Source organism: Centruroides sculpturatus, unplaced genomic scaffold (genome assembly GCF_000671375.1).
Source record: "Centruroides sculpturatus isolate CEXI.00-Female unplaced genomic scaffold, Cexi_2.0 scaffold1540, whole genome shotgun sequence".
NCBI classification, from domain to species: Eukaryota; Metazoa; Arthropoda; class Arachnida; order Scorpiones; family Buthidae; genus Centruroides; species Centruroides sculpturatus.
Genome location: NW_019385858.1, coordinates 1,506 through 73,594, shown reverse-complemented (window position 1 = coordinate 73,594; position 72,089 = coordinate 1,506). Strand labels below are relative to the sequence as shown.

Here is a 72,089-nt window from a genome sequence, read left to right as displayed (position 1 = left end):
TAGATAGATAGATAGATAATTTTATACAATATTCATTCTAATATTCCAACCATAAACGACGATTTATTAAAACAATTTTAATATAGGTTGCAGTGTAAATGAAATACATTCAACAATCTATTATGTTTATGTTTATTAATTTATGTTTAAAACAATTCATCAATACAAAAAAATTAACTATTACTAAACAATACTTGGTGGTCATCGATTCAAGCCTGAATAATAATAGAGTTTTTCGAGTATTCTTGTTTATAACACTTAAGTAGGAGCCTATTTCATATTTTTAAATGTTCGAAGTTTTAAACTAAATCGTGCTAAAGCTAACATTTTATAACACGTGCATTCATTTGTGCCTGGTGTTTTAAACACCTGCAGTACAAACCTAGTTACTAGCAACACAGAACGGCCACGCCGTAAATTGAAAAACAAACAAACAAAAACAATTATTATTACGTATGTTATTAAGAACACTAAAAAGACGCAATAGTTTAATCAATAAACACACTACTACATTTATTTAATGAACGTTTTAAATAATAATTACGCTAGAATATACACGAAATGCACCCGATATGGAGCAGCGGTCAGACACACACGCGCGCTCTACAACAACATAAATATCGTTTATATAAATACAATTAAAACTTTCTTTTTAGATATTTTAGAAGTAGACTTCAAATATAAGAAATATTTTAGAAAAAATATAATTTTATAATAATATAACTGCATGCGCCCTGCTCTGTTCCGGTTATTGAGAAGGTAAAAGTGGTTATAAAAACAACGGTGTTATAAATAAAGTATACGTTAATTAAACAATTAATCACTTAATAAATGTATGTTAAAAGACGTCGAGCTTTAGGAATCGTCAGAGGGTGAAGGCAACAGTACATTTTTTAGGATGTAGATAAACTTAATTTAGTTTATAGGACTGAAGGCAAAAATGGGTAGAAGTAACATTTCTAGAACATACAACACCTGCCGATGACGTCAGTATACGCCACTTGAAAATAGAGTTTTCAGTTGCATGACACATTACGCGTAACTTTTAGCTTTAAAATGAAGCGATTTCAGGTCGTTTGACTAACTATTCACTGTTGAAAGGTTACTCTCAATGTTATTTAAATACATTTTATCTATGTGACGTTTAAAACAGTTCCTGTCAGAACTCTTCCTCTCTACTTCGAATAGGAGCGTTCCAATTGCTTGGAAAGACGTCGTACTGCCCGAACTATAAAGTTCGGTGCTCTATATACAGATTAAAAAACATTCTTCTGTCTTCGGGCACACCAGACGAGAATTTTTTTATTATTTCCTTCTCATTCTTCTACTCTTAGTTGTCCTTATTTTTAAGGATTTCTGCGGGTCTAATGACTATTCAGTCAAGTAACTTTTATTTTGGGCCACTATTAACGCGACTCCTAATTTATTAACGAGCAATTATTTATTGCGTCATAGTCACAATGCTATGCTTTAATCACATTTTTAGAATTTATTTAATTTAAACTATATGTTCACCACTTCAATTTAGTTGTGTTTTTTCTCCGTATATAATACTTTCCTCTTATGTGTGTTTCTATTGTAGAATATTGTAGATACTAATTTTAATTAATTCTATTTATTTGTTGAAAATAAGTCACATTAATTAATCATAATCTATTGATATTATAGTAAAAAACGAAGTCACTATGATGAAAGGAATGTTCTCCACTTTTATTTTATCCTTCGTGTTGATGATGGTATGGAGTGTCCGCGCCGATACGACTAATAGACCATCTTATATTAACCAGTACTGCAGTAAGATATTTCTATTTTTTTACTGTTGTTAATCTATATATATATATATAAATGGACATGTATGTCCCTATATTTCACTTTCCCTTAAAAACTACACATCGCACATGAATGGTGTTTGTATGTGGTGATAGTCCCAAGTCTCCATTCGTGCACTATGGTGGTTGCGTCTGGATAGCTATAAGGGTGCGGGAGATATGAGGCTGAAAGTGGTTGAAAGTGGCTTTGTATTTCGAATGTTTTGTTCGAATTTCTTCGAATTAAATTCGAACATAAAATTCGAATATTGGTTCGATTATAGAACGATTGTAAACGTTCCATAAACATTAAAAATAGTTTGTTTGACTAAACGTAAAAATTATCTAATTAGTCTGAAAACGGGGGACCTTATTCTTGCATTCTGTGAAAACGGGTAAGATTGGCTATAATGTAATTATCTTAATCTTCACTATCAGTACTTTTTGCCCAGCGAAGCGGGTCCTTGCAGCTAGATTCTAGATTACTTAGAAAAACAGTCTTTTATATATATATAAAAAATTATATTACATACAAATAAAAACCCAGCTATATTTTTTTAATGAGTGAAATATTCAAGTGCAAGTCTCACTAATTATGACGTTTTTTACAGGTGTAAATTATCTTGACTGTTTTGGCAAATGTTTTAATAATACCGTTAGTGCAGAGGTGAAATATTTTGCTTTTATAAAATAAAAATTTGAAAGATATTTTTAATGAAACGTCTTTATTACCCTTAGAATCTGAATATCTTTTACAATTGCCTTCGGGATCAAACCTCTACAACAGGATCAGAAGGAATAAAACAGTTTCTATGTGAAACTGTCACAAATGAGGTAAGAACAATTTATCTGTTTTCTCCATTATCTTTATCCAAGACGTCCTTTCTGCTCCAACCCCTCTGTCCCGAATATTTTCGAAAATATTTGTTATTTAGCTATAAACTTTACTTATGAAACACGTTGTGGAATTTTTCTTTAATTTTTTAGATATAAAATTTAGTTATTCGTACAAATAAATTGAAATTATTTTTTGTAATCACATTTTTATAGCAGTTAAAAGAATTTCATAAATGTATACACTACGACAATCTTCAATCAGTTTTCTCTCGACAATTTGAGGTAAGTTTCTATTGCAAGTGTCAACAATGAAAAGTAAAAATTATTAACAAAAACAAAATTACAAATTTTATATTTGTTTTTTTCAGTGTTGCATTCAAAGTTGTTTTCCACTTCTCGTTGTTTACCCATTTGTCGTTTATATTTGTCGTTTTATAAGTTAACATTTTGGATTTTTGTTAACTGCTTTTCAGCGAAATTTTACGTATTTTAACGAAAAATGTATTAAATTCTTCTTTAAATTTAAACGTAATTGAAATATTTGAAAGTAAATAAATTTGGATTTAAGCATTAACTTTTTCTTTCTTCTATGCAAAATCACGTACACTGAATCGTTCTACTCGCGTATTTATAATACTTATATTTTACGAGAGATCGATTAAAATGTACTTAAAATAATATAAGTTTTCTTTTATCTTTCCAGAAGTACTTATTTTATATTTAAGAAAAGAGATCTGCTCACACTAAATGCATCTGCATGTGTTTGTTTTCTTTACTACCTCTTCAGTAGTTGAAGTAGAAACACAGAGTAAGTGTTATATTACACAGGACCAAGTTGTTTCTTTAATGCAGGAAAAGGAGTGTTCGTATTATATCACTTATTCTATGTGTTTTCACTTTCACTTCAAGGGAAAGTATAGAAAAAACAGATTTAAATGCAATTAGTATAAACAATTTACTTTTGTTCTAAATTAAAAAAATCCTGTTGAAAAGATCGAAGTTATTTTGTATTTGTTAAAATATTTTCTTTTTTCCTTATTTGGTGCGTGAAAAATAATTCTTTTATAACTTACTTGAGTTTATCGGAGTAAATGAAAATGCGAAGGGAAAGAACATAGGAAATGTGTCAATGACCTTAGCATATGCCATTGAAAAACGAAGTTTGTACTCACGTGACTTATTACCTCTAATTTTTGTAATAAAACAAAGCGTTCTCAGGTTTCTTTAACTAATTATTCATTATTGAAAGATAAGTTTACTCTTAATGTAATTTAAATACATTTTGCATTGGCCCCCTACTGAAGTTTAAAACATTCTGGTTTTAAGTTTGAGCCCGACGTCCATTTCTATACTTTGAATACGGGTGTTAATTGGTTGGAAAGACACCTTATAGTACGAACTGTAATTCTCAGTCCTCTATTTACAAGTATATACTGATAGCAATAACATTCTTCTGTCTTTCGTTGTATAAGACAAGACTTCATTTATTCCTTTTGTGGACCTTTCTAAAGGGATTTCCCGAATGTAACGACTGTTCAGTCCATTCCTGTTGGCAATATTATGTATTAGCTTTACAAATTATATTTTAAATAATCACATATTACCAAAGGAATGCGGCAAATACTGCCTTTCAATAAGGTTCAAAGCACTAATGTTTCTTCGTATTGTTATTGTACAGGATGTACTGTACAAAGAAGTCTTACAAGTAATAGAATTAAATATGTTTTTAGTTTCGAGCAGGATAACAAACTAATTTTTTACGTACTACAGTACATATAAATGTTTAGTTTTATTATAAATAATAGTTTTCTATAGCAATAGTTTTATACGTTTAAGGTTTGTAACAAAATTACAGACAAGCTTAATTCGCCGAAACACTAATTTTTAAGTTATTCTAGCAAAAGAAACACGCAAAATATAAGAATTTATGCTAGTTATAAAGACAAAAAGTTCTTTAAATTATTCTTTTTAAAACAAGCTTTAAAAAGCAACATTGCGATTGCCTAACGAAAAATGGGTGCAAAACACCAACAACACGCACGAACTAATCGAGTGTCTACAAGTAAAAGTATTGTTTCTCTCCTCGATGATAGCCTCATCTGTACCGATTCAGGTGAAAGGAATCAGGCTTAAAATTAGTTATTAGATTAGTTCTAAATTTCTCGACAAAATATTAATCACAGTTTCAATACCCGAGTGCGAGTAGTTGGTTTTGAGTTGTTCCTAGCCAAAAAACTTACCAAATTCAAATTTTTGACTTTTCTTTACGTTTTTAATGCCTAAATAGGGGTCAGAATGTTTTCCCTGGAGACATCCTACCTATGTAGTCTACCCACGTGTCACGTTGCCGTATACAACAAAGCAAACGAGCTTATTGCCTATGTGAGAATCCAATATAACGTCGACCTCGTCATACTTATTTAATAATTGTTCTCGAATCTACTACCTGAGAAATTCTCCATTTACACTTTCTCAATGACTGAATAAACCGACAGGTAATGTCACGGGAACCGGATATCTTCGATAGGGCGAGCTGCAATTAGTGAGGAAACTGTAGACCAACTAACGGGGAAATTCCGAGCGATAGTAAGAACTATAAATAACCTAGCCATAATAAAGAAGAACCTAAGGCTACAGACTACAATTAAAGAAATTTTTAGCGAAAATTCAGGAGCAGTTATAGCAACTGGGAGCCCAAGAACGTAGTCGAAGCGACCCTATACGTAGACCCCAGCCTTTTGGCGTTCTCGGAAACATAGAGATCAAGAAGACAACATTAACCCCGAGGTAAACTGGGCGACGACTCCCGAGGCTTCCGAGACACACCTTTTGGTAGAGCGAGGATCGAGAACCGAGCCCCTCAAAAATCAGAATTTCAGAGACGGAGAATTTCAGAGACGTGATACAAAGTGGAACCCTATTATCCAGAAGTTGAGAAATCTTACGACCTATTAGCCAGGGAGAATTTCTATTAGTCGTACCGTCTGTCTTGATCCCATTTATATTAGGTATTGTGACTCTCCTATTGGAGGTCATTTAGGAGCGCAAAAGATTCAACAAAACTTACCCATTACAATGAATGGAAATAAATATATATTAGTGTTGGTGGATCATTTTAGTCGATTTCCGAAGTTATACCTTTACCGAATATTTATAGTAAAACCACCGCTAAAGCCTTTGTTATCAACATTGTTTTAAGAGCTACATCTATTCAACTTCTTACGGATAGTGCTCAAAACCTATTATCTACAATGCTCAAGGACGTATGCGAACTACTCCACATTTAGACACATTAGAATTTCAAATAAATTTTAAAAATATCCCTGATAACGAGCAGAGAACAGACACACACACGCTCTACGACAAAATAAACATCGGTTATATAAATGCAATTCAAACTTGCTTTAAATATGGAAAATTATAAAATACATTTACAGGTATAGGATATTTTACCTAACAGACATACATTATTTAATAGAGGGTAAGATTTAGAGATCGTTAGAGGGTGGAAGCAACAGTTCTGTTTTTAGGATGTCGTATATTATCCTTTATGTATTTAGTACGAATGTATTGAACGTAATTAAGGTAGTTTAGGTTAGGTTAGGTAAAATCTATTGATTTATCAAATAAAATTTGAGAGGTATTTTTAATTAAAACGTCATTTATTACGCTTAGAATCTGAATGTCTTTTACAATTGCTTTTTGCAACCAAACCTCTGTAAAAGGATCAGAAGAAATACAACAGTTTCTCTGTGAAACTGCCTCAAATAAGGTAAGAAAAATTAATCTGTTTTCAAATATAAACAAAACACCATACTCTTGCTGAGCTTATTATTACTTTAATTTNGTTCTTTTCAACAGTACTTATTTTATTTATAACAGAAGAGATTTGCTTACACAAAATGCATTTGAACCTGAGCGTTTTCTTTACTACCTCATCAGTATTTGAAGTAGAAACACATAGTAAGTGTTATACTACACCAGACCTAATTGTTTGTTTGGTCTGGTAATGAGGGTGTTCGTATTTTATCACCGCATTAATATACTAGTATATTAATTATGCCGGAATCTAAATTGAGCAGTCTGGAAAAACCGATTCTTTTAAGTGGAAAACAAAGTCGCTTTCTAATCCTTTCTGGCTTTTTATGGGTAGTTTCGTTAAGGACGTTGACATGTTTCTGTCCCCCCCTCTCTCTCTCATAGAAACATACAAACACACGTATATATCTATGTTATACGTGTGTTCTCATTTATTATATGTGTGTCTTAATGACTCAACATTAGGGGTTGCAAACAGGCGGCCCACAGACGGGAGACGTTGCGTTCAGGCGTCATATCTGGCCCGCGGCATTAATGATTACTTTTCTACAAAAACAATATTCTAACGTCTTGAGAAAACAAAAATAAAAACCTTAAATCTCTAACTGTTTCTTTAAGTTGTAAAGCCGAAAAAGGCCCTTTTACAGCTTTTTTAAATTATAGAATTATATATGGTTTATTGAATAATGAGAGAAACGGGATTTAATTAATTAGCGTAGGAAATATATGTATTTTTTCAAATTTATTTACAAAAAGGAAAAATACGATATCACGTTCCCACTACACCTTATCTACAAATTTGACATCGATCTAGTAGTTCTCCCCCTCTCCACGACCCCAAAAGTCCCGTTAGAACAGCGGATTCTTTTACGTGATTGGACCGAAACGACGATAAAAAGTGTGATTTTTCCCATTGGAAGCAGTCAACAGAAATATGATAAAATAGGGAATAACAATCTCTCCATAGCTGTACTTTATTCGTTATTTTTTATTAAACAAGTAAGAAAACATTTTTTTATTAAAAATGTTTTCTTACTTTATTATGGCCTCGTTCTTCAACTCGCGTTAATGCCGAAATTCTATCACTCGCCTATTGACCCCCTTCGGAAGAATTATCTAAATTACACAGAAAAGTGCTTAACGCTAAATTTTCGGCTAGTGTCGGAAGCTCGACAAGACCAAGATTCTACGATTTTGTAGTCTATCAAAATTTTAATATAAACTCCATCCTTCGACCCTGAGGGCGGATCTTCTAGATCCGTAGCCAAATAAGCGGTAGAAAAATTACTCGTATTTACCCCGGTTCCTAACAATAATATTGAATACAGCCCGCATCTGATATACATCTATTTGACAAACCTTTAGTTGCGTGTGAGTTTGAGACTCGAGTCTATACCCTGAGATAGATACGTGAGAGACCGGATGAGATGGAAATTTTAATTGATCACTACTGACCACTTACTCGGCGACAGTCTTCGAAGACCGTTTCGGATGGCTTTTTACCGAGTGGCGAGGGAGATGAGCGAGTCGGCAGGTGTCCTTTCGTAGACAGGAGACAGGTTAAACAAATAACAAAGCATTTATTATAATTTAAGGTTAATAAAGTCGGTTAAATGCGATTAAATATAAAACAAATACCCAAAAGGAAGCTCTTAGCAGCTAATCCTATTCTCGGAGCGAGAGAGAGTTTACAATGCTCTAATAACAATACCTGTACGAGGGACGTATGGTTCGTAGGAATCGTACTCCGGCGCAAGAACTGTATTATGGCGATAAATATGGAAGTTCAAAGCCGTAATCTGTCTTCTCCTTTCGTCCTTTCGAGTCCGTAGTATGGAGGACCGGGAGAAGGGATGCACATATTGACAAGTATAACTTCTTTACGATTGCACTGAGTTTCGGGGGCTCGATCTTTTATTCGATTGTCGTGAGAAAGGAGTCACACGATCGTCAAATGTTGACAATAACGGTGCATTCTTGACACCTATGTGACGACTTTTCCATCTAATTGTTATCACAAACGCTGACCTCCGATCTATTTTTCACAAGAAGCGTTTTTTCTATCAGAGTGGTTTATATTTTTGTTTTTTCCTACAACTGCGAATATCACACTTGTATTGTTTCGAAACACACTTTATCCACAACTCGGCACTCAAACTAATTTTTGAATTTTTCATGTATAGATAGAAAGGCCCAATCGGAAAGAGATGAGACGAAATAAAAATCTCTTGAAATCTTCGTATTTCTAGGTTAGGGAAGGATTTCTTAATTTTAATTTAAGTGTAGAAAACTTGTATTGCGATCTTGTAACGAAAAATAGGCACAAAACAAAGACAACAAGCAAGTACTAATCGAATGTTTTCTACTTGAATCGCCTCTTCCTGTCGATAAGTACAAGTTTTGCCTCTTCATTTGTCTGAAAGTGCGAGGACACCTTTTTTTTCTCCTTTTAATCCTACTTGTTCAGAGAAGAAATCTCAGTTAACGTGCTGAGCAGGTACAAAGATCGCCTGATCCTACTCGTTAATGTAAGAAGTTATATTAATGTGGTGAACACGTGCACGGATAGCTTCATGCTATAAAGCCAGTATAACGCGCTCGTTTTTCGCGCTAAGAAGGTGCAGAGACTGCTACGTTTTTCGATTCCGCCTAAATTCTATCACCATGCGACAAACTCAAGCGAGGTTCTATTCAATTTAATATAAAAAGTAATCTAATTTCTTTACTTTTATAAAGAAACGGAGTGACGTTTTCTCCGTAATCTCAGTCTTTTTGAGTTGCTTTTCTGGGCTAAGCGCGACTCGTAATTGTTCTGATGTAGCATACCTCCACACTTAAGATAGTCAATATATGTAGATTTTTTAGAAAATAAACTATAAACTATACAGGTTGGAGAAAACAGTAAACACAGGATACACAAAACGTGGCTTCTCATTTACTAGTTTGGCTTTCGGGAACGATTAAGTTCTGCAGAGGCCTCTGTTAGACTGGGGATTGGCTCTAGTGCACGGTTCGCCAAGGCTTCAGCACTTATCCGTTCCTGAGATATTTTGCGGAAGAATATCTTCGCTTCTCCTTCTTTTTCTACCCTTCTTTCCAAGCATCTGAGACTTTCGTGTTACCTGTCTCCAGCTCGTTCTCTCTCTCTCTCTCTTTCTCTTCCGTTCGCCTTTCAATTTAAATACTTTTTGGACGGTAATTTCTGACCTTTCTTGCAAACAGATTTTACTCAGCACCGGTTAGATCGAATGAGGGTGAGCTCACTTTCGCGTCTATCCATTTCCAACGTGGATAGTCCCCCACCTGTTTGTGGCCAGATTTTTATCATCTGATAATTTGTTTTCGACCAGACCTCCCTTGAATTCAATTAGCGAGGTTGGCGCTTTGTTTGTTCCCTCGCCGTTTACAAGCCAATACTTTACTAACTGGTTTAATTGTAAACGTAACAGTAGTATGCGTTTGATACATTCTGAAGTACAAAAATTAATTAGTATATATAACACATTTTTTCAAAAAAAAATTTTATAAAAAAAAATTTTTTTTTGAAATTAATAAAAATTTTTTTTGAATAATATCGAAATAAAGACTTATACGGTGTAGATTATATTTAATTTGTATAAGAATTACCGATNTTCTTCATATAATACATATAACACATATAAGTTTGGTAATAGCCCCCAACATTTTATACATTTACTAACATAAATAATTTGTCCTTCTTAACAGGTTGCACTCAACATCGCTCAACATTAGTGTGCGCTTTTGTTTGTTTTTTACATTTAAACACGTAATAGAAATTGTAAATATTATCTTTATTATGATTTAATGTTATCATTATCTACTTTTAAATATTAAATTGACCATTAAAGCTATTTTAAGCTGATTTTATATTGACTTGTCCTATTTATGAAGTAAGTGTAAAGTCACAGCTTTCTTTTGTAGTATTAATTTGTATTGTTTGATGTATCAACACATATAAATACTCATAAATTGTATAATTTGCAATCAGGAAATAAACAAAAATATTAAAAATGTGTTCATTTATTTCTTAATACTAAATTAAAAAAAAACAAGTAATATGTATTAATAATGGAGTCGAAATAATGAAAAAATCAAATTTCTCTACGAACAGGTGCAGTTTGAAACTTGTGTTGGCGTAGGTTTAGCCAAAACACGTGGCAATAGCGAGGATAAAATTATGTTGAATGCTAATAAAATAAAATAATCTAGAAAATATTTATTACGAGGCTTTATCTTTTGACAATTATATTCGACATTTGTTATAATACTTTGACCAGAAACGAAAATGGCCACAGTAAACGATACATTCTTTTTATTAAAGCAAGCGACTTATTATAAATAAATAATGTTTTTAAGTATACGCAACTCTTTATATACACAAGAATCCTCTGTTCGCTCCAGACCAATAGACTTAATTTAACGTTTAAAATAATAAAATATTTAAATAATTGAAAATTAAACGAAGCTACAACTAACATTTTACAACACGTGCATTCATTTATGGGTGTTTTAAACACCTGCGACGCATACTTGTTTACAGGAGACTTTAATTAAAGTGCAAAAATTCCAAGTAAATTAGAGTTTCGAATATTTACTGATATTATATGACTTGATTATATATTTATTATATGAATATTACGATAGTTGATCACGTGTGAAGAAGTTAACCACGTGGTCACATCTAGCAGACAATTTGGAAAGAAAGAAAGATTAAAAGATAGGTGATTAACACCCTTTTATCGGTGTTAATTGCGTAAATATACAGTTAAACACGGTTTAAATAACTTAAAAACAAGTTGTTTATTTAATAAACATTTTAAATAATAATTATGCCTCTTTACGTTTAGTTAGCATATACACGGAGTGTACCCGATAACGAGCAGCGAGCAGACACACACACGCTCAACGACAATATAAATATTGTTTATATAAATACAATTAAAGAAGCATTTTAAACAAAAATCGTGAATAATTATTCTTTATTAATTTAATTCAGTTTATAGGTGTAGAGGAAAAATGCGTTGGAGAGAAATTGTTGCAACACACGAAACGTCAGAATACGTCACTTGAAAATGAAGTTTCCGTCACATGACTTATTACGTGTGACTTTTTCCTATAAAATGAAGCGATTTCGACTCGTTCGACTAATTATTCACTGTCGAAAGGTAAGTTTACTCGCAATGTAATTTAAATACAAATGGAAATTCCGAGTCCGAGGGCCTTCTCTTTACTTTAAACGAGGGTGTTATAATTTGTTGGAAAGACACCTTTCCATTAGAACTGTAATGTTCACTCCTCTATATACAAATATATTCAGGTTGCAGTAAGATTGATTCTTCTGTGTTTGATCAAATTAGACGAGACTTGCTTTATGTCTTTTCTTCATTTCTATTCTTATCTGGTTCTTTTTCTAAGAAATTCTGCCAATCTAATGACAGAAAAATTCAACAGTTTTCATTATTATCCTCCCCTGTAGGGTTTTCTGATTAATTTATTAATAACTCCTACGTCCTGTGTCGAAATTTTCTGAATTTTTCATAAAGTTTTGTGTATTTGGGTATCAACTCTTGAAAGTAAAAACTGTAAAGAAAGAAAATCCTTCCGTGTGTCAAGTGTCGAGATGAATCGAACTTAATAAACACTTTAATTATTTTTAAACTTAACACAACTTCTACAATTTAAAATGTTAGCTCTGTTTTTGTATGGATGCTTCTAAGTAAAATATGTTTAACTCATTTACTAATTAGTTATTTACAGATCTATTAATTAAGTTTGCTAATTTTAAAATTTTACAAGCATATTTATTGTAAATAATTGATATTAATCGTAACCTTTTAATATTACAGCGAATAAAAGAAAAAAACGAAGTGACCACGATGAAAGGAATATTCTTAATTTTCATTTCATCTCTCCTGTTTACAACGGTGTTGGGTGACGATGACTATGACCATGACTATCAAGATAACCTTGATAAGTATTGCGGTAAGATAATGTTTTATTGTTTTAAGTGCATACAGACACTATTTACATACACAGTAATACAGTAATTTCATAAGGTTTTGCTCACTCTCTTCTCAAGCTTAATTTTTGTGGTTTTTCTGAATATTTTCTGAGATTCTTTCGAGAGATTTATGTTTAAAGGCCATTGATTCTATTCAATTTCGGCGGTTAACGGTCGAAGGGATGAAAAATACAATGGATTAACCGACACGTTGCTTAAATTTTCGTTTTTTTTTTTCTATTTTTACATCGGAATCTCAATTTATATCATTTTAAATCGGTCTTATTTACTTAAAAAACTGTTCAACAGCTCTTCAGTAAGCAATAATAGGAAAATATTCCTAAATATTAATTTTATTATTTTTCATAGGTGTTATCAATATAGATTGTTTTGACTACTGTTTACAAGTATACATGGGTGAAGAGGTAAAGTATATTTATTTTTTTAAATAGAAATTTCAAAGATATGATTTATAAAAACATTCTTTATGGTGTTTAGTATTACGAAAGGTATAGGAAATGTAATCCGGAAGCAGTTGCAGACAAATCACCGGGTGAAAGACAATACTATATATGTAATGTAGCCACAGAGGAGGTATGAAAAACTCGAATAATTATTTTATTTAATAAACACTTTAATAAATAATGAAGTAATAGATGTGTATATTACATTTATTTTACGTTACGTATGTTTACTTTACGTTAATTATGCTGAAACTTACAAATAACACACCTGTAATTTCTTAAAAGTGTTTGTGTGTCTCCTTTCTTGTCTTTCCTGGGCTATAAGTTACATTTCCCGCATGACTCTGCTATTAGCAGGAAAAGGATGAGGCGAAGGAGCATTTACAACTTCTTATAAAAAAACAAAATTAAGTTTTTCGCAGCTTTATGGTAATTAATAATATAGAAAAATTGATAGGCTATAGAAAATGCCATTACAACTGGGAAAGTTACGCAACTCATTGATTGAGTTTTTGTTAATTTTCTGAATAAACAATTAAGTTATATTTTTTTAAAAAGTAAAAATTAATTTGTGTAATTTATATTTTTATAGGAGATAGCAACGGCTCAGGCATGTACACACAAAGACGAAGAAGAAATAGAAGTATTTCATAATGGACTCGAGGTAAGTTTTTATTGCAAGTAACAAGAATGAAAAGTAAATATAAATCTATAAATTTTATTCTTATTTTGCAGTTTTGCGACATTTATCAGACTTTGGGTTTAATTCTTCCGCAATTGTTCTGTAGCTGCACTCCCAGCTAAATTTTCAATGTTTAAACGAACACTTGTGAAATTCTTCTTGAAATTTAAATGTAATTGAAATATTTCAAGAAAAAATAAATTTGAATTATAGAATTTTGTTATTTCCTTTATAACAAATCGCTTTCTACGCGCGTTATTTAACTTATATTTATAAATGGCAACAAGTTATGTGGAGGGAAGAGAAGAAATTCAGTAGAGATTGAACAGATGACTGAGAAGCTATTGCTACGATATTAAACAAGAAATAGCACCCACTTATAGTATAAAAAGATTTACTCGTTTTAATGCAAGCGGAGAATAGTTGCATTTCGCTCACTTATCAACAAATAGGCACGAAAGAAAGGCAAGTGCAAGATTCCTTATCGTGAGGTGCGAGTACCTCTTCTTCCGTGCTTAGTAGGTGCAAGTATTGCCTGATTCTACGTCGTCAGTGTAAGGTTACCGATTAACGTCTTGACAGGTGCAAGGAGCGCTTGACCCAGTCATTCTAAAGCGCTAATTTTGTGTTTAACAGTTGTAGAAAGATATTTTAACTCGCTTATCAAGAGCAAAACCTGTTTTTTTTCTTTCTAAGCGGTTCAGAATTGTTACAGTATCACAATAAATAATTACTTTTAACAGTTTATTATTCCTACTTTAGCAGTTTACGATTATTTAAATTCGGAACACGAAATAATTTGTCCTTTTTGACAGGTTACACTTAAATTCGCTTAACATTAGTGTGCGTGTTTGCTTCTTTTACAGTTAAAACACGTAACAGAAATGGTAATTGTTATCTTTATTATGATTTAATGTTATTACTAGCTACTTTTAACTATTAAATTAATAATTAAATCGAATTAAAGGTAATTTTACAGTTCTACTCATAAAGTAAGTGTAACGTCACAGCTTCTTTCTGAATAGAATACATTGAATAGATGTATTAACGCAGTGATTCTATAATTTACAATCAGTAAAAAACAGAAATTTATATTAAATTTATTCGCATTAATAACGAAGGAATTACTGTTTAATACGAATCTTACAGTAAAGAAACAATTACTATTACGTATGATGTTAAAAACATTTTCGGGACACAATAATTAAATTAATAAAATCACAAGTACATTTATATAATGAACACGTTATATGATAATTATGCCACTTAAAGTTCAGTTAGAATAGGCATGAAGTGCACCTGATAACGCGCAGCGAACAGACACACACACGCTCTACAAAGAAATAAATATCGTTTATAAAAATACAATTTTAACTTGCTTTTTAAATAATTTAGAAGTAGACAATAAATATAAAAATTATTTTATAAAAGTGTTAATGTTATAATAACACTAACACGTGTGACCTGCTTTGTTCCGATAATTGAGGGAATAAAGTGGTGATAAAAACAACGGTATTATACATACATTACTAAACTATACATTAATTAACGTGAGAATTTGTTATTTTTTCGAATGTCAAAAATATGGAATAGGTTTATTGATACAGAACGTTTCACCTAACAAACACACATAAGTTAAGAGAGGGTGAGATTTAAGAATTGTTAGAGGGTGGAGGCAATGGTACTTTTTCTACGATGTCGTATAAGATGTCCTTCACATATTATTAATTTAATTCAGTTTATAGGAGTTTGTTTACTCCTATAATGTGTAGGAGAAAGCTTGCCAGAACATATGAAACCTACCTATGATGTCATTATACAACACTTGGAAAGGGAGTATTAGTCACATGACTTATTACGTTCACTTGTAGCTATGAAATATAGCGTTTTTAGCTAGTTTGACTAATTAGTCACTGTTAAAAGGTAAGTTTACTCTCAATATAATTTGAATACATATTACATAAAACAGTGTAGTGAGGTGTCCTTCTCTATGCTTCAAATATGGGTGTTATAATTGGTGTTTGTGACGTTGTCACAATAAATTTCTGTCTGTTATTTGCTTTATTCGTTTCATATCATTTATTTCTCTTACATACTTTTATGGAATATGGTTATTTAATTTTAAGCTTATAAATTATATATATTAACTCGTTATTTATTAAAACTGAATAATATTAATCGTAATCTTTTGGTATTATAGCGGATAAAAAACGAAGTCACCACGATGAAAGGAATGTTCTTAACTTAAATTTTATTTCTGCTGTTTATAATGGTATGGGGTGTGATATGTACAGAATTAACTACTTGTATATTGTCCGTAAGATATTTTTATCTTTTTACAGTTGTTAATTAACCCAAGATCTATCGCTTTTAGACTTTAGGGGTCCAAGAACCGCCAGCGTAACTTACTATAATAAATTGGTTTTTCTATTCCAATGGATGTTAGTTCGTGCAATCTTTGTTACTGTGTGTACACACATACACATTAATACAGTGGTACAGCATGATATTGTTTAACAACTCCTGTGTCTTTGTTCGAAAGTCTCTGAAATTCTGCAATGAGGTTTTTGTTTAGAGAGATTGATGCTGTTAAATTTTGGTAGTTAAAGGTCAGGGGAGTTAAAAGATACTGCGTGTTGTGTCATAACTGGACTGGGATCCACTTCAGTTTGACTATCCACTTTGAACTCCGTGTGGAATTTCTGCACTCATTTTTCCATTACTTATTACACGTAATTCAATTCTTTTCTCTATCCCCCCTGGTTCTTCTCTACTTTATTGTGGAATGATTGCACACTTTAACATTATCCACAAACAACGTAATCCACGGCGATTCGCTCTTTACATTTTCTACCAATACATCTATTAAAATATAGAATAGAATCAGGCAACGTACTGAGACCAGGTGCAGTCAAACTGTCAAAATAAATTCCTTTTTCATATCATTATTTTTTTATTTAGGTTATTGTTCTCTTATGCATTTCCTTTGTAAGTCTCATACATCTTTCTGGTATTCTCTTTACCTTTATTTATCCCTATAGCTCGTGTCTAGTCAGCTTGCCGTACGCTTTCTTTAGGTGTACGAATGCTGTGTGCAGTTTTACATGCATCTGTCTGTACTATTTTATCAGCTGCTTTAAAGCAAAAATCTCAACTGTTGTTTCTCTTCTCGGCAGGAAACCAAACTGTTGCGTTAATGTTTTTTCACAATTTTCTCCCAGAGCTTCATTCAGTGTGACATGAACTTGATTCCTCTGTATTTTCCACTGTCTGTACATCTACTTTTCCTTTATAAATTGCTACCATAATACTTTTCTTTTACAAATCTCGTATTTTCTTATGCTGCTACATCCTTTTCGTAAGATACCATACACTATCAACAACCTCTATGCTCAAATATCTTCGTACCTCAGCTTAGATCTGACCAGCTCTTTTTGCTTTCCATTCTTTATTTTTCCAATTGCTCTTTCCACCCCCTTATTACTTATATCTACTGCCACTCTTCCACTTAGCTTCCTCACTATGTATCTTCTGTTTTCTTTACTCAGTAGCTTCCTAAAATAATTTTCCGTTTTTTTAGTCTAGTAACAGTTTATCACTTTAGTCTTTTATCTCTTTTATTCGTGTAAAATTTGTTGATGTCTTGTCCCTTGTTTTTGCAATTGTTACCGGCTGCCTATCCTCATCTTTTCTTTCTCGTTTCTCACAGATCTTAGTCATTTATTCGTTATTTTTTCTGCGATACATAAAGCACTTAATTCAGATTTTTTTACCTGGGTTAATTGATAGACAATATAACAGTAGTTTATTTTTAAAATTCTGTAGGAAATTAATAACTCGAAGGATCGGAACAACTCTCAAAAATTCAGTTCAATAATTCGTATTCTAGCAGTAAAAGGGAGAATGTGGTGATAAAATCTACGTAATTATAATTAAAATATACATGAAACGGTGTCTTACTGTATGAACATGATTATGGCTTTGATTTTAAAGAATATTATATGGAAGAGTACTGCAGTAAGTTAATTTTTATTGTTTTAAATACACACATACTACCATCTTTACATTACTTTATCAATCTCTGTTTATGTATACAAACACACAGTTATGGTATACGATTTTCTTTGCCCTTTTGCATGGTAACTTGTATGTTAGAGGCACTGACGCTATTAATTTTTTGTGGTTAAACGTCAAATGAATGAGGACAGAGAGGGGGTCACGTGCTTATTTCGTGAATCATCACAATGCCAAACTGCAAACTTTAATTATATTTTTTAAATTTATTTAACTTACAATGTATGTTTTCCGCCTGAAAATTGTATTGACTTGCCCCTGTACATCATACTTTTCCTTTCGGCGACTGAGTCGTGCTAGTCATCTATCTAACACCTTTTAGGAGAAAAATGTTCTATTTAAAATAACGTGATTATCGGCCAAAATCAGACTTTCTTATAAACTTAATTAAAGTAATTTTGTACCATTCTATATAAGAGAAAAATACTTAGGAATTAAATTCATGTCACACTAAATGAAGCTCGTCGAAAAGAAGGTAAAAGAATATTAACGTATGAGACTGAAGAACAGATATCGATCTGCTGTAAAGCAGCTAATAAAAAGGTATAGAGAAATGCAGGCGAAACAACTCATAGTATACATATATCTGGAGAAAGTATACGACAGGCTGACTAGACAAAAAATATGGAGATAAATAAAGATAAGGGAATACCAGAAAAGTATATATAACTTACAAAGAAAATTTATAAGAGGACAATGACCTATGTATAAAGTAATGAATATATTTCAAAGGGATTGACTGTAAGAGTTGGACTGCATTTGTGCTCAGCTCTTAGCCTGTTTTTGTTCGATATTTTAATAAATGTATTGGTAGAATATATGAAGAGCAAGGCACCGTAGGGTACGTTGTTTGTAAACAACATTGTACTGCGGGAAACATCCCACAATAAAGTAGAGAATGTAGCCGAAGGTTGGAGGAAAGCGATGGATAAGAGGATCATAAAGATCAGCAAAGCGAAGACAGTATAGGCTATATAGCAATTGGATGATGAGATGTGATTTCTATACAAATCCTGAGTGAAAAGTAAATAGAAGCTCCGAAATTTCCATATTTTGGATCATATATACTGAGTGAGCGCAGAGATTAAACGGAGTTCAGAGTGGATGGCCGAACTGGAAATAATAAATTAAGTGGTGTGATAAGAAAATAAGCTGCAAAATAAATGGAAAAAGTATACAGAACCTGGTAATAACTACAATGATTTACAGTGCTGAGACGTGAACAATTACAAAAACTAGGCAAAGAAGATGGGCATAGCGAAGAAGAGAATGTCAAGATGGATATGTTGTGACAAGAAAGCACAGAATTCAAAAGGGTTAGGTAAGAAAAACAGTTATGGTGGGGTCTAAAGCTTAAAATGCAGAAAAGTAGATTAAGATGCTATGGATATATGGTGAAAGGATGTGTGTACCATGTAGGGAAGAGAAATAAAAAGTTGAAGGATGAAACAGGAAAGATCAAAGTTGAGATAAATAGACGAGGTGGCAGAACATTCGAGACAAAAAAATGGAGGAGGAAGACGTCCTGGATATAGAAAATGGAAAAACGTATTAAGATGTAAATGCTGATCCCATATATAAATGGGAAAAAAACAGAAAGAAACTAAAAAGAAGATTATTTTTTGAAGTGTAAATTTAATAAATCTTTTATTTCAATTTTTCATATATTGTCTGTGGAAGATCACAGAGTAACTTTTATAATTTATCTTGTGTTTCTGCAGAGGTTACTTCGAAAACAATTTAAAACACTTCGTAATCCTAAACATAATAAATGACGTTTTCATTAAAAATACCTCACTTATATTAATATATAAAACCTGCTATTTTATATATAAATATATTTTACTTTTTTAATAACGAAACCTACAAAACATGTAATATAAGCACTTTTATGTACAAACACTAAGAAAGGTTACATGACAACATTTACATATAGAAGAGTGGAGAGTGGAGAATAAGAAATAATAAGAAACTTGAAGATTTATATAAACATTTTCGTAGTGTGACAGAAATCAAAAGAGGGAGATTTCGATGGATTAGGCATTTGGAAAGAATGGACCGGGAGAAAAAGATGTGTCAAGTGTATAGAGAAAGACCAGAGGGAGACCATGAAAAAGATGGGATGAGAATGTGGAGGGCTGATTTGAAAAGGATGGGAGTGAGCTGCTGGAGAAGGAAGGCGCAAGATAGGAATGGGTGTAAATCCTGGATGAGACCAAGGTCCTTCAAGGACTATGAAGGCCAGAGAAAAGAAGAAGAAGAATAACAAGTAAAATCGTCATTATTCAGTAAAATCGCAGTTTATTTTCTCACCTCTTCGACCGTTAATAACCAAAATTTAACAGCATCAATTTCCCGTAAACAGCACCAATTTCCCATAAAATCTCACTGCAAAGTTTCAGAGACTTTCGAAGTAACAAACGAGTTGTTAAGCTTCGAAATGTCAAAATCACACGAATTCAGTGCTGTACCACTAAATGCATGTGTGTGAATACAAACACTAACAGAGGTTATATGACAACATTTACATAGAAAAACTCCCAAACATCTTGAATATTTTTCGTAGATGTCCGGTCCCATTGGTGTTTTTCAGATGTATGATAGAACCATCTCTAGGGGAAATTCTATCCTTCAAATTTTAACCTAAAATTTCTAAGGTTAGATTAATTAAACCAGATTAATTAAACCAGATTAATTAAACCAGATTAATTAAAGACTTTATCATATAATTGATTTTAATAGCAGAAAATATATTTGAAATTAATAGAAAATGTTATATATCATTCTAGAAATTCCTAAAATTCGACTTCATTAGCATGAATCTCGGAATAGAAATTCTTTGTGAAATAGGAATGTGTTTCGTTCATTCGATGTTATTTCATGTACGAATGTAATGACTCCAATTCAAATTATGTTATTTGTGATTCATTTTAAATCTTTAAATAATCGTTTGAGAATTTTCAGATTTTCAAAACTGTCAAATATATATTTATTAATGGCTGAACTAATTATTTAATTTATATATTCTTTTAATGGTAAGGAAGCACTTAAATTTTATAGGTCTCGACCAGAACCCGAAACCTTGACCAAAATCCATTTTAAGAGAAAAATTGGTTCAATTAATATGCTTTTGATAAATAAAATAGCGTAAGAGAGCAGATCGGGATTACGGGAAAATTCAATAAACAATTACGGCAGGTGTCCGATCTCTGAATTCCATCTCGACTGGTTCTGGCGATAACTAGGGTGTAATCGGGGGGGTTGAGGATGAAGTTCACGACCAACCAGAGCGCCCGATCAGGAATGCAAAACCTTTAAAGAGGGTCGAATTCAACTACAAAAAGTGTCTTTCCTTGGTGTTCTTCGCTCATAAGGATTACCGAATCGTCTTCCTTTCACTAGGCCAGAGAGTGTCTCACAAAGAGAAGAAGGAGATTTTCTAAGTTAGGAGCTCTCCGGCTGGGATAAAAGAACATTTATCCTGGATACGAAAACGAACAAACTGTTCATCAGGGACAGTCCGTTTACAACACCGATCCGCCGGAAAAGAGCGACTGACTTGGAAACCTTATCATTGCGAACATCGGGATAGTTTTAAGGACCAAAGAAGATCTACTGACTTTTGTAAGATGCCTTTCGTGTATTGATAAACGGGTATCAATTGTAAACGGAGTTCGTGCTTCTGTGGATAACGCCAAAACTGACATACGCTGTTTGCATTTTCTCCCATCCTGAATGACACGTTTTCCTTAAGGAAGCGTCGATCTCGACGCTAGGAATTATCGGCTCAGAGATAAAACATCACGGTGGTCCTCCACACTTACATTAAGTTCTAGCAACTTTTTGTGTTTTGCAGTCTCATTATTGTAAATACTCAGATCACTTAATGTACATTTTAGTTACTTATTAGATTTCTTGTCCGGAAAAATGTAATAAAATCGATTCGAAAAATCACTTCATGTAGTCTAGAAATAATAATTGTGAGAGTATAATGCTTCTTGTACTGAAGTAATTAGTGGAGAGAGAAATTGCACATAACCGACTAATGAACAAAATGTATTTATCTGTTATTATTATCATTATTTACAACACACGCAACAAAATTATACTCGTCAGAAGTATTTACAGATCCTCTAAATTTCAAAGTCGAAATATTTTAGGATTTTTCTGAGATATTTCCAAACTGTATTATATTTCCAATCAAAACATAAATATGCCATAAACCTTATTTAATCTATCGCTAATATAAGCAGTAACACAACAAAGACATTCCTTGTTGCTAAATGCAGTAAAGTAAACGATGCTGAAAAAAAAGTCACACGATTACGAACAGACTGAATCCGCATATTCTAAATACATAGTGCATATATACGTACATTTTAATATATATAATCTCGTATATCTATAATTTTACAGATTCCACTATGAATTTTATTACCTATATCGAATATTTATATACTATAAATAACTGCGTTATATACGCATTTATTAAATACCATCTAAATTATTTTTAAAATCAGACACAATGTTTACTATAGAAAATTCCTCTATCAACTGCAATAAATACCAGTACAATTTCGATTGAATTTTCTTCTACTCCGAGTACAAATATAATTTATTCAAGAAACAATTTGATGTATTATTTAACGTCACGCAATCGATTTACTTCACAATTGCGTCTATTAACCAATCTATAAACATCTTTCGTTTACTTCGAAGAATATTCTAGTTGAGACAAACGACTTAAAGCGTTATTCTAACTTTTGTACTTTTCTGAAGTATTCAATCTACAAACAGTGCATATTGCCGAATCTCTATTGGGTTATATTATAATTTAAGTCAACGATTAAGTTACTTGCACTTTGCGACGTCATAATCTTCGCACTTGTTTTATACGAAATGCATTCATCATACAGCAATTGCATTACCACAAAACTTCGACCTTTAATTTCTGTTTACGAAGTATTTGGTTTGAATATGTACGAAACATGCGATTGTCAAAAAGAAAAGTCAAAAAGAAATCAAAAATTTTTTAGACTTTATACGAATTTCCTCGAAATATTTTTATGGACGATGGCATTAATGTTTACATTAACGATAGCGTCTGAAGGTGTTTGCATTGAAATATTTTGGATATTTGAAAATAATAAATTTTACATTATATTCGTCGCATGGATTGCTTCCTTGTACACAGCTTTACAGTTCAGTATTTTGCGAAGAAGAAAGATTGATATTCATCATTTGATGAAAGATTTTAAGGAAGAAGAAGAATTTATCGAGAAACACGAAGGTTACATTATTTATTATTTCTCTTTTTACGTTTTGATTCTCTTATCTTGCTCCACGATAGGTTTGTACTTAGGTCATTTTGCATTAAAATCGGCACAGCTCAATTATAAAATTTCATTGCTCTGTGTTTTCGGCATGGACATTTGGTTAATTTTTGTAGCGTCTCACATAATTTGCATATTTTTATCTTCACTTATTTTTTTGTCACTTTTAGGAAAAAAGTTGATAAACATTTCTATTCAGTTGCAGTTTGCAACGAATACAACAAAATTTTTTATTGATCAACTAATGGAAAAACTCTGGGAAATTTGGCAGATATTCGAGGAAATAAATGATAAATGGAAGGCGTTTCTTCCTCTTATTTACGGTTTCTTTGTCTATCAAACTTGCCTTTTCATATATATCGCTATCTTCGTACGTCTTGACATAATTTTTCGTGTGGCAATCGCAATAATTGCAATGACATTATTTACTGGAGCAATAATAGTGTCGTGGGCATTATCAAGTTTTACCTCAATCGTAAGTATTGTTCTCATCAATATGCAAGTTATAAGATATTACTGTTCAAAAAATAAACTAAAAAATTGTTTTTATAAATATACTTCAGATATACGACAGTTTTATCAACATAGGGAAGTATAACTCTTCTATTTTCTCGCCGATATACAGATTTAAAGTACGTTATTTATTAATCTTATTGCATATGTAATGAACTTTATTAATAATTGCATAATTTCAGATCATTGGTTTCATGAAGAGATTCGGAGGAAGACCTTTCGGGATATCTGTGTGGGGATTTTTCTACGTCAAAAGAAATTTTTTCATAAGGGTAAATACATGTTATTATAATGTTCTCTTCAGTTTCATTAGCAGAATACGATATTCATATATTACATTATATACATAGGGGAGAACGGGTAAACTTCGGCATGCGGGGCAAGATTGTCAAGCGCTTTTTTTAAAAAACAAATTAAAAGGAGACTTTGGTTATAGGTTAGGCAGTTGAGTTTTATTTGTGGCTTGTTGAGTGTAGTGTTTTTATTGTTCTCCAACAAGCGTAGTTGAATTATCAAGCAAATTTTCATTTTCGTTGAATTCCATATAATATTTTTTTTCCATTTATATTGAATTGGCAGGTTTTGTTATAATTCCATGATAACGAAAGTTACTTTTCCTGTTAGAAGGATGTAACTTCAACTTATTCACGTGGCCAGATCGTGGCTTGGCATTCTGTTCTCAGGGTTGTACTTAATGTTTCGAAATCATGACTAGCGGGGTAAGATCGGCAACATAAAGCCACATTAGAAGCAAAGGATAAAAATCAAACAGATGATAAATGAAAACATGTTTGCATTTGTTATTCATGTATATATGTCTTTGAACTTGCATTTCGTTGTAATAATATTAAATGGGTGTTGGATTTGTATTTCTTTGTTTTAATAGTGAATTCCAACTTATACATTGTTAATAACATAATTTTATATACGTGCCTATCTTGCCCCATTACTGTTGCCCCTATACCAGGGGCAACTTTAATAAAAATAATTAAAATAATTACAACTTTACAAAAAGAGAGAAGTTGCCGAAGTTGCCCCTATACCCGGGGCAACTTCGGCAATTTCTCTCTTCTTATAAAGTTGTAATTATTTTAATTATTTTTATTTCCAAACTAATTTTAACCAGTTCTATAGTAAGGTAACATTCCAATAGACAATATGCAAAGCTTTTTTTTCAGTTTATTACAGTATTTATTACACAAAATTTAAGTAAAACTTAACATGCCGATCTTGCCCCGGTCTCCCCTATACATATTCATATATACATATACATTTTCAATGATAAAATGCGTATATTTACTATGTTCATTGTTATAAATAGCAAAAAGTCACTTTCATTTAAAATATCGATAAATGTGTGTAAAAGTTTTTATTATGTAATCAATTTGTACAATGTGCATGTTAACATTATGTAATATTTTTTATAATGTAAAATTATTGTTTAAACTTCAATTCAATATTCATTGTTTTAAGTATTGTTTTTAAAGAAAGAGACATGCTTGAGAATTTTCATAAATAAAATATTAGTATTTTTTGGTGCTGTCATATTTATTATACTTTAACTATTTTCAGGTGGTTAGTGGATTGTATTCCTTTTTCTCTTCTCTAATTCAATTGACCGGAGTTCTACGAAATAAGCGATGCTCCGCTAAAACTTATGTAAGTTATACGTTGAAGAATGAAACAAATAATTGAAAGTTCTCACACCGGTTAATTTCTTGGCGATCTTGTGATTAACTTTTATCTGCAGAAACACAGAAATTTTAATTTGCTAGTGACTGACAAACAACGAGTTCCATCAAATGAATAGCCAATGCTTTCACTTTGAAATTTGACGATATAAAATAAAAAGTTTACTGTCAGTAGTGTTATGTTTTCTGAAAAACTGGCGAGAACTTCTTTGTCGTAAACGAATTGACGACGAATTTTAGACGAAGTGGCGACTTTTACTTTTGGAGGAACTGGCCACGACTGCTTGAACTGCCTACTCTTTGTCATGTTAAAACGGCAGAATATGACCAGGAGGTCAGAAGGTGGCGAGAAAGCGCTAGAAAATTTGACAATTATCGCTGCCGACAATATAATGTACTGTACATAGCACAGAAATATAGACATACATTGAAGAGTTTTTCACTTTATACTATTTTATTTTAAAATTCTAATACTAGGGTTACACTATTTCACTTTATCTACATGCAAACAACAAATAATAATTTAGATATTTTCGCAGGTATTGATGTACGCCATAAACCTTATTTAATCTATCGCTAATATAAGCAGTAACACAACAAAGACATTCCTTGTTGCTAAATGCAGTAAAGTAAACGATGCTGAAAAAAAAGTCACACGATTACGAACAGACTGAATCCGCATATTCTAAATACATAGTGCATATATACGTACATTTTAATATATATAATCTCGTATATCTATAATTTTACAGATTCCACTATGAATTTTATTACCTATATCGAATATTTATATACTATAAATAACTGCGTTATATACGCATTTATTAAATACCATCTAAATTATTTTTAAAATCAGACACAATGTTTACTATAGAAAATTCCTCTATCAACTGCAATAAATACCAGTACAATTTCGATTGAATTTTCTTCTACTCCGAGTACAAATATAATTTATTCAAGAAACAATTTGATGTATTATTTAACGTCACGCAATCGATTTACTTCACAATTGCGTCTATTAACCAATCTATAAACATCTTTCGTTTACTTCGAAGAATATTCTAGTTGAGACAAACGACTTAAAGCGTTATTCTAACTTTTGTACTTTTCTGAAGTATTCAATCTACAAACAGTGCATATTGCCGAATCTCTATTGGGTTATATTATAATTTAAGTCAACGATTAAGTTACTTGCACTTTGCGACGTCATAATCTTCGCACTTGTTTTATACGAAATGCATTCATCATACAGCAATTGCATTACCACAAAACTTCGACCTTTAATTTCTGTTTACGAAGTATTTGGTTTGAATATGTACGAAACATGCGATTGTCAAAAAGAAAAGTCAAAAAGAAATCAAAAATTTTTTAGACTTTATACGAATTTCCTCGAAATATTTTTATGGACGATGGCATTAATGTTTACATTAACGATAGCGTCTGAAGGTGTTTGCATTGAAATATTTTGGATATTTGAAAATAATAAATTTTACATTATATTCGTCGCATGGATTGCTTCCTTGTACACAGCTTTACAGTTCAGTATTTTGCGAAGAAGAAAGATTGATATTCATCATTTGATGAAAGATTTTAAGGAAGAAGAAGAATTTATCGAAAAACACGAAGGTTACATTATTTATTATTTCTCTTTTTACGTTTTGATTCTCTTATCTTGCTCCACGATAGGTTTGTACTTAGGTCATTTTGCATTAAAATCGGCACAGCTCAATTATAAAATTTCATTGCTCTGTGTTTTCGGCATGGACATTTGGTTAATTTTTGTAGCGTCTCACATNTGAAAAGGGACAGCTAGACTGACAATAAATTAATGTTCACCTATTTCATTATGAAAATATGGTAAATTGTTTTTTTGTGCATTTTTTAAATCTATTAGTTAAATTCTCATTTGTGTCGTCGTACGACACAAATGAGGTCTTGATCAGAATTAGAATAGCTCGCGTTATTTAGTACTTTTTTGTTTGATTAATGGCGACGTGCAGTTCCTCGATCTTTCTTGACGAGGCGTTCAAGCCCTTCGATGAGCTTAAGTGTTACCTTGCTAGGAATAGCAATATGAATTTGAGCTCAAGAGCGATCACGATTTATAACTGTCCAGTTCCAGCGATTGATTGATCTAGTGAGTTTCACGATGTCTATTCAATTGTTCTGTTCTCGATTCCATTGGCATTCGGTTGGATTCGCTTATCACCAAGGGTGATCTCGCTGGCACATTTGCTGCACATGCAGAGAGAACTGAGGTGGTTTTCTCTGAGTCCCTTCGTGAATTGCAGCAGGTTGTTCTGACGTCGGGATCTGCAGTATCCGGGACACCCGGGCTTTATAGTGACGCTGCTAAGCGTCCTGCTCTATCCTTGGATTCGGTTTCTCTGCCCTCCAACTCTTGTCACACTACTGATATACAGTAATCCCGAGTTTAACGACTCTGAGCTTACCAGAAAAATCCTAATTTCTGGAATTAATCCGCATAGCTTAAAAATATGTGTTCAGAGAATACGCCATATTCAATAAGGAGAGGTTGCTGTTGATTTGGGGTGTAATGCAGATGTCCGAATTTTATATAATGCTTTTTCTGAGGTTTCCGGTTTACGTTCGGTTATTCCGAAAAAGAGGCGCCTAAATCCATTGAGAGAGATCGCTCTTAGATGCTATTTATGAGCGGAACAGCCGGATTGCTGTGCGTTCCCAATTAAACAGTATAGTCAGGTGATTTCTTTTTAAATTAAAGAGAAGATGAACTTGCAGTGGACTAGGTGAAGTATTGTATATACTAGGTGAAGTATATATATAAAAACAGAAACTCTAAAATGTGTGAACTGCATTAGAGAGAACAATAATAAAATACTGTAGATCAGTGGTCCCCAACCCCCGGGCCGCGGACCGGTACCGGTCCATGAAACAAACGATACCGGGCCGCCCAAGGAACATTAAATTATTTCCATTTTATTTACTATGGTGTATTTGTCTCGGGTTTGTGCGACTTTTAATAGACGACAGAACAACGGAATAAACTGGACATAAGAAACCCACTTCGGGTTTCATTGTCTCCTATTACCCCCAGATAGAACTGTCTCATTGCAAAGAAACGAGATCAGGGTTCTCATTGATTTAGCGTTCTAGTGAGTTAAAATGTTAAATCACATTATATTCATTTTTGGTGTAACTGTATTTTATTTTGAAGACAAGTTTAAATACAATTAAATTAAAATTATTAAATTAAAACAATCTAAAATATGAACAATCAACGTTTCCCCTCAGTGCGCCGCGGTAAAGTAATCAAACGTTGACAGGTCCGTGGCGATAAAAAGGTTGGCGACCGCTGCTGTAGATCATAATGAGCTCAATAAAGTCTGCCCTGCCTTTATTCCATTAAGAACACAGCTCCTTGCCAGAATAGACTACAGCATCTAACAGAAATAATGACATTTGCCATAAGAACTCTTAGATACGCATTGTACAAATAAACCTAGAACTGGCAAGCTCTGTCAGCTCTGACAGGAGATTAACAACTGTCATATTGCTCTAGTGCTGAGCAGGAGCCCAATTGTCGCAAGGATAGGGTAGCTTAATTAATCTGCATCAATGTCCTAATTTAATCAAATTGTTCTTTCAAACACCATAACCGTGTATTTCTATTAATCATAAATAGGTAGTCGTAGTTCAGGTAATCATAAATAAACCAATTTTAATCTGTGTGACTGTGTTGCTATAATTCTATACACCAGTATAATAAGTCCTATTAATAGAAATACACGGTTATGGTGTTTGAAAGAACAATTTGATAAGGTAGCTTGCTTTAGCAACAAAGACACTATCATTCAGAGCCAGAATGAACGACCGTGGGCTGCAGTCATTGTTACTGACCCTACCTTCGCCATTATTTCCCACCCAAAGTTCTGTTCATCGACATGCATCTGTATCGAGGTCCTTCTCACTTGACGCCCCAACTGATAAGTGTTAGAGAAAGGACAAATTTTACGATAGCGACACTATCAATACTAGCTAGGCAAGACTATAATCTTAGCGGAGAAGCAATTCGAGCAATCTACAAAATTAGTAGGTGCTGCGTACTGCGTCTTTTCTAATAGAGTACAAGTGTACAGTCAATCGGTCAAACTGAACGAGGAGGCGTCCACATTTCAGGAGAAACTGGTCACTCTGGAGGGGTGACCCAGTGGATCCTACAACATCTAGGTCCAGTGCCAGTCGCGGTTTACTCAGATAGCCAGTCATCGCTTCAAGCCCTGAGCGACAGTTACCACAGTGACAAGTTCGTACAAGAAATCAGAGGTATAGTGCTGAGAGCGAGGCACTCACGACACGTTGCCCTCAGGTGGGGCCGAAGCCACATGAGGATCCCAGGCAACAAGCGCGTCGACCAACTGGCCAGGGGCTCATTTGTAGCGAGGATGGTCGAACCTTCAACTACCTACATTAAAGGTACAGTACTCTACTGCAACGATCAATGACATACTTGCAAGAGCATTGAACTCAAAGTACAGTAGGCAGATCAATCTATGCCTTCGTGCCTGAAGTTGGCTGTATTTTAGTATGTTGTGATTTGCTTACGACGCAAATACTGATCGGGCACAAGACCCACTTCAAGATCTTGTCTATGTACTTGACTGTCCTCTTACTGAAAACTTCTGCCGAGGGCTGACCAAGTCGACTGGTCTAAGCCTTATGAACAAGTACTTCAAACGCTAGCAGCTAGCGTTTTGAAGTAATTGTTCAGAGAAATTTTAAAGAAAGTAAAGAATTGATGAGAAACGTAGTAGGTCTCTTCGATCTATAAGCTCAGTGGATGCACTGGGCAGGGCCCGCTTTTCTAGGGGTAGGTACACCGCTGATTATTATTGTGAGCTAGTCTCTCATTGGTAGAGAACTCTATGTGCAGTATAGGCTGCACCACAACATATGTCTATGTAAGAGGGTTGGACTTGAGAGCGAGGAAGGCAAGAAACGAGATGAAGGTTAGTTGTCCCTATTGGGTTACACCAGAACCAGAGCTACAGCCAGGGTCAGAGCCCAAGCATGTTTCTCACGTTCGACTTAAAAGAGTCGAGAACACCCAGTAGCTGCTATGATTAAGACGTAGTCTCTTTGTACTCTGCAGTGCCATTTAGCAGAGCAGAGGCAATTTACTTAGAGTTTGTTATATGAGGCTTTCTAATTTTGTCGTTATCATCTTCAACATCTATTGCTCGAGTAGGTCTGCTATCCATGAAACTGTGTAACACTTTGTGTCTGCTGTGACTTATTTAAGTAACCGTAGCTTTTTAATTTCGGGTGGTTTTAGTGCGCATTTGCCTACTTAGGAGCAAGTACAGAGATCGCAGGAATGGGGCCATAAAGGACTTTATTGCTGCACATGGCCTTTTGTAGTTAATTAATGACATCTAATGGTCATTCCTGGATTAATCTGATAATCTGTTCCAAAGGACTCTGCTCTGTTATTCAGGATTGACAGGTAGGCATTTTTGATTGCCCTTGCGACCATGTGTGAATCACCTATAGCCTAGACGGCAATAATCTGCAGGATGCAGAAGCTTCAAACAATAAGAATTCCTAGAATATCAAGTCAAATGACTGGTGCAAATTTCAAGATACTATCAGGCTGATCAACGTACCTTCATATAGGATTGTATCACATACTTAGGCTAAAGCCTATATTGCGTCAGCTATTTTCCAAATTACCTCTGCCTCCGTGAAATCCATTCCCAGATGGAAGAACAAAAAACGGGTAACTCCATGGTGAGCACCAGAACAACAATAGACTGCGCAGGGTATTTCGGAGAAGTCATGATCAAAGGAGGGAGGAACTGTGCATGCACTATTCCTTTTTAAAAGAAAGTGTAACAAGGCCATTAAAAATACTGTTTTATTTATTGTCGAAATAGTGTCTCCTTCTTTTTGTTTTGCGTGTTTCAATGTCACGATTTGGTGAATTTATTGACATTTAGCAAATAATTTCATCATCAACTTTTAATCCATGTAGATACGCGTTTCGAGCTTTAAGTATTAAACAAGATATTAACTTAGAAAGATCTAAAAAAATTAGATAATTACGAGGATAAGTAAATTACACGACTAAGCAAAACATTTGAATACCCGGGCTCTAGAGAAATTAAAAAGTGGTAAGATAACTTAGTGCTAAACAAAACTGACGTAGAGATACCAAGAAATATACTAAAAATCCTGCAAAATGGATTGGACTTTAACGCCCCAAACCGTTGGGACAAACTAGACATATCACACCTAGATTATATATGCACTAAAGTAACTCCCCAAATGATTACAACGATATAAAAATGGAAATTAGCTACAAACTAAAAAATTATGTAAAAAACTAAAATAGAGGGAAGAAAATTACTGAGAAATCGTACGTCAAATATAGAGATAGAATAGAAAAATTAAAAACCTACTTTGAAACAAATGACTTGGATGTCATAAAAGCAGATAAATCAAAGCAGATTATCATAGTGAAACAAGAGTAAATCCGAACCAAAAAGCAGAAATAGTTAATAATGAATCTTTTAGAGAACTATCAATAGATCCAAAAGAAGTCATTTACGCTGAACATAATAAACGAATAAATAAGAAAGTTAAATTAAACAACATAAAAAAGAAGATAAACAGTATATTTTAGCAAACGAAAATAGCAGAACCCCTAAGCTAAACATACAACTAAAAATATACACCAGGCTAACAAATAAGACCCGTCGTCGACTTTATAAATTCAGTGCTATATAATTTAGAAAAATGAATAAAACAAAAATTATAAAAGTATAAAAATTCGGAATACTCCATCAAACAGACGAACTTATCCATGACATAAAATATAACGATAAACGAAAATTACAAACTTTTAAGCCTCGATATAGCAAATATGAACCCTTGATAACCTGGAATATAATAGAAAGTATACTAGAAAAGATTGAAACAAAAGAAGAAGAAATCGATTTAATAGAATATGTATACAGGAGTAATTATTTCGGAGTCAACAATAAGTTCTACACACAACAAACAAGCACAAGCAGAAGATCAGTCATAGGCCCGAAGCTAGCAGAACTTCTCATGGTAGATATAGCTCAAGCAATCAAAAATTAAAGGCATAAAGTTTTATAAACGATATGTGGATGACGTAATTATACTATATGACCAAGAAATAATAAAATTACAACAAATAGAATAAAAAATAAACAAATCAAACGATAATATTAAATTTAAGGTAGAAAATGAAGTAAACACAGAAATAAATTACCTCTACATTAAAATAACCGGAAAACAAAAAAGATCTAAACTTACATTTTGAAAGTATGTATTATTAGACAAACAAGCAACACTTTATACCAAAATAAACACAAAATAAGTCATGTCATTGATAAATTCCAATACAAATGGCACTTACGTCATTTTTACGTTTCGTATGTTTGTTCGCCTTTCTTTTACCAATGCTTANAACATGCCGAAGTTGCCCCGGTCTCCCCTATACATATTCATATATACATATACATTTTCAATGATAAAATGCGTATATTTACTATGTTCATTGTTATAAATAGCAAAAAGTCACTTTCATTTAAAATATCGATAAATGTGTGTAAAAGTTTTTATTATGTAATCAATTTGTACAATGTGCATGTTAACATTATGTAATATTTTTTATAATGTAAAATTATTGTTTAAACTTCAATTCAAATATATATTTTTAAATTTATTCAAATTTATAATATATTCTCTCCGCTTCAAATTAATGGCTTGCCCCTGTACATCATACTTTTCCTGTTAACGACAGAGTCGTGCTAGTCATCTCTCTAACCTTTTTCAAGGAAAAATGTTTGAATTTAAATAAAGCGATTTCCGTTCAAACAGAATAATTGTGAGTAGCAGGAGGCCACTGAGATGAACCCTAATGATTACTTAATCTGCACTGGTCGGGATGACCCGACCTATATAGTTAATTGAGTCGTATGATAATTAATTCATGCTGAATGCACAAGTAAAGTTAAAAAGTTATCTTTCGCGGGTAAGAATTGTAGAACGTTTTTCCACCTTATGTTACCTAGTTACTAGCTACTTATTTGAAACGTGTTGGTTACAGTTTCCATAGGAGCAGAAAATGTAGCTTTCAATATTTATATAAAGATGATATTTTAAACACTAATTAATAATGAAGCACTACTAGATTTATTTTATGAATTTTTAATAATAACTTAGTTGCTATACGTTCAGTTAGATAGATTGCACCCGATTACAGACACGTAAACACACTCTGGTATTATTACACAAGCGTCAATTTTATTATAATACTAGCTGAGTGTGTGCTACTTTGTTATAGCTAAAAACAGCGAGATTAATTACAGAAATACGCATTTACTAACATGAGAATTTGGAATTTTTACTGTAAAACACACGAATTGGCTAGGGACTGTGGGATTGAACAAAGTTGCGGCTGAGAACACCAGGATGTGTTTGAATATTTCGGAGAGTGATAACATCCAATTTCGGTAAATAAAGGTTAAAAATATGAGAAAAAAATACATTCGTTTGTCATATTTTGAGATGGATCGAACTGATTGACGATCTACAAGTTGTCAGCATTTATTATACAATTTTTTATTATACTCACCACTACCTTCAAAATTAATTTTTTCCGAGCTATATAATAGTTAATTTAACATAAACTTCCGGTTATTTATGTTGCTTTTCAGATAATTTTTATACATTTTTATCATCAATTTTTACGCTTCTTGTAGGAAAAAACGTAGTGAACATTTCTGTTCAGTTGCAACTTGCAATTTACTCAACAAAATCTATAATTTATGAACTGATAGATATAATGTTCTAAATTAGTTTATAGCACGTAGGTGTACGCAGAAAAATTTTTCGAAGGGGAGCGACGCTAGAAGACAAATAAATTACATCAATAAATTTTTATTTAATTATTTAATTTTGTGAAATTTTTGAGACAGATAAATATTTTTATAATGTAAGATATAAAATTACTTTTCCTTGTTGTTATAACTTACAGGTTTATTTTACATAAGAGCTTTTTTGATAGACAAATTTTATTGTTTATTACGCCGAAAATAGGTATTACAACCACGAAAAATAAGACAAATTTAAAAAAAGTATCATTCTTTAAAGCAAAAACCACCCCAAAAAATAAGATATAATTTCAAAAGATCTACTTTATTCTTTACAATTATTGCCCTATTAAAATAAAACCCAACTATAAAAATCATACCAAAGTCAAATTAAAAGATCATAATTAAACTAAAACATTTAGACTATAGCAAGATTAAACTAAGATTTAATTAATAAATTACAATTATACAATTAAATTATTAACAGAAAACCTAGATTAAACGAAAAAATTAAGATGAAACCAACATTTAACCAAGCGATTTAAACAATATAATAATCAAACTAAAACAGTTAAATTAAACCAAGTGTTTATCAAAAATTTTAGATTAAACGATAGTTAAACCAAAAAGTAAAGATTAAGATAAGATTAAAGCAAACAATTCAGATCAAACCAAGTTTAAACCATACTATTCAGATTTAACCGAGGTTCAATTAAAATATTAAAACTAAACCAAGGTTAAACCAAAAGATGAAAATTAATCCAATATTGAACTTGAATAGTAAGACTAAATTAAGATTAAAGCTAAAAATCAAGATTAAACATAAACTAAACCAAAAAATTAAGATTGAACCGAAATTAAATAAAAAGGTCAAAACTAAATTAAGGTTGAACCAAAATATTAAGACTAAACCAAGATTAAACCAAAGTTAAACAGAAATATCAAGATAAAACAAAAATGAAACAAAAAAATCAAGATTAAAATAAAATTAAACCAAATAGTTAAGAATTAACCAAGTTTAAACCAAAAGATTTAAATTTACCCAAAATGAAACCAAAAAATTAAGATAAAACCAACATTAAACTAACTATACTGATTAAACAGATTAATAATTTTAATGAAATTCGAATTTATTAGATGAGTCTAAGTATTTAATCTCAGCTTAATTTTTAAAAGGTTATATTAATTTATAAATTGAAACTGTACATAGAAAATAGGTAGAAGTGTTACAAGTTGTTGCAAAATAGATATACAGTAGAGCCTCGATTATCCGACTCAGTTGGGGACTGGATTTAATTGGATAATTGAAAAGTCAGATTAACCAAAAATTATGAAAAAATCTATTATTAGTGTAGTATATTATTATATCCCATGTAATTAGCATATTAGTATATCGCTATTAACCTACTTGGCGTTGAATTTTCCTCCATGTTAAGCCTATCAATTTTTTTAAAAAAATAATAATTGTCGCTATTGTATCGTTAAAAATTAAAAAAAATTAAGCCTCATTTTAATACTGGCTCCCTTTCATGGTCGATCCAGTGTTGCCAGCTGAAACACGTATAAATAATATTAAAGTAGCCAAGACATAGCCAAATATTGTCGCGCCACATCACTAGTGTACATTTGAAATTTGCCGACTAAGGCGGTCGGTTAATCGGGGGTCAGATAATCGAGGCTCTATTGTATAAAAAGCATATAATTTGTATAAAAACAATGGAATTATTGTAATAAGTAACAGAATTGGACTGTTTCAAAAATAAAACTCTTCAGAAATATTTTTTATTAGGTTAATGTTTAATTCTCATGTTTTTAAATAAAAATTTGTGTTTTTGGTTGTGTGATAAAACCATCTCAACGAGAATTTCTATACTTTCGATTTTAACCTAAAATATCAATTTAAATATCGATAATAAACTAATTTTCTTACGTTATTAAACACAAACATATACGACAGACAATTTATTTCAATTACTTGCATTAAGAAGTAACTATTAAAATATCTATGGGCTAACTTTTTTATTAGAACACGAATCGTTTAAAGATTTCTCTCGGTTTTGATTTGTATTATTTAAGATTATAGCCGGTACAAAGTTAATTACTTAGTCTGCATTTGTAACATACGTGTATATTCAGGTTGTTGCAAATAATTTTATTGTACCCAACACAGATTTTTTGTAATCTTCTACCGCAAATGAGTTATTGTTAAGCGCTATTATTATCTCAACACTGAAGATATGAACGTGTTCATGCTTGTTTTCACGTTATTCTTTGCACGACGTTATGAATCAAAAATCTTATTAGATGAATTAAGTTCAGAATTTAGTTAGTCATTAGGGGCCGTCCATAAATTACGTAAGGTGTTTTGGGGTGGGTGGGGGTAAAGGATTTCTTACTATTTCTTACTCAGGGGTAGGGGGTAATAGATCTCGTCTTACGTAATATTCTTATTTTTATTTTTTGATCTCGTTGAGTGGTGGCGTTTTGAATTTGGCTTCAATTTGGCGGTTTCTATTAAGAACGCTGGTTGTCTCGTGTGACGTGATAGAGTAATAACGCTAGCAGATTTACGCTCTACACATTTTCTGTCATGGGAGAAAGGCCGTGTGGTGGTTTCTCTCTCTTGTTTTTTATTAGAATAAGTGCACCATTCCTTTGGGTTGTATAACACTAAGAATACATAAACCAAAATGCATAATACAAAGTAAGCATAAAATTAGTATTCGGCTTTCAGTGAAAACTAAAATGTAAAACCAGAAATTATAAATAGTCTTTTCTTTCATATTTTTTAACATCATTGTAAAAAGCATGAAATAGTGGTTTCTGAACAAGCTTATCGAGTGGACGTGGCCACCCGAAACCAAGCGTAAAAATTTCTAATCTCAGAATAAGTGTATGTTGATCGTAAATTGGACAATGATAGATCATATAGTCGACGGTGTCTAGGTTTTCTGTACACAAAAGCAAGGAGCAGTTTCTGCCCGGTTATACATCGCTTGGTAGCTTCTAAAATTACCATGCTCAGTAAGTAGTTGAGCAGTAGCAAACGTTAAATCTCTAAGTAGTGATGAGAACCTGCATTCAACACTAGGAAAATAAAGTCTTGTTATTCTACCAGTTTTACTGCTTAACTACTTTTACTGGTTCCACTTTTGCATAACGTTGTTACGAATATAATTTTTAAGGCTGCTACGTGAGAGAGGGATGCGAATGTAGTCCAAATCAGTGTCCTTAGCCTCAAAGTCGTCTTTTTCATTTCCTAGTATGCCAGTATAGCCAGGAACAAATATAGAAGTTATCTTATTTACATGGTTTTTAATATGGTGCTGGATATATGCGATTTTATTGCTATTGCAATTGGGATTTAATAGAGCTTTTAGGACAGACAGAGAATCACTGTAAATGTTGATAGACAGAGTTTCGTTTGGTAGTGAAGTGGCCCACTGAACAGCTTGGTAGTCGGCATCTTCTTCAGCTTAATAGATGGAGGTATGTTGGAGGTATCTGTACCTTCTAACATATTTTTGGCAAAATATGTCAGTTTGGATGAAGATACAGATAATTGAGCCGAAAAGAAGTGAACTTTTGGACCCATCTGTGAAGATATTAATGTCTGCGTGATTATCCATGGAGGAAGCAGATGACACCAAATAACCTTGTTCACAGGATGATGATCAGAGATAGTAGGGTAATTGCAATGTGGTAGCGTATGAACAGCCGTAGATAGGAGTAGAGATTGTTGTTGAGCCTTGACGTTTGTAGTTCTGATGTAGTAGTTTAGAACCTTTTCTACGATACATAGTGGCAAAGGAATAAGCTCCGCTAGTATCAGAGAGGCATTAGTAAAAACTGTTCTGCCGCACTTTGAAATTCTGATGTCAAACTGGCTTTGAAGAGAGAGTAATTTACTTGCTACTGAACTTTTATTAGTTACATGATCACAGCCAGAGGCCGCGTAAAGTAGCATTGGTTGTATTGCCCCATTATATAGAGTTTTATAAGCTTTATTATTTAGTCCCCAAGTGCACCTAACACATTTTAGCAGCATGTAGTTTATTTTCTTGGCCTTAGCCAAGATGTAATCAATATGGCAACGGAATATAGTTTCTTTCTATTCTCTCTTGTTTTATCTTGTATGATGTTTCTTTTACACATGCTCAAGCTAGTCGATCTGACAAAGTTTTTTGCGTCTTTTGCGAACATTAAAATTAATATAAAAACAATTATAATGACGTTGATTAATGATGATGATAATAACAATAATATTGTTAATAATTAAAAAATAAAGTTCTTAAAATAAATTGTTCATTCGAATTCATTAAATTTTTATATTTTAAAATGTGTTCACATAAAGTCTTTTATAAATATTAGTACATATTAATTAACTAGTTAATAATTATATATTTTGGACCTAATGTGTTTAGGGTTTCATTAAAAACATTTTTTTGGTTAATTTAAAATCTTTCTATAAAATCATGCCAAAATATTACGTAAGATAGGAAGGGGAGGGGGGATAAAAAGAAAATATTACTTTTTCTTACACAGGGGTGGGTGGGGGTCTAGAATGGCCGAAATCGCCCTTACGTAATTTATGGACGGCCCCTTACAGGTAATAATTCGAAAAATTTCGATAATTAAGTTATATTTTCAATAGGTTTATCACATTCGTTTCTTCATCAAAGTAATGTTACCTTTCCTTACATTACAATTAACAAAATTGTTCTATTCACATTTACTTTTACTCAATTTAAAAAATTGATCAATAGTAAACAAAAATATGTATTTTCTTTGGAATTAGATCATTTATTCGTCTTGTTTTTAATGTATAATCAGTTTCAGTGAAAAGTAATTAAAGTGGGTCCACAAGGAGCTAAGGGCATTATGTACTTTTTGATTTGCAAAATTCCAGAATTCCATCTAAGCTCGTCCTGACAATTCTGACGTGTATCGAAGTTATGGACAATGGGCCCTGTAAAATCTTAGTTACGTGCTTTCGGGAATTATCGTATTCGCAAATGCTACAATTAAATATTCTATGATATAATTGGTTTAATAAACAGAAAATATATTTGAAATTATTAGAAAATGTTACATATGTTTGTAGAAATATCTAAAATTCCATCTCATTCGCATAAATCGCGAAAAAGAGATTCCTTGTGAAATAGGAATGTGTTTCATTCCCACGACGTTATTTCATGTACGAATGTAATGACTCCAATTCAAATTATGTTATTTGTGATTCGTTTCAAATCTTTAAATAATCGTTTGAGAATATTCAGACTTGGAAAATTGTTAAATATTCATTAAAGACTAAACTAATCATTTTATTTGTATTTTCTTTTAATGATAAGGCAACACTTAAATTTTATATAAGTATTTGTACTTTCAAATATAAATGAAGATACTAAATTTTATTTTTATCTTATAAAAGTCAAAATATATACGTTCATATGTTTGTTTTAATGTTACACAAACGGTTCTGTGCTTCAGCAGGAAATTTAGCTTGAATAAGTTTAAACCAAAAAATGAAGATTTAACCAAATTTAAACTAAAAGATACAGTTTTCACGAAGTTCAAACCAAAAATTTTAGATTTTACCAAGTTTAAACCAAAAGATAGAGATTATCTCAAGTTTAAACCAGAATACCAAGATTAAACTAACATTAAACCAAAAGATTAAGGTGAAACCAAGTTTAAACCATGTTTAAACCAAAAAATTAAGATTTAACCAAGTTTAAACCAAAACATAAGGATTTAGTCAAGTTTAAACCAGAAAATTAAGATTAAATTGACATTAAACCAAAAGATTGAAACCAAACCGAGTTTAAACCAAAAGATCAAGATCAAACCAAGTTTAAATTAAAAGATTAAGATTTAATAAAGTTTAGACCAGAAAATCAAGATTAAACCAACAGTTAACCGAAAAACAATGAACTTAAGAATTAACCATGTTTAAACCGAAATCTAAATATTAAACCAAATTTTTACTGAAAGATTAAGATTAAAACAAGATAAAACCAAAATATACAGATTTAACCAAGTTCAAACAAAAAGGTTAAGATTTAACAAAGTTTAAATAAAAAGATAAAGAACTGATCAAGTTTAAACCAAAAAAATGAATATAAAACCAACATTAGACCAAAAGATTAAAAACAAAGTTTACATTAAAAGATCAAAAACAAACTATTTTATCAACAAAATGATACAGATTTAAACAAGTTTAAACCAAAAGATTAAGTTGAAAAAAAGATAAAATTACAAAATACAGATTTAATCAAGTTTAAGTCAATAGATTAAGATTAAACCACGTTTAAATAGGAATATTACTATCAAACCAAGTGTAAACCAAAAGATTAAGTTATTTTTAAGTTTAGATTAAAAGATTGAAATTTAACAAAGTTTAAACTTTGTTAAATTTCAATCTCTTTTAACTCAAAAGATTAAAATCAAATTAAGTTTAATTTTAAAGATTAAGATGTATTCAAGGCTAAACCAATAGATTAAGATAAAACCAAGATTAAACTAACTACAATAATTAAACCAATTATGAATTTTGATGAAATTCCAATTTAATTCGAACAATATTCGAAATAAATTCTAACATAAAATTCGAATATTGGTTCGATTATAGAACGATTGTAAACGTTCCAGAAACGTTGAAAGTAGTACATTTGACTGGAGGAAAAATTCTCAAATTAGTCTAGAAACGGGAGACCTAATTATTGCATTCTGTGAAAACGGGTAAGATTGGCTATAATGTAATTATTTTAATTTTCACTTTCGTTATTTTTTGCCCAGCGAAGCCGGTCTTAGCAGCTAGATTCTAGATTACTTAGAAAAACAGTCTTTTATATATATAAAAAACTATATTACATACAAATAAACACCCAGTGAAGGGGGTCCTTGCAGCTAGTAAAAATATAAAAAGCATATGATTTGTATAAAAACAATGGAATTATTGTAATAAGTAAAAGAATTGGACTGTTTCAAAAATAAAACTCTTCAGAAATATTTTTTTTACGTTAAANATCGATATTAACAAAACGAGTTACTTTAATTCACTATAATTCATTCCATCTACGAGAGAAAGCGACATTAAAAATGCTAAAATAGTTTCGTTAGCCCGGAACACGTGATAAAACCATCTCAACGAGAATTTTTACCCTTTCTATTTTTACCTAAAATATCAATTTAAATATCGATAATAAACTAATTTTCTTACGTCATTAAACACAAACATATACGACATACAATTTATTTCAATTACTTGCTTTATGAAGTAACTATTAGAATATCAATGGGCGAAGTTTTTCTATTAAAACACGAATCGTTTAGAGATTTCTTTCGATTTTGATTTCTATTATTTAAGATTACAGTCGGTACGAAGTTTATTACGTGTAACATACGTGTATATTCAGGCTGTTGCAAATAATTTCATTATTCCCAAACCAGATTTTTGTAATCTTCTACCGCAAATGAGTTGTTGTTAAGTGCTATTATCATCTCAACACTGGAAATATGAAAGTGTTCATGCTTGTTTTCACGTTATTTTTTGCACGTCGTTATGAATCAAAAACCTTATTAGATGAATTAAGTTCAGAATTTAGTTAGTCAACACCAGTAATAATTCGAAAAATTTCGATAATTAAGTTATATTTTAAATAGGTTTATTACATTCGTTTCTTCACCAAAGTGATGTTACCTTTTTTCACATTACAATTAACAAAATTGTTCAATTCACGTTTACCTTTACTCAATTTTAAAATTTGTTCGGTAGTTAACTAAAATATGCATTTTTTTTTTAAATTAGATCGTTTATTCATTTTGTTTCTAATGTATAATCAGTTTCAGTAAAAACTAATTAAATTGAGTCAACAAGGAGCTAAGGGCATCATGTACTTCTTGATTTGCAAAATTCCAGAATTCCATCTAAGCTCGTCCTGACAATTCTGACGTGTATCGAAGTTATGGACAATGGGCCCTGTAAAATCTTAGTTACGTGCTTTCGGGAATTATCGTGTTCGCAATTGCTACAATTAAATATTCTATTATATAATTGATTTTATAAACAGAAAATATATTTGAAATTATTAGAAAATCTTATATATGTTTGCAGAAATATGTAAAATTCGATTTTATTATCATAAATCGCGGAAAAGAGATTCCTTGTGAAATAGGAATGTGTTTCATTCACACGACGTTATTTCATGTACGAATGTAATGACTCCAATTCAAATTATGTTATTTGTAATTCGAATTATGTTATTTGTAATTCGTTTCGAATTTTTAAATTATCGTTTGAGAATATTCAGACTTGGAAAATTGTTAAATATTCATTAAAGACTAAACTAATCATTTCATTTATATTTTCTGTTAATGATAAGGGAACACTTAAATTTTATATTACTTTTTGCAATTTCAATCATAAATAAAGAAACTACATTTTATCTCTATCTTATAATAGTCAAAATATATATGTTAATATGTTCGTTTTAATGTTACGTAAATGGTTCTGTCACCAGCAGGAAATTTAGCATAAATAATCTTTTACATCTTAATCTTTAACCTTTTGTAATGTTTATTGTTTAGTTTTTCTTCTTTTTTACACATTATGTTCTTGCAACTTTTTGTGCTTTTTAGTCTCATTATTGTAACTACTTATAGCATTTTGTTGATTTACTTTGTATGTTGTAAATATTATTTACAACACACGCGACAAAATTATATTCGTTCTATTTTCGACAGAATTATTTCTATATTTTTTTGAAACATTTCGAATCTTTATTACATTTGAAATCATAACGGTAATATTATATAAACCTTATTCAATCTTTTGTTATAATAACTAATATTACAAAGAGGACATTCCTTATTGTTATATTCAATAAACTAATCGATGGCGAAACAAATAACACACACACACATATATATAGAAAGAAAGGGAGAGAGAGAGATAGTTGCACAAGAAATATACGCAAAATTAGGATGTAACTATTTTTCAAATTTTTATAAATGAACATGTATTATAATTCAGTTGAACTTAGTCGCTATCCATTCACACAACGCATAACTTTTTAATGGGCATCGAGAAAGCACAAAGCAAATAACACGCGTGGTTACAGAAAAGGAAAAGGTATCCAGCTAAAAACAGGTCTTAAACTTAATATTAACGAATAAGCATAAACATATCTACATGTAATTTGACACGCTGAATCGACTGGTATACAAAAAATTATTTCGATCAACCGTTTTAAAGTTACGAACGATTTTTTATTTTCGCCTGTTTGCTTCGTTTAAGAACAACTTTATTAAGAAATACGCAAGCACTCATCGATATTAACAAAACGAGTTACTTTAATTCACTATAATTCATTCCATCTACGAGAGAAAGCGACATTAAAAATGCTAAAATAGTTTCGTTAGCCCGGAACACGCGTACACACGACAAGGGTTTTGGAACAACTGACCCAGGGAAATTTTCCCTAAACGGTGGGGAACTGTCGAGCGTGATATCACTTCCACAATTTTCTACACACACGTGAGCGGTAACAGAAATAGTTGACACGATAATATAATTATTATATTAATTATAAAATTTACATACAAAAATATAAGGGGTACCTGAGAAACAACTAATGGGCAATGGGGTACATCAACAAAAAAGGTTGAGAACCACTGTCTTAAAGAATATATCCTATTTACATACCATGATAATCCACTAGCTGGACATCTGAGAAAATTAAAAATGCGAACTAAGATCGAAAAATCATTTTATTGGCCCGAAATGGTGAAGGAAATTCACAATTATTGTAAAAGTTGCCAAACATGTGCTAAACACCGACGGCAGGGTAAACGAACCCAAGCCAAATTACAATTATTCTCTCCCCTATCTCACGTGTTTGAAAGAACTGCGATGGATATAGTAGGACCACTTCCTAGTACTACTAATAGAAATAAATATATCCTAGTCTTCGTTGATCACTTTAGTCGGTATGCGGAAGCTATCCCAATACCTGACGTCACCAGCAAAACTATAGCCAAAGCATTCGTCACTCCACATTGTACTACGTCATTCAACACCCACTCAATTATTAACGGATAGAGCACCTAACCTATCTCAAAAATGTTTACGGAAGTGTGTAAGCCGTTACAAATAAAAAGACTCCTCACAACTGCCAATCATCCCTCCTGTAATGGTGTCGTTGAACAATTTAACAAAACTTTAATTGATATCCTATCTCACTATGTGGCCAAGGACCAGAGAGATTGGGACGAATAGATCCCTTACGCTTTACTTGCCTATAATACGTCTACCCATGCATCCACAAATGAAAGTCCCTTTTTCCTTTTATATGGGATAGACCCAACTTATCCATTTAACCTAGTTACAAGCCCTGCTATCATATCCTATGATGTGGAAACCAATTTCGCCTCTGAATTACAATTACAAATGCAAAGCGCCCATCAAACAGTTCAAAAATTTTCCGAACAAGCGGCAGAGGCGAGGCAAATTAGACACCACCAACAAAATAAACCGCCATGCTATCAGCTGGGAGATCGAGTGTTATTAAAGGAAGTTGTTGTACCCAAAGGCCAAAAACAGAAATTAGCTCCTGGATGGTCGGGACCTTATCGAATTATTGAAATCCTCGGTCCCGTTAATTTTAAGATTAAAAATATTAACACTAAACGAACTCTACATGTACACGCCGACCGAATTAAACCAACTAGCGCTAGACAGGAATTCAACCTTGACCCAGAAACACCAACCAAATCACTCATCTCCACACCGGAAGAAGATACAACGGAGCAGCAACAACATCTCATATCCGACCCCTGGGATGAATTTATTTTGTCTTCTATCCCTACCACTCCTCCAGAAGGATCTCCGGAATCAGAGGATGAAGGATCGAGCGATGAATCTACAGATCAGGAGGAAAGGGCAAGCTCTGAACCAGAAATAGAAGAAGAAATGGGGTCAACGCCTCCTTATGCTCTTAGAAGCCAAGGTCTGGTTGCAGATCAACCCTGGGTTATGCCTCGCCCCACCCGAAGCCGCATACCCCGATTTATTTCTCCTACCACTAGCTGATCATCATCTCCTTAATTACAATTAATTCGGTTGTGTAAACTTAATGGGAGAGATGGCCTCACAAGAGAGAAAAATGGCCTTTCGAAAAAAAGAACTTAAATGATACACCTTGTCCTTCGGTACCTCACCTATACTTTTCTCCCTTTCAGAGAATAATGGCCTCCTCTGATCAAAATGCAGCATTGACGGTCTTAGTGAGCTGCCCAGTTTGCTTTACAGTAGCAAAACCACCTGTGTCACAATGTACCAATGGGCACATAGTCTGTTTGCAATGTCGCCCGAGAGTCTCCAACTGCCCTACCTGCCAAAAGACTCTGGGACATATTCGCAGTCTGATAACTGAACAGCTTTCTTCCTCGTTACGACTGCCCTGCCGTAACGAAGCTTTCAAATGCACCGAAATGTTATACGAAGTAGATCGAGAGGATCATGAAACCATCTGCTTCTTCAACCCATTAACTTGTCCTTTTTCATATCTCGATTGCAGATGGGAGGGAGCTCGGCCTAATTTGCTGTCGCATATCCGCCAAACTCACCCTCAAGTGCCCCATCTTGATCAAAATGCAGTAAACTTTTTTGGAATTCATGCTGAGAATGACTTTCCCAAAAGCTGGGCAGTCATTCTAAAATGTTACTCTCAGTATTTCTTGATAATGGTAACCAACATGGCGGAATCTCCCACGTTTCTTACTAATGTCTACCTTTTATCTGATGAACCTCCCCGTCCATCTTCTCTCTCTTATTTCGTTGCATTCAAAAGAGGCTCCAACATGTTACATTGGAAATCATCCCAAATCCCCTTATGGGGATCGACCGATCCTCACAGCTCTAGCATTCCTTTAGGTTTATCAACTGAATTTATTTACTCCTTTTGCGCCCATAATAATTTTAAATTTTTCGTCAAAATAATGAACTGTTGAACAAGAAAAACAAGAAAATTTTCCTTTCTCTGCTCATTGCAGAATGGCGGACCTTGATGAATGGTGGGACACCGATTCTCCTATTACATCTCCTGTTCCACCGCCTAATCCCGTTGTGAATGCCGAATCCCTCCGGGCCGCCTTACAGTTCGCCCGAATACAACGCCAAAGGGAAAACACCCCTTTCACTATCATCCTTCCCATCAACCATGACTGTCCTCCGGAATTAATCAACAACCTTCAAGAGGAAACCCAATCAAGTGACAGATATGTTCCAACTCAAAATATATCTACCACTCCTCTACAAGATCCTCTACCTCATGCCTCTCAAATACCAGTTCTGGGACCACCGACTCCTCAAGAAACCTCCCAATCACAACCATCACGGTCATCTCGAGGTCGCCATCGTCGACCTCCTCATCAATCATGAATATTTATGATCTGTCTTTTTTCTCCTATATATATCCAGATATATTATACACACATTTATATCCTGAATATCGCTTAATACCTAGAGTATTGTCTATTTTTTTTTTCCAATAAATATCCATTTTAATAGAAATTATCTTACTATTTACTTTCCTACACCCACACCGAGATTGGATATCGAGATTGGGACAAATGAATGTATTGTATGCAAACAAAGCATAGGGGATTCCCCTATGCTTTGTTTGCATACAATACGTCAGTGCATGCATCTACCAATGAAAGCCCTTTTTATCTTCTATATGGAAGACACCCAGCTTATCCCTTTGACCTAGTCATGAGCCCTGCTGCCATATCTTATGACATTGAAGACAACTTTGCATCAGAATTACGTCAAAGAATGCAGCACGCCCATCGAATGGCTCAACAATGCTCTGAACATGCTGCAGAAACGAGGCAAGAACGTCATCGTAAACAAAATAAGCCTCCACATTATCAAATGGGAGATAGAGTATTATTTAAAAAAGTTGTTACGCCTAAAGGATTAAAGCAAAAGTTGGCTCTGCGATGGTCTGGACCTTATAGAATTGTTGAAATCCTAGGACCAGTTAACTTTAAAATTGAAGACCCACAAAATAAGAGGCAACTACACGTACATGCGGATCGAATTAAACCAAGCAGCGCTCGAAAGGAATTTGACATAAAGTCTGACCTAACCATCAGGCCAGATACTGCATCACCGGAAGCAGAGCCTCAACCAGATATCTCTATCGACCCTTGGGACGATTTTAAATTATCCTCTATACCCTCTCCACAACCGGAAGAAACAACAGAACAGGAAAAGGAAGACGATATTGAAAAAGCTGAGTCGGAAAACGACTCAGAACCGGAAGGAGGGCCAGAAGTTACTCCTCCCTATGCCCTTCGCAGTCGGAGCCCAGTTGAAGATGAACCTTGGGTTATGCCTCGACCCACGCATAGCCGTATACCACGGTTTGTTTCTCCTGCTGATAGTCGGTCATCGTCCCCTTAATCCTTTAGGATAACTAAAGGAAAACCAAGACACCTATCGTATTCTGAGATAAGCAATATACCATGTACGGGATTCATGTATTAAAACTAATCAATATTCTCATGCCCTTTCTCTCCTTATTAGTCCTTTTATCCCTTTCAGAAAATCATGGCTACCCCTGAACAAGATAGTTCAGTGCCAGCAGTACTCAACTGCCCTATATGTTTTGACCTGATACAACCGCCGGCTTTCCAGTGCACCAATGGGCACCTGGTGTGTTTGCAATGCAGACCCCGTATAACCACCTGTCACACATGCCGAGAAACCCTAAGATACATCCGCAATCTAGTGATGGAACAAATAATAGCCTCACTACAACGGCCGTGTACTAATAAAACCTTTGGATGCCCAGTCTTGCTGAAGGAGGCCGACCGGAAGGCCCACAAAAACACCTGTTCGTACTGGCCGGTCGTTTGCCCCTTCTCCAACAATGATTATAGTTGGAGAGGAGCATTAACCAATTTAATAACGCACATTCAAACCAATCATCCTCAAGTACCAATTTTACAACAGACACAATTAATCTTCCTAGGGGTCCCGGCAACCGAACACGACTCTAATAATTGGGCTACGATATTAACTTGGTATAGCCAGTATCTCCTGCCGATGCTCCTTCTTTCATTATCAAAGTTTTCTTGCTTACCGAACAACAAAGATCTTCTAATCTCAGTTATTCTATAATATTTAATAGGGGTGGCAATACTCTCTTCTGGAGGTCTTCCCACATTCCCATCTGGGGAGCCACCACCATCTCCACCAATCCGCCCTCTCCTCCTCGAGGTATCCGCAAACCCTGATATACGCATTTTGCGGGCACAGTAATTTTAAGTTTTTCTTTGAAATTCTGTCGGAGTAAAATATCCTTCCCTGCGAATTACAGAGAGATGACGGAATTAGAAGAATGGTGGAATCCTGACATTACAACACCAAACAGAAAAATAGTCAATGCTGCCTCGGTACGGGCCGCACTGAATTTTGCACGGACACAAAGGCAAACAGGGGTCACGGCTGTTACCATCATTCTACCGATTGGATATATGTGTCCCCCTGAGCTCGATGAGGCGGTAAGGAAAAAAAAAAACATTATGAAAGGCAAGCCGCCATATCGCCGCATGCGTCCAGAGTCCCTATTTTCCAATCCGTGCCTAGAGGGACGAGCTCCGGCAGATGAACGCAATCAACGCTCCCCGTATTAATAATAAAAGATACTTAATAATAAAGAAAAGTTAGCCCTATATCACTGTGTGCATGGAAAATATGTATCCCTGATGTCTAAGTAATCAAACAATACAGATACAGATACAGATATTTATTGATCAATATGCCATATGGCATATCCCGATGCCACTAAGTATTACCGGGTATATACAGGAAATTACATAGTTTACACTGAAGATTTCGATAACTAATTATTAACGTAAATAAAATTAATTAACGCGTGTACAATTATATATATGAGGTTATACACGCGTGCAAAACATTAATAAGTATTAATAGATAAAAATAAATTTAAAACATAAAAGTTGCTGGAAATGTGACAGAGTCATAACATTATATAGTTACACGAGGAACATATGTTTTGTTATCTTACGCGGCAATTCTGTTTCAGCAGAGGTTTTCGAATCAGACTAGATAAAAGTTTTTTTTTTTTTCTGCTGAAGTGAAACTCCTGCACAATCCAGACCAGGAGACTTATACAGATCTTATTAGAATATAGTCCTCTGTCAACGATTTTCCAGAATTAGTTGTCCAACGCCTTTGCTCTTCCTTATAAATCTTGCTGCTAGCATAGCTCCAGGTATATCTTGTGTGATTCTTATTGCCATGGTACAGCTCCAGGCACACCACTGTTATCCACAAAATTTGCCTCTTATGTATGCATGAGAAGCAAACGCCGATACAGAATCACAATGCCAGTAGATGCACTTAATTCACATATGTAGCAGACAAATTCTTCTCGAATATCACTGTTGCACAACGTTTGTGGAATTATACCAGAGTAGTAGTCCAGCCAGAACAGTAGACCAGCCGAAGGAAGACGCTAAATAAGGTTTCAACACAGTTGTACATCATCTATGACGTTCAATGTATGGATACTTTGATTATTTATTGAAGTCTCTTATCATTGATGAGACACATTTCTGAGCACAAATACATAACATCATATATTATTTAGGGAAGAACCAGTGCATTAGACCTATCGATGAAGGACACTGTATAGAGTTTCAACACAGTTGTACAGCATCTATGATGTCCTATGATCACATACGTTGGTTGTTTATTGAAGTCTTTCGTCAATGATGTGACATATTTTTGGGCATAGTAATACAAAGTCAAAACCAGATTCCTTAAGCAAATATTTCACAAGTACGGCCAATCAAGTATTATAAAAAGAGTAGGGCACATAAGTATAACGAGGGTAAGTGTGTTAACGAGAATACAACAAAACATGTAAAATATATAATAATAAAAGAAATAAAATAGACAAAACGCCGATAGAGAACCCATGGTATCAATGCTAAACCTTCCAAAAGAAAATGCAGACTACAAGTACAATCACGAAATAATTATATTAGGGTAATTTATATTTTCACTAACCAACAGTTGGCCATTAATGGCCAGAATAAGCTGGTACACTGGTCCTTACAAAATACATGTTAACGAGTTGTACAAAGGCATCGAAGGTATCTTTGTGATCAAAGAGACGTTCTAAGGTGGGAGGTGGCCAATGGAGATCATGAGACTCAAGTAACAGTTTTAAAATCAATCTTTCATTTTCTAGCATAGGGCATGTATAAATATAATGATCGCTGCTGTCGTTGCAATCACATATAAGACATCTTGAGTTTGATGTGCCCTTGAATCTTGAAAGGTATGAATAAAATCTCCCATGATTTGTTAATATTTGTGTGAGTTGGTGGGTAGGCTTGTACCATTTATTACTAAGGAAATTTGTAATATCTGTAATATATTCATGTGTTTTATTATTAATATTATTCCATTGAAGCTGCCATGCATGAATTACTTCTTTCCACAGGATAGTTTTAATTGTTTGTATACTAATTCTTTTGTAAGATACAGGTAAGTCCTCCTTATAAGAAGCCTCTTTTGCAAGTTCGTCTGCCAGTTCATTTCCATAGTGCCCTTGATGTCCTCGAATCCAGTTTATAGCGAAATGACAAGTGGATGTATTTATGATATCTTGTATACGATTTGCAATCGGATGATAGTTTCTGGTTTTTAGCAGAGCTATGGCAGAAGAACAATCAGTATTAACAGAAATCCTTTTGTTTGTATAATTATGCTTACACCAAGCAACAGCCATTTGAATGGCGAACAATTCGGCTTGGAAATTTGAGCAATTTTCACCAAGTCGATATTGTTCCATAGTCAATATCTCTTCACGGCAGTATGCAATAAAACTGCAGCCTACTCGGTTACCCGTTTTAGAGCCATCTGTAAAAAGATGAAAGTCTGCATTATCATAGGTGTTAATAGCAAAATTATTTGTGGTGGCAGGATGTCTTGATTGATTAAAAGCCACTGGTCTTTCGACGTCCTCTGCCCTAATAATGTAATCATCAGTTTGTATATTCTGTCCCCATTTGATATGCCAAATTTTTGCAGTATAGTCAATGATTTTATCAATAGGAGGACATCTTGCCAGAACTTGGATGGAGACATTAGGGGTTGTGCAATAAGCTCTGGTCAACTGGATGAGCGCCTTTCTTTGTGCAGATATAAGTTTTCTATTTATATGAATTTTATATATATCTTGGCTCCAGCTACCGCAAGCATATGTAATTATTGGTACGAAAATTTGTTTGTATATGATGTTAAGGGCATCGGTAGTAAGTCCCCAGCGTCTCTTAGCAAAGCCAGTAAGAATATTAAATATACTGCCAGTACGATCAGTTATGTATGCTATGTGTGTATTCCATAATAAACGATGGTCTAATATGATTCCTAAATATTTGATGGATTTAACAATTTTAACACTTTGTCCATCCATCTTAATAACCGGGGTCCTCCGGTAGAGATTCGGTTTACCAGGTTTATTAAAAACAATTCCCATCGTTTTGTTAATGTTAAAGGTAAGTTTGTATTCCTTACCCCATTTGCTTATCTTACATAAAGTATCGTTACCGAAGATCTCTAGAGCAGCTCTCGAATTACCCCCCAGAAGAACGATTGCATCATCTGCATAAGCAATTGTTACGTGGCCAAAGCTCTGTCTTAAAAAGTTGTCAAAGACAGTATTCCACAAGATAGGGCCACATACAGAGCCCTGAGGGCAACCCCTAACGACATTTCTACGCATAATGTGAGCACCATAACACAGCTCTGCAGTTCTATTGTTTAAGTAATGAATAAAAATTCTATATATGTTTCTGGGACATTGCCTATCTCGCAAGCTCTGCAAAATCGATGGCCACCATGCGCTGTCGAAAGCTTTTGCTATATCCAGGCTTATAGCAAGTACGAATCTATATTCCTCTAATAAGAGATTTATACTTTTGATAACTTTCTCAATTGCGTCTGGAGCAGATTTTTGTGGGCGAAAACCATATTGGTTGCTATGCAAATATTGATTTGTCTCCAAATGCCAAGATAATCTATTAGTCAATAAACGTTCAAGTACCTTTCCCAATACCGGCAATAGAGAAATAGGCCTACACTCGTCCAGATTTCCCGGTTTCGGCACAGGTACGATCCTTGCCCTTTTCCAGGAATTAGGAAATATTCCAATTCTTAGACATGTGTTGTAAATCTCAGATAGTTGATCAGGTATAATAACCCACAGTTGTTTCGCCAAGAGTGGCGTAATATCATCGTATCCAGCTGCTTTTTTGTTGTTCATTTTTGTAAACGCCCAAGCTATTTCTTCAGTGGTAAACTCAGGAGTGTCATTGGTATATATATTACTTTGTATATTTTCTCGTACGATACGATGTTGCTCATTCTCTTGAAATATATGATCTGAAAGACAGAAGGTGTCCATTTTCCTGTTGGCAACCTCCTCAAAAGTTTGTCCGATGTTGGTAGAGTGCAGAATTTGTTTTCGCCTCAGTTTGTTTGTGCAATATCTTGTGATGAATCCCCAGGGGTTATTTCCAGCATTCTTACAAAATTCTCTCCAAGAGTTCAACTTAGCCATCTTAATAGCATTTTTATAATTTTTAAGATGTTCAAGATAATTCCTCTTGTAAATGGAGCGCTGTGGTTCAACGTGGCATCTCTGGAAAGTCTTCCTTAGCCTTATGTTAACAGTTCGAAGAGTTCTCAGCTCACCATTCCACCAAGGCACTATGTGTTTCCTATTGTTGATGTATCTAGGGATAAATTTGTTACATGCAGTTATAATCATATCGATTGAGCTATCGATAGATAGTTCAGTTGCCTGGGGATTTTCTCGATTACAGATGGGAAGGTATGTTTGAAGGTATTTCTGGAGTCCGTACCAGTCCGCAACTTTCAGATTGAATTTGGGGCGTGGTTGATTAAAATTATCTGGTGTAATGTTGGATATATTGAAAGCAATCATTGCGTGGTCATCTATGGACTCTTCCATAATCTTCCATCCATGAACATAGGTAAGACACTCCAAAGAGCATGCCGTGATGTCCAGCCAACTCTCTCCACGGCTAGAGACAAAAGTGGGAGGGGATGTCGGGTCATTAAGAATCTGCAACCCATTTCGTGCGAAAAATTCTTCCCAACATCTACCACGATGATCAAGGCGGGCCCCCCCCCAGCAAGGGGAATGTGAATTGGTATCACCAGCTAGAACGAAATAAGTATTGGAAAAAGTATCCACAATGTCCTGCATATCTGAGACGAATTCCTGTATATTACAATCTCCAGGGCAGTAAAAGTTTATAAATATGTACCTACATCTGTTTATAATGATTTCTGTACAGCAAATGTATTTATTACTGATATTTTTGTGATGTAAAATAGAAAGCTTGTTATGTGTGGCTATGGAAGTTGCCCATGGATAGTCTGATGTGCCGGATAAAAATATACAAGATGTAGGTAAACATGCAGGTTTGAATTTGATACAGTATGGTTCTTGTACTAATACAAAATCAAATTTATTAATAACTGAGGCAAGGAGGGAAGTAGCTGCAATTCTTTTCCCTGTGTTATATTGCAGAAAACAGATGTTATTGTTAATGTATTGGTCCATAATCCGTTCGTTGTATTAGGTTATTTTTAATTCTGGCAAATAATCGACAAGAACCATCTCTAGCATTATGGCCGCAAGCAGAAGGACCATCGTGTTTACAATTGCAGCAAATAGCTGGTTTGTTCTTGTTAGTGCAGTCCTTAAAGCTATGTTGGCCAGCACAGTGACTGCAAGTTGGTACCTCTTGACTGCATGAAGTGGAAGTGTGCCCAAATCGGCAGCAGCGAAAACATTGGAGTACTGGGCAAAAGTCAGTAATTCTACACTTGGACCATTGGACTGAAATTTTTTCGTATTTTAATAGTTGTAATCTCAATTTTGGTGATACTTCTATCACCCAGTTATTATAATATTTGCCCTTCTTACCCATGCGAAATTTAATCCTAAAGTTTTCTAAAAATTCTTCTTCAGTGCATGTTACTCCAATGTTCTCATTTTGATGGAAAATACATAATGGTAACTCTTCTCTTGATAGCTCAGATGGCACTGAGTAAATAGCTAAGTGAGGCAGTTTTTTCTTTGGTTTCTTAATTACTATTTGTGGAATTTCCTTCCTGACAAATTGTTCAAATTTATTCGCATCTTCACTGTCCCCCATTTCCACTGCCACACCCCCTCCTCCGATATTCTTGATTTTATCGATTCCTATGGCCAATTGCGATGGTCTTACCCGATCGTACAGGATTTTCCTCAAATGATTTGAATCAGCCTCTCCATCCACATTATACAAAAGTAGTACCTCCATACTTGTATTCAGATGTTTATGCCGATTATTTACATTAGGTTTGCCAGATTTTAAGACTTCACTGTAAGTTTTCAATGGTTGTCTTTCAGCATTACAAATAGTTTCCACCTTTCCCAGTTTCTCGTATAGGCATTTCTGATTGTTTAGAATTTCATTGATGGTACCTTCGTTTAATAAATTTACCTGATTCTGAGATTGCTGTAGATCCTCTCTCATATTAAAACCTTCATTTATCTTAGTTATCATCTTTGTAATATCATTTTTAATCCTGTCAATCGAACTATCCTCCATCTCTTTGAGCTTTCTCAATAATTCATTTTGCGAATCAGGCATAGTGTTATCTTGTATGATATCTAATTTTTCTAGAATTTTATTGTTTATGTCATTATGTTTTTCATTAACTAAACTATGGGTAATGTTATTTTCCAGTTTGTCAAGTCTATCCAAAATTGTTTGTTGGAAATCATTCATTTTGAGATTCTCGCTCAAACAAATTATGTCCTTCTTTGTAGCCAAAGTAGTCATTCTTTCCTGGGTGGCATCAAGGGGCTTTAAACCATCAAAGATGCCTTCAACTAGGTCAATGACCTTATTGAATTGATCCAAAATGAATTGCACGTGCATAGGTGCATTGAATCTACCTTTAGGATTGGCTTTTGCGTACGATTTAATTTCATCCAAAATGCCATCGACAGAGGTTCTAAACATCTCACGAGTAGCAGACTCCATATCGATAAAAAGTGTGGATATGATACCAATATATGAACAAATTTTAAATTATATCCAAAATAACGCAAGGAGTAAGCTTAAGATCGATTAGTCTAATTACATATATATATATAAATATATATAAATTGAAATAAATACCAAAACTTATATAATATAGCTTAAGATTAACTTATAATAAACGAAAATAGTGAAAGTATATTGTAATTCCTTTAATAACTTTATGTATGATTATTCTATATATTTATCCATATCACCAGTATTTCCCTTAAATTATCCCAATTCCAAAAATATATAATTATCTCTATGTTAAATAAGAGCAATAGCCGAATTTACCGATTTCCCACTTAACTAATGTATCTCTATAAAGAAAGGTCAATGACCTTTGCTGTTGAAACGGAAGTTTGGCCGATGTTGAAATTCGAACAAGAAAACTAAAATCTCCATAATTCAAAAACTATTGTAAATAACTGATTGAAATTTTCTAAGAGAACTACTAAAAGGGTCCTAAAAGAACTGCCCGAAGGATATTATCCACCAATTCACCAAAAGCGAAATATCGACGTTCGACCTCTGACCGGAAGTTTGACGGTATTAAAGCCGTAGATAGTCCGAAGACCACGAAATTTCAGATATTACAATAATCTGGCAGTCCGCACTAGTCGGCGTCGACCGATCCGGTTAAAAGGTACTTTAAGTACCAGTTTCCGGAAAATGTTCTATTTTGCCCAAATTTCAAAAAGTTCAAAGTTTAAGAGGTCCTACTTGACTGATTATGATTCTCCTTGTCTTTCGATGCAATATTCTACATAGTACAACATTATTAAAACAAAATTTCCACTAAAAACACTAAAACTTTTAAGAGCACAACAAGCAACATCTTATCCATCCATTCAATTCGAACCCTTCCAATCAAACAATATGTAAATATCCGTGATGTATAAAAATATGTGTATCATCCTCATAATCTGAGTTAATAAAAAAATATAGTTATCATAACCTATTCAGCCTTATCATTATCGACTCGCGACACGGGTAGCGCGTTAGATACTCCTGCCCTAATAATGCTTCAAATTATTTTGTATGTATTCGTGTTACCACCACTGCTAAAAAAACGCAAACTTAATAACACTATTCCCCTATTGCAGGGAAAGAAATCTACCCTGATCATAGCGGCCTACACGAGAGATATCACCGGCGGGTCAACGACATGAGTCCTCTTCAAATTTATAGTATTGTCCTAAGCCTGTTCGTGACATTGACACTTCCTTTAAAAACGGATGACCTATCGAAAGGAGTCGTGTTCTTGCACCAAGGAAATTTTCTGATAACTACCAGCCATTGGACCCTGGTGAACGATATGACCTTTGAGCACCTAGAGCTGTGGCCGGTGGCCATATCGGCATACGTTTATTTTATTATTATTGGTATATACATATTTTTAGTTCTAATATTCTTTCCCTATTTCTTCGATTTCTTTGTGTGTTCATTCTAGAACATTCCATGACCGTTATAGCCTCTAGGGGGGATTAGCGATTCTGTGAATTGCAAAGAACAATAGTGCAAAAAATTACTCCCCTCTGAGAGAGGAGAACAAAAAAGGGTGTGTAGAGGGGACGGAAGAGGTAAGAAGGGACAGAATCGAGGGAGACACGAGGAGAATAGGACGTGTCGAGGTGAACTTTGGACTTGACTGAGAGCCGAAGAAAGAGAGACTTCTCGGGAGGGTCAAGCGACGGACTGGAGAGAATCAGAGTCCCCACGGCTGAAGGCCCAACGACAGGAAAACTGAAGACATTTTACTTCACTAAGGAAGTAGATCCGAGGACACAGTAAGAGTTGGGAAGAGAGTGCCAATAGAAAAGGGTCCGACCTAGAGCGCAAAATCATATCAGAAAGAACGAGGAAAGTCCCGGGTGAAGTTGTTTCTTCCTTCTATTTTCCTTCTTGCTATCCTATCCTTCTTATATTTTCCTTAGTATTAAGCTAGGTTTAAGTTAGGTTAAGTTAGATTTTATCACGCGTATAGAAGATACATATTGTCACGCGCCAAGATAACGTCACCCCGCGATTTCTTGTACCCATCACGTTGTAATGATTGTACCTGAATCAATTGGGATCCATAAATAAAAGAACCTGTTAGTGATTTGTAAGAAAAGTGTTGGTAATTATAATTGCTCTTACAACACAAAGACCACAGAGCGACAAATTCAATTCATTTCAAGTTCTCTTGTTTATTTAGAGACAATGACTCAACAGCGCAAACATATTCCGCCGCAGGACAAAGATCCACAGACACAAAAGAATCTCCCGGAAAAAGGCTTTGAACTAGTAAGAACCTCTTTCCTTAATTACCATAAAGAATATCAAGAGCTCACTAACCTAATTACCATACAACCCTTACAGATGAAAAAGCAAGGCTTGATAGATGCAGGAGGAAAAATCCTAAAATTCCTCTTTGGCACTGCCACATCGGAGGATATTCAGACCTTAAATGACGAAATTTCACAAATTAAACAGCGTAACGAAGGCATCCTACATTTATTAAATTCCCAAACCACCCTATTAAATGATACGTTAAACATCAGTAAAAATAATCGGCATCAAATTTATGTACTATTAAAAAGGCAAGAATCCTTCAGAGAACTAATGAATCTATACAGGTATGACCTCGCATTTGAAACTATTCTCCGAATAATCGACTTTTCTATCCAAGAGTTCCATTTCCAACTGGTAGAGTTAAGAGAGGCCATTGATATTTTGGAGCATAACCAATTAAGCACCTATTTTATCCCGCGCGACATTATGCTACGTACCCTCCAAAACAGACAACTTCAATTGCCAGAGGGATACGCCATGATCGTACCTATTAAACAAGATACGTTATTCAAATATTACCAATGGATTACTACCATTGCTGTTGCTTTACCTAACAAGTTGAGAATTTTTGCTAAGATACCGATAATAACTCCTCATGAATATTTTGATGTATACAAAATTGTAAAGTTTCCGACCTACGTACCTGTTTTAAAGACCTTTATCCAATTTCAAGCTGAATACCCAATCATCGCACTATCTATGGACAGACAATCCTATATGTTACTACAACGATACGACCTATGTGCAAAGTAGGCCGTCTCCCTGTTTGTTTATTGGATGTTCCTATTCAACGATTCCCTCAACAAAGTTGTTAACATGCCTTATTTACAGGCATGGAAACCAAAGTCAAAGACCTTTGCACTCGCCAAATCGTTATCAAGTATGCGCCGATATTTAAAAAGGTTGACCTACAAGGATCATGAATTTATTCCATACAAAATCCTCTCATCCTAACTATTAGATGTCCAACAGGGCATACAAACCCTTCTTCTATAGCCACTACTTACAAATTAAATCATACCGGAATAATTAATATCCCAAATGCGTGTACAGGTTATTTACCTGGATTTATTCTTACCTCACCTTTTCAAGGATGATCAACAATACAACATGAGATTGCGCAACATTTGATAGTTCCGCCATTAGACCATCTTATAAATTAAACGGAAATGCAAATACTGGAGAAACACCTGCGAGAGTGAAGAGACACCCAATTGACATCCGATGATGATATTAAATTGGCCGATCGTTCTTTAGCAAACGTCCAATATGACCTAGACAAACTAATACGACTATCGCTGACATTTTCGTCCAAAACTTATCCCTCTACATGGATAATTGTACTTTGTAGTTGTCTTAGTACAATATTAAGTGGAATCTGCACCATTGGTGCTGGCCGATACTACATACAGCGCAGAAAAACTAAAACAAAGAGTCAGCAACGCACACCGGAAAACAACCCGGAAGAGACCAGTATAAACGAAAGGGAAAGGCCAACTGATACATATCCAGGCACATCCCAGGAAATGACACCCCGAGGCAATTCCCTTCAACGACCCCAACCCTCTGTTGTTTTAACCTATTAATAGTCTCACGACTAAGCATTCTAACTACCCTATTGTAACCCATATACATTTGTATAAGAACGTTTTCGTAAATTTCGCGTATTCCTATTTTTATAACAAAATAGCATCAATATTAAATTCGCTAAATTTAATTCGTTAAACTAGTTTTGTATCCTATTAGATAATATTAGTCATAATATTGAGTATTAAAAATAATGAGAGAAAGAGTAAACCCTATATTATGTATATCTACTTACCTCAACAAGCCAAGGATATATATTTCGTTCCGAAAAGTGTTACTAATCATATTTTATTTTCGACAAGAACAGTGATTCATCCCTTCCAGAATGTAACGATGCAAGTCAATGACTGAAAGGTTCACCTAGATTACGCTGACCTATCATCATAGGAACTATACGACAAATATCATCAGCACGAAGATTTCATCGATATTCTGAGCAAAATACTCATCAATTGCTACGCAGTTCAGATCAAGCGGCCACTCAAGAAGACACACCAAAAATACTTCATACACTCATACAAAAAAAGACCCCAACACAAAGAACTTTGAACTACTCTCACAACATGTCAACTTACACTCACTCTCAGCCAATCAACGAGCCAGCCTGACAAACGACCTAAGAAAACACTGGTAATGACCCTAAACCATAAATATTGTCGCGAGTTTAACGCGTACTGGGATAAACTTATATGTACACCTAGTTTCTTATCAATAGATGAGAGAGATGAAAATGAAAAGAGAAAATTCTAATAGGTTTGTACCTCTAGACGAAAGAAACCACCTAATCATACCTCTAGACGAAAAAAACCACCTAAATTTTAAAATTGCACTATCTAAGTACAATTTTAAAGAAAGCAAAAAGTGATGTGAAATTCGAAATTATAAATGCATTTAACCCTTTAAATTTTTAATAAAGTTAATTTCCTTTAACCTAAGAAACATGACCCTAAAGAAACGAAATATCAAATACATGAGAAGATTTTAACTCTTCCTATTCAACTATAAACATTCTCACGATCAAATTGTGCGTTGTTTATAAGTATCGGCGAAATTCGTCAGATTGTTGTCTGTGAACACCAACTTTAACCCCACACCTGCTAGGACAATTGGTCACCTGACGAATTTTCCCACCAAAAAGGTATAAAAGCCCGTCTCCTTCCCCTCTCTGGGGAGTGACTGATCAGGGAGTTGCCGACAGATGGCCAAGACAGACCATCGCTTCCCTCTGACCTACCGTACAACATTTATCGGAAGACCTGGTATTTCAACTCGATCAACCTTCCAGAAAGTAAAAGCCCTCCAAAATAATTGAAAGAGGTATGAACACTTTATTGTAAACTCTCTCTCTCATACACAAATTAGAGTTTTGTAAATTTAAGTTCGTTAAGTAGTTAAATAAACTCTTGTTTGTTTTTCATGGTGTCTTTATCCGACTATTCCGTGTCTTATCGTCGACCCCTCTGACACTCCTCCACTCGCATACGTGTAACCGAGCGCGTAACAGATCGTAACATCATCCTTGACAAGAAAGTAGGTCAGAGACCAGTGGCCGGAAGGAGAGGACTCCTCCTCCCTCCCAATGGCTCACATAAGCATGAATTCGAACAAATAAATGGGTTATCTCTTGTAAAACACTTGTTCTTCATTTGCCTCCTTCGCCACCGCCCACATACGCGGTTTCCCTTAGGCTCATTCTGACGTGGAATAAATTGTCTCCCCTTAACGTCGGCAACCTTACACAGACATCTGTTGCAATGTCAACCATGGAAGCAAATTATTCAGCTCTAGCTGAAGCTTCGCAAAAAAAACTTACATAAAAAGACTGTTAGTACATAAGGGTTTTAAAAGATGTGTGAAAAACCCCACTTGTGTCTACTGCGATAACCAAAGAGCAATACAACTGTCGAAGAACGCGGTTTTCCACAAGCGTAGTAAACATATCGATGTAAGCTATCACATCACTCGAGAATTACTTGAAAAATACGAAATTGTAATTTACTATTTGAGGACAGACCTAATGATGACAGATGCCGTAACTAAACCAAGAACGGGAACCAAGTTTGATAGACTTGTGAAAATGTTAAAATTAAATTGAAATAATTGATCATTGTTATGTATGTAGCACACAGAGATAGAGGGAGTGTGAAAGAAAGTAAAAATGTAATCCTTGTGTGCTAAGTCACTAAGACATACTTTGTATTAGACGGCACTATGTTGGCGAGTTTCACATATTTTTGGTCATAGGTCACTGTCTCGTTTGGTCTGCTATGTCTCTGTGTAGCACGGTGTCTCCCCTCACTCCAGGTTTTATTCGTATTGCATATAACTGTATATTTCTGTGCATCGTTAGATTCGTTTATTTGCTTCATTTTCTGACAATATGTAACAAGAAATCCGACTAAATAAGATTGAAGAAAACAAACAATCAGCTTTGCACTAGAAAAACTGTAGGCTACTCACCGAAAAACACTATTTGAAGTTGCTAAAAACATCAAAGAAAAATTCAAATTTCTGTGATTGTTTGTGCCGGTAAATTCCTCATTTACAAATTTTAAAAATTTAAAAACCAATCGTTTTCAAACACGTACTTTCAGGGTGGCATTTTAAACTCCATCGTCATGTATTCAGTTCTATTAGTGTGAGAATACTAACGCTATTTTGTGTTTTCACACTAACTGCGTAATAAGTGAGGGTGACTTTCATCGTCCGAAGGTCATCGACGAGGGACCACGATGTCCCGTGATCCCCCATAAGTCCAAGCGACCGGACGAGAAATGACCAAATAAGGCAATGAATTTTTCTACAGCAGGGGAGACGGTAATAAATCAGGGAAAACTGTCAAAAGACGTCAACGAAATCCCAGATTTTTCCCATGCTAAAGGGTATAAAAGGGGAACGATCTAACACCTCGAGAGCGATTGTCGGGGAAGAGAACGCAGTGAACTATTCTTCCAGCACTCCCAGGATCTACGAAGCTCATAATCCCTGCTCTATAAAAAGGTAAAAGACTTTGAATATTTTCTACTCTCTCCATATACGACGGAATTGCTCCTCGAAGAGGTAAACCAAGAAACCTCTGAGTGAACTTCACCATAAAGAACTCTCTACAGATTAGGAGCGACGGAGCATACACCGTAACCGGACTTAGCCGAACAACCTGGGAAGGACATCGCTCCACATAGTCTTCATAGGACACCTCAGATTAGAAGACGATAATCACAGAGCGTTTTATCAACACCCTATAATATGAGAGCGTTTCCTACGAGGTAAACCCTTGCCATAATTATCTCTCTCTCCAACGTGAGGTCTCTCTCGATCATTTGAGTTAGGTTAGGTTAGAATATAGCATATCTATTTATATCTTGATACGCATGTGTTGTATTTTTCTTATCTTTATGTATAATTATTTTATTTGTTTAGTAAATGTGTTATTTATTTAAACCTGTGTAGTCTTTTGTACACCTGATCACAACTTCCGACTCCTCCCCACTCATATCTTTAGCCGTCCTATAGCCATTGTTGCGGTCGCGAACTAATTCTTGTAAATAGTCAACATTTCTGTAAGGCGGTAAATTGCCCGGAGCGTTAGCCCATGAAGACACTTCTGGACTAGCTGCCGAGACTACCAGTCGCCTCTACGCTACGCTCCACGAACTGTGCTACCGCTCGTCATAAAAGCCAAGAAGATTGTAAGATTGGAGTCAAAATTTAATCTACTACTAGTTAATAAAGATGCTATGTCTTTTATGTTACAACATGTCGGTTGATTTACTTTAACCGGGCAGTTGGGAGGTGAATACCCGACACCATTCTCTGACAGCCAAGCCAGTAAGTGGGGAAAAGCTCTCGCTCTACCCCCTTGGTTCGCACATTAATATTGAATACAGTATAATATTTACTAGAATATATGAATAAAATTTAATCAAAAAAGTACATATCTTAAAGAATCATTTTGATTTTCTGTATCAATATTTTCCATTAATCACGAAATAAAGTTGTAAACAGAAATCATTTATTACAAATAAAGTAAAACTTGTATTAGACGATAATTTGCAACCAAACTTATCAGTTATAAATTGCTAAATATTTTACTTGTTGTAATGGGTTAAATAATTTCATGATGGTTTTGATTGGTGAGAAGTGTGCAATATAAAATAAAAAATGGTTTATAACTCGTGGAATATTACAGACAATGTTTACGAGACAATTAGTTGAAATAATTCCTTACAAATGTAATTGCCAACTCAAACTAAATCATTTAATTATTATAAATTAATCATTAGTTTAAACATATCTAGAAGGAACGAATTTCTTGATTTCAATATTTATAACAATCTTTTAAATTGCACAAGAGATTTTTATAATATTTTAAGAAAATTGTCTTTAATGTTTTCGAAACTATTCCAAAAATAATACGGATCGAAAAATAGTAGAATAAGAGTATTGTTTTCAAATGCTCCTCCTGTATATTGAGATATACATATACAGTATTAGTGTAAGCGTTTTCCATTCCGCAATATCCCAGTAATCCGAAGGAAGTTATGATTGCCATTCCCAAAGACATAACACATGCTAATACCATCCAAGGTTTGCTTCTTATCAAATTCATGAGTGTCGTCATCGAGAAAATACAAATAAATGACACTATGGCTATTATCATATATTTTAAATTGTCCAGAAGTAGTTTAGTATCTTCTTCCATGGACCAAAGATAATTTATTAATAGTTTGATATTTTGAAACTTTTAACTTTGTATTCGTATATACACTTTGGCGATCCAATTGTCAAGTAAGTAGAACAAGTAAGTAGAACAGTCTAACAGTAGTAAGTAGAACAAGTAACAAGTCTAACAAGTAAGTAGAACAGTCTAACAGCTTTGAGTTTTTACATAATCGTTTTCGTCGGATGTAACACCTCCCAAATTAGTGACGTATGTTCGATAAGAATAGGTCAAGGTGTCGATGTCCACCGGATATTTGAACTTTCTCTTTCTATTTAGCACGTTACTCGCATCAATATAATTTTGAGAAATGCGTTATTGTAGCATTTGTTACGCACATTAATGCAAATATCACCATATCCAATTGTTTGATTAAACATTTGAATGGTGCAATTTTTAAATATGAAATCAGCTACTTGTAACTCTTGAAGAATTTCTTTTTCCAATATATTTCCTCCATTTTTCTTATAAAAAAATAATATATTTCCACTCGGAATTTCTGTACATCTAATTTCATAATATATTGATGCAAATTACCACGTATTTTGAATAAACCGTTGTATAGAATAAACTTTCCCGCTATCGGCTTTCAAACCATCGATTACATTTCTCTTATACTTAAGTTGAATGATTCCAGTTATTGAAAAAATTGAAAGTAACACAGAAATGACTATAAAAATATATGGATATTTTGCAATTGTGATTCCTAAACGTTTAAAAATTGTTGATAATTATCTTCTTATAATGTCTGTTTCATTATGCAATGATCTGTAATTAAAATTATCATCTGTTATACAGCCATTCAGATAAAGTTTACCCAACGAAATTAATTTGTTCGTTACTACAAAATTCAGCAGGCCGCCGTCTCATTGAGAAACGTAAACGAATGACTTTATGCATTTAAATTAGTGATACGCTGTGTTTTGGAATCTTTATTCCAACATGTTAGAATAACTCTTACAGACATTCATTGTGCTCAGTACGTTAGTTAAACAGTATTTGCTTTTCTTAAATTAAATGTTTGATCCAATCAGATGATAAACTGTATTTATATTCTTGTTGTAAATAACACTAACGGGGTGTTTCACCAACATTGCCTACTCATGGTATATGTAAATCCGGCGATTAGACTAATACCGGGATTACCGAAGCAAGGATTTCACCAACAAATTTTAGCGAAGGATTAGTAAATCCTGAGATATTAAGAACTGGATTAGTGAATCCGATAATCTCGATACCAGCGTTACTAGTAAATTTTCTCACACGTTACTTGATTGGATATTTCGGAAAGACGTAATATGCACTTAGATATAAACATGGCAGACAACAAGAACGAAGTCGACAATCCGATTTTTCTCATCGAGAAACAGAATATTTAATGGAGTTAATTGAGAAGTACAGAGATATAATCAAATCAAAGAAAACGAATGCCATATCCTTTAAAGAAAAAACTTAAACGTGGCAAAATCTAACTGAAGTGTTTAATATATTTCCTAAAATTAGTAAACGAGACACAAAAAAACTTGAAAATTTTGTGGAAAAATTTGAAATAGAAAACAATAAAAGATGTGACATCAAATAAGCGAGCACGGATGAGTACTGGAGGAGGAGTATGTGCCGATATTGTGTATCCTATGCCACCAATTACCCAACGAATTTTCTCCTAAATCCCCGAATAATTTACTCCTCTCCCAAATCCTGTTGACACTGATGATGATTTTAATGTCTCTGTCGATGGTATATTTGTTTATATCTAATCATACTCAATAAAAACTAAATAGTAATAAAGCAGTTAATAACAATAAATAAAAATTTATTAAATAAAGTTATAAACATTGGTATTTACTTTCAGATAATGTGGCCAAATTTCCTGCTTACTGCAACAGCAATCGGGAGAATCAAATAGTGAAACTTTGAATGCATCAAATGCAAGTGTTAAATAGTTAATTAATCCCCTTATATATATTTCCATTTATTTTTAGAAATGTATTTTAGTGATCCTTTCTATATAGATTACTGTAAAATTAGCATATAGGAAATAAAACTTTTATCAACAATTATAATTTGATGTTAATATAAATTATGTAAACAAAGTATTTTAATCATAATAATGTTTTGATACTAAAAACTAATTAGCCAAAAAGAAATTAATTTTTAGAGCTAATCTAATTTTAAATAATGTTCATTTACATATCATGCATGTTTTCAGGTACTCGTACAAGATTTATGTCTAGTGAATCTATCATAATTTTCTGATGATCCAACAACAAATGAACCACCAAATAATAATCCACCAAGTAATTTTAAAATTGTTGATAAATATGCACTAGAGTATCACAAAGCTCGAATGCATTTTTTAAAAGAAGAACATAGAGCTAATACGAATTTTATGAAAAAAAAAAATGTAAGAAGAAAGAGAGGGAATGACTGTAGAATTGAACTCCTGCAAGAAGAAAAAAGAGAACAACAATTAAAAATAGAATTACTGCAAGAAAAATTATAAAGCATTAAAAAATAGTCTTATTAATAAATATAATTTTTATAGTTATTTTGTTGAAAATTATTTATAATTTTTATTCAATAATTTATTCTAATTACACATTCAAATTTAATGAAATTGATACAGAATTTTTTCAGAGGTCCAAACTAACTACTGAATGGGATTTTTTGACTTAGCATGATAACATATTAACAATTAATAAACTAATTTAACAATTAAAAATTTAAATTAACATTTTATAGGAAAAGAAACAAAAGGACTAGTATACAGTATGTGAGATCCGGAATTTCAGTGATGCAAATCACGCTCTTTTATTAACTAAAATTTTAATTACTTTACTTTCGTTTATGTAATGAATTGGGGAAAAAAATCGATCTTAGCCGGGACTGTGTAAACATTCCTGTCATAACTATCAACATCTATTGTTCTCTGCAGAACTTATGGATCATCTTGCAGAAAAGTTTACAGTTAACAGCCAACTTTCGTCCCTTGTTTTAGATCCCGGGACCACCTATAACCTTTAACTCATGAACATCATATCACATGGTGGAAATTCCCCACAATAACCTATAAAAGACAGTTCTTACCCCCTCTCGGGGAGTCTCTTAACGAACGCCAAACCAACGACATCGTGCCGATTCTCTGAACCCACCGAATTCCGATGAATCTCGAACCCTCATCTTCGCCGAATTCGCAGATCTATGTAATTTGTGTCGAAAGTGGATTATAACTACCTTATTCCTTGGATTGATACCTAAGTGCCCCCACGCTCGAATCGTTGAGGGGAACTGTATAAAGAGGTATGATAGAACAATGAACTCTCTCTTTAGGGCAGTTTATGACAGCACGTTTCTGATTTTCTACGTCGATAAACTGTATGGCTTCTTTGGGGCTAATTGCCGACGCGATCACTTGCCCCTTTAGAGCATCTTTATCGAACGATCGTAGATTGGCCATCTATTTTGTTTGTTTGGCCAGAATTTGTGTTTTACTAGTGTACTGTACCTAAGAGTTGATGTAGTCTTTTCTCATTTGGCTTCCTTTAAATAAATAGATGTTATATTGTTTAAATATGGTAGACACCTTTACTCGATCACGCCCTTCACCTTATCGTCGACCCCAAGCAACAACTCCCTCCACTCGCCTGACGTATCATCCTCACTAGTGACAGAGGCGGTGACTTCTGACCTCCCCTCTGGTTCACAGTATATATAACAATTTTTATTTATTTTTGTTTTGAAGTTCTGTACCTTTTAACTAGAAATATGTTTCTATCTACTAATTTATTAAAAACTAGAAGCATAATCTGAAAAAGTGACATCTTCCAAGAAACTTTTGTTGTTTATTATTAAATACAATACTGTCTGTATTATTTCCACTGTGTTTAATTAACTTATCGAACACAACTCATAATCAAATAAATTATATATAGAGGAGAGGAGGGTATTATGAAATATCGAGGTTTTGGCTCTGTTTGTTGCTGCTATTACATGGGAAAACATGAACTACTCAAGAAAGTCTCCCACGATGTAGTGCAGTGAGAGTTGATTGCTTGTTGTCGTCGTAACACTCGATACAGAACAAAGTGTGTTTTGTGATTTTCAAGAGTTTTTGCAGGCAAATTTTCAAACATTTTAACCTAGTAGTATACATGTGACTTGAACATTGATGTTAAGCATAATGTACACTAAAGAAATTGAAGTTTGTTATACTGTAGTCGTTTTTAGCTGACAATGTTTTGTTCATCAGTTTAAAGGTTCATTTTCCAAGGTGGCGTATTGGGTATTATGGAATACTAGGATAATTGTATAAATTGAAAGAAAAAAAACAAAAAGAAGGAACCAGAAGCTTCAAAACAAAAAAACAAACTGAACATTCAAAGACCACCTGTTAAGAAATTAAACTTAGACCGACCTTCTAGACCTAAACCTACCAGAGATGACTCCAGTGTTTGCAGCGATGAATCGTTCCATTCTGATGTATCATCTGTAATGGACTTCGTGCCATCGACTAAAGAACCAGAAAACGAAGACGCTGAATGTATCTTCTGTAACAGAAAATTCTCCAAAGATGAACGACGGAAAATTTGAATTCAATGCTTCAGCTGTTCTCTATAGGCTCACCTTGATTGTACCGGAGCAGAAAAAAAAATTATATCTGTGACTTTTGTAAATACAGTAAACTCGAAGCAGGAATGACATGCACATAATCTTAGAAATATGGTTTTTATAGTTAAGAATAACTATGTTTTATGAAGTCTAATTAGTTTTTCAATGGTTTAAACCAACTATTCCATATTACCCGACAATTCCATATTACCTTCCATTTGTGAGTTTTTAAATACATTTTTTTAATAACAACAAAATAAATAGTATTATTTTTTTACAAGTGACAATTCATTACAATTAGTTATAGTAGGTACTCATGATGATTTTGGGATTTTTATTCAAACACCAGTAAATTTAACAGAAGACATTATTGATTAAGAGGAACAAAAATTGACCTGACTTAATCAAATAGTTCAATAATACGTAAACAACCAAATAAACTTTTTTCGGGTTAAACGGTCAAAGTAGGGCTTGACAAACTGTATTCCGACAGTTTAACCTCATCAGATAATATGTCACGTGACGAGTAAATCTGGAGTCCTTAATCTTAAAATTTGTTGAAATTAAACATTAGATAGAAACGAAACTTTCAAAAATGAAAATAATTCCGCAAACCGTGTTCTCAACAAGAAGCAACAAAGTTAATTTGTGAAAGCAATAAGCATGAAGTAACTGACTTCATAAACCTGATGAAATGCACTGTCAGGTTTATGAAGAAAAACTTCACAATTGCATACTTCGTGCTCATTTGTACCATTGCCTAATTGCTTTATGCCGTTATTAAAGTAGCCGAAGTAGACATATGAAGAGGATAGCAAAATAAGAACTGCAACGCATCTCAAAAACAATCTACAAATCTTCGAGGCTATAGGTAAAAGAACGCATACATGACAATATATATATATATATATATATATATGTGTGGTGCCCGTCCCCCACATTGACATGACTTGATCGAGTCCGATGTCGTGCACAGGCAGGAAAAAGATGGACCGTTAGAGCAAAAAAACGAGAGCAACGAAGTAGCACGAACGGCGTGTCCTCTTCACGATGATTAATATCCATTTAATAATTGGTATCAAGATGATTTGTTTATTGTTCGTCATTTTGTAATGCATGAAGCTTCGAAAGTGGGCCTAAAACTTGTGGAAAAAAAAGATAATTTTTTCTAATTTTTGTATAGAAGGAAATAATAATAATAATTAATATAATGCTGTAAAAAGAAACCATCAAACAAAAAAATGAATATTTTATGTCCATTTAAGGACATGTCTGTAGAAATTTCTAAGAAAATCGAACTACTCAGATTAAAACAATAGATGAATTTGAGTGCTTAGATCGAACATCTTCGATAGGAATCTAATTGCCAGTCGATGTTGACTCATCCCACGATCTGGGTTCCGATCTCGTTACAATTCGTAATGAGGAGGGGGACCAATTGGAGAGCAAGGGCAAGTCAACATCGACCTCTATCAAAATGTTTGGTCTGGGACACAAAAATAATTTATAAAAATCGCGAGAAAAAAGGATGTGGCGTCCTTGGTTCTTGGATGTCTAGTTAGTGACTCCTCTACTTCAGTCATGTGTGTGTAGCATTAGAACGTTAAGAAGGGACTCCATGTACCTTAGATAGCAATCAACATACAAGGGCGACAACCGATGAAGGAAATCTAGTATCGACACAGAAGCTCTCTCCGGGATCAACGAGTGACCATACAAGGGCAACCCATACAAGGGAGCCCAGGATCGGAAGTCTGAGACCGACAGACATTACACGTTGTTGGACTATTCTATAATTGTTACAACCAGGATCCCGACATTTCAAAGTTTTTGTAAGTGACTATTTTGATGTTATTAAACGGGTGAAAATGGGAAAGCCTGTCTCTGTGAGTTCCGCCATGCCCACGCGACAGAGCTGACCGCTCAACTGTCGCGACACTTTTCACAGAATCGGCAAACCTCACAACGTTTTCTGTATTGTATTAAAATATACTTTATTATACGACATAAGAAACTCTTCATATTCTTTGTACACTGTTTGATGCCCAGCCACATTTTTCAGGAGTGGAATTCGAGTGATTTAAATAGTTGTAGATTATCAAAATCATAGTGTTTATTGATTATATTGAAATGTTTAATGACAAACAAAGGGATTCTCGAACTGACTTTGATTTGCCAAAACACAAAAACCTTTTGGTTTTCAATTTAAGCAAAAATTTTTGGATACTATAAAAACTCATCTCGTTAACAGCATAACAGTACATAGATTTGGTTAAATTTTAGATACATATACTGTCATGGCAACACTTCATACTAGTTATTAATACGTGTGTTCAAGAACAACCATGAATCAATAACTATTGTAAATCAATAACTAGTAACGTTTGGCACAAGGCGGCTCCCTCTGGGAGGTGTCAGTCTTATGTATAAACAGTCGGGACGGGTGCCAAGACAGTATACGTATCTAGAATCTAACCATAAACTTTTTATTCCTCAAAATGATTCTAAATGATATAAAAGAAATGAGCGTTGCATCTAAGAATTAAAAGTTCGATAAAATCAAAATTCTTCATAATATTAAAAACTTGAAGAAGAAATTCTTGTTAGATAGATATCTTAACAGACTAATTGAAACTAGGAAAGATAAAATAAATAATAGAATAAATAACAAAGAGAATCCTAACGTGAACAGAATAGACAATGAAAAGACTCCTAGACAAAATGAAGAGCAGACTAAAATTAAATATATTGTAGTCCCTTATATTAGAGGTTTATACGAAAAAATTAATAAGGAGATAAAGCACACCAATGTATAACTTGCCGCGAAGTATAAAAAACTTTTTGCGAGACTAAATACTAATAAATCCATATCAAAACAACAAGTAAATGAGATAAAAAACATCATATACCAAATCCCGTGTACATGTGAAAATAAAAAAATTTACATATGAGAAACCATGAGAAAGATGAAGATTAGATTAAAGGAACATATAGCAGATTTAAAACATCGTAGAATTAATCCAGCTTTTCTTGAACATTGTACGTTAAATAACTGCAATATTGACCAGAATAATGTAAATATCCAACATAAAGAAAAAAAAAACTTATAGCAGAAAATTTAAAGAAAGTATAGAAATTTAAAAAAATAAACATTGTATAAATAAAAACTTAAGTTTAAAAATCAACAAGAATTGGCTGAAAATACTATATAATAATAATTTTTTTTTTTAATTTTTAAGAAAACAACATTTTAAAGAAAACAGCATTTAAAAAATATTAAAGATTTTTGACGAAAAATTTTTCGAAGAAATCTGAAAAATAGTTGAAAATTTTAACTTGCAATTTTTAAAATAAGAACGCATTACTATGTAAATTACCATAAAGGAAAACGCCACTAAATGCTGAGAGATGAACAAATACGATTTATAAAAGGGTTAAATTTACCCTAGGTAGCCAAGATGGGCGCACTTCCCGTAGCCTCGGATAAGGTCGC

General features: G+C 33.6%; 3 protein-coding genes and 1 long non-coding RNA gene across 4 annotated transcripts; 3 read left to right on the top strand and 1 right to left on the bottom strand.

The window, feature by feature from the left end:
- Positions 1-1,026: 1,026 nt before the first annotated feature.
- Positions 1,027-3,142, top strand: LOC111642566. Its single transcript, XM_023388923.1, has 6 exons — positions 1,027-1,101; positions 1,669-1,794; positions 2,420-2,475; positions 2,547-2,642; positions 2,859-2,927; positions 3,014-3,142. Exons 2-6 carry the CDS (start codon positions 1,686-1,688, stop codon positions 3,086-3,088), a joined length of 405 nt encoding a protein of 134 aa, XP_023244691.1. The 5' UTR covers positions 1,027-1,101; positions 1,669-1,685; the 3' UTR covers positions 3,089-3,142.
- Positions 3,143-12,335: 9,193 nt separating this feature from the next.
- LOC111642570 lies at positions 12,336-13,841 on the top strand. The gene is made up of 5 exons (XM_023388925.1): positions 12,336-12,467; positions 12,856-12,911; positions 12,985-13,080; positions 13,543-13,614; positions 13,686-13,841. The coding sequence occupies exons 1-5, from the start codon at positions 12,362-12,364 to the stop codon at positions 13,752-13,754; spliced, it is 399 nt and encodes a 132-aa protein (XP_023244693.1). The 5' UTR covers positions 12,336-12,361; the 3' UTR covers positions 13,755-13,841.
- A 31,537-nt stretch (positions 13,842-45,378) lies between these two features.
- Positions 45,379-46,143, top strand: LOC111642563 (E3 ubiquitin-protein ligase siah2-like). Its single transcript, XM_023388920.1, has one exon. The coding sequence runs from the start codon at positions 45,379-45,381 to the stop codon at positions 46,141-46,143; it is 765 nt and encodes a 254-aa protein (XP_023244688.1).
- A 10,175-nt stretch (positions 46,144-56,318) lies between these two features.
- Positions 56,319-71,713, bottom strand: LOC111642558. Its single transcript, XR_002759570.1, has 2 exons — positions 60,080-71,713; positions 56,319-60,049 (listed from the first exon to the last, which is right to left on the bottom strand). It is a non-coding gene; the product is annotated as an uncharacterized LOC111642558 (long non-coding RNA).
- Between the last annotated feature and the right edge of the window lie 376 nt (positions 71,714-72,089).

Bases quoted from the DNA above. Each gene is read 5' to 3' on its own strand.
- LOC111642563 (XM_023388920.1), top strand. From the start codon at position 45,379: ATGGCCTCCTCTGATCAAAATGCAGCATTGACGGTCTTAGTGAGCTGC.
- LOC111642566 (XM_023388923.1), top strand. From the start codon at position 1,686: ATGATGAAAGGAATGTTCTCCACTTTTATTTTATCCTTCGTGTTGATG. The intron at 1,795-2,419 runs GTAAGATATTTC...CGTTTTTTACAG, and splicing joins TTATATTAACCAGTACTGCA to GTGTAAATTATCTTGACTGT. The intron at 2,476-2,546 runs GTGAAATATTTT...TATTACCCTTAG, and splicing joins ATAATACCGTTAGTGCAGAG to AATCTGAATATCTTTTACAA.
- LOC111642570 (XM_023388925.1), top strand. From the start codon at position 12,362: ATGAAAGGAATATTCTTAATTTTCATTTCATCTCTCCTGTTTACAACG. The intron at 12,468-12,855 runs GTAAGATAATGT...TATTTTTCATAG, and splicing joins TAACCTTGATAAGTATTGCG to GTGTTATCAATATAGATTGT. The intron at 13,081-13,542 runs GTATGAAAAACT...ATATTTTTATAG, and splicing joins GTAATGTAGCCACAGAGGAG to GAGATAGCAACGGCTCAGGC.